Genomic DNA, 72,089 nt, shown 5'->3' on the forward strand with positions numbered 1-72,089 from the left:
TCCCTTCTGCAATGCTTTCAGTGTAGAAAAAAATATTTATCATAAAAGGGGGGGAAAGGCAAAAAACCCATACCAAACCAAAAACTCACACAAGCCAACCAACCAAATAATCAAAAACAAACACAAAACCAAAAACACACAAACACGAACAAAACCAAGAAAAATACCTATGAATCAAGATGGGTAGCTTACAGGGGAGATCTGGCTTCTTTTACATTTAAATTATTCTTTGATATTGACTTTATTTCGTGCTGCCAGCATCTTCTTAACTTTCAGATCCTTGTGAGGACACTAGTGCTTTATGCAGAAGCTGACCTATTTTTTATCTCTCTTTTCATGTATATTTCAGCATTGGAAAGTTGGTAGCATCCTAATATATTGTATGCTGTAATTATGACATGGTTGTATTTGTGTAGTTTCAATGCAGATGTGCTTCCCTCCCCCCCCCCCCCCCCCCCCCCCCATGTTCTGCATGAACCAGTTGCCTTCAATAAGAACTGAAGTGACCTCTTTCTTTCAAAAACTATTTATTACAGTTGCAAGACCTACATATTCTATTTCCATATGCAGTGCTGCTGGTTCCTGGAATACGCCAGCAGCAGCCTGATCTCCCTTAGCTGTGATAATAGCCAATATAAAAACAAGCTACACATTCATGAAACCAGCAAATAAGCATTAATAAAATGGGACAACAAAGGATTACAAAAGACTCTTAAAATTGTGGGTGAAACCTTATTAGCGTCCTGGGTGCAGTGGTATAAGCATCCAAAGAAAACAAGGGAGAAGTGTGAATAAATGTGGTACTTTGCAACGTGGTCTAGTAGTCATGGAGGTGTTGGTTAGAAGGTTAGACTTGATGATCTTTGAGGCCTTTCTCAATCTTAATGACCCTGTGGTTCCATGAGATATGATATTTTCATTATCTAGCTGATTAAAGTTGGATCAAAAATTTATGAAGGGGCTGTGAGCTCAAAACCATCTCATTTTTTATTATCCATCTGGCACATATGACCAGCTTTCAATGGCTGAAAGTTTTCTTGTTTTCCAAATGCTTGAGCTTCTCTGAAAGGAAATCATAGTACAAATTGGGCTGGAAAGGATCTTAAAGATCATCTAATTCCAACCCTGTGACATGGATAGGGACACTTTCCATTAGACCAAGTTCTTCAAAGCCTGCCAGAAAAGACCTCCAGTTTGGGAGCATCCACAACCTCCTTGGGCAACCTGTTCCAGTGCTGCACTATCTTCACTGTAGTCTCCTCCTAGTCTCCAGCCTAAATGTCTTCCCTTGCAGCTCAAAGCCATTGTCCCTCATCTTGTCACTGTAAGTGCTTGTCAGAAGTCCCTCCCCAGCTTTCTTGTAGGCCACTTGGAGGTACTGGAAGGCCACTCTAAGTTCTCCCCAGAGCCTCCTCATCTACCGACTGAAGACCCCCAACTGTCTCTGCCTGTCTCCATCATGGAAGTGCTCCAGTCCTCTGACTCTTTTTGTGACCTCATCTGAACCCACTCCAATAGTCAAACATCCTTCTGTTGTCTCTTTACAATATTTTTTCTTTCTTGGAATATTAAACAACTGAACAAGAGGAAATGTAGAATTATAAAAATTAACTTTATGCCTTGGATATGAGCTTGCAGACAATATGTGGGTTAAAGTATCTCGAATACTCATCACTTTCACATTTAACATACCATTTCTGGCCAAATTGCCTCTTGATAGCAGTTCCATGTCCTTCTTGTGCTGGGGGCACCAGAACTTGAAACATTACTTCAGGTAGGGTCTCAAGAGAGCACAGTATAAGGGGAGAATCCCCTCACTCTTCTGGGCTGCAAGTGCATGTTGACAATTCACCTCGACTTTTTCAACAGCTAACACTTCCATATCTTTCTTCTCAATCATGCCTTCAAGTGATTCTTCAGCTAGCCTGTATTTGTGCTAGATACATGCATAGTTTAGCAGAATAGTTTGGGTTGGAAGGCACCTTAAGTATCATGTAGTTCAAAGCCCCTCACTGTGGGCAGGGACAGCTTCTGCTAGCCCAGGTTGCTCAAAGCCCCATCCAGCTCGGCCTTGAACACCTCCAGGGTGGGAATATTCACAGGTGAGGCAAGCTGTTCTGTGCCTCACCACCCTCACTGTAAGGAACGTCTTCTAATATCCAGACTAAATCTGATCTCTTCAGTACAATTAAAATGAACAAGAAACGTTTGTACCTCAAAGTTTGCAAAAACAAGAACAAAAAAAAAATAAAATTAAATGCTTCATTTTACAGGGTTGTGGTTTCCTGTTTCACTGATATGGGAGCAGATTTCATTGCTCACCTACAGGAATTGAACTTAAATCAATCTTTTAAAACTTTCCAGGTCTCAGGCTACTCTTGGGTGCCAATGCTCAATTATTTTTAATTTACTTAACAAAACAAAGAAAAATGGAGTATCACCTGCTGAGGTCACAGCACTCCATATTTGTTAGTTGAACAATTGTGTCGCCTCAATTTTCAACAGTATGAAGGGAGGAGTTCAGGGCAAGAGGCCTCTTGAACTGGGGGATGGGGTCGGGGAGCAGTGTGTTCCCCTGGAAATTCATGAGGAATTAGTTCAGGGCCTGCTGAGCCATCTGGACACCCACAAGTCCATGGGACCAGATGGGATCCATCCCAGGGTGCTGAGAGAGCTGGCAGCTGAGCTGGCCAAGCCGCTCTCCATCATTTTCCAGCAGTCCTGGCTCACCGGAGAGGTCCCAGGAGACTGGAAAATGGCCAACGTGGTCCCCATCCACAAGAGGGGTCGGATGGAGGAACCTGGGAACTACAGACCTGTCAGCCTGACCTCAGTGCCAGGGAAACTGATGGAGCAGTTGTCATGGGGGCAATAACTGCGCACCTGAAGGATGGCCAAGGGCTCAGGTCCAGCCAGCATGGATTTAGGAAGGGCAGATCCTGCCTCTCCAACCTGATCTCATTCTGTGATCAGGTGACCCGCTTGGTGGATGTGGGGAGGCTTGTGGATGTGGTCTATCTGGACTTCAGCAAGGCCTTTGACACTGTCCCCCACAGCAAACTGCTGGCTAAGCTGTCAGCCCATGGCTTGGATGGCAACACTCTGTGCTGGGTTAAGAACTGGCTGAAGGGCCAAGCCCAGTGAGTGGTGGTGAATGGTGCCACATCCAGCTGGCGGCTGTCACTAGTGGTGTCCCTCAGGGATCAGTGCTGGGCCCCATCCTCTTTAACATCTTCATTAATGATCTGGATGAGGGCATTGAGTCAGTCATCAGCAAGTTTGCAGATGACACCAAGCTGGGGGCAGATGTGACTGGGTTGGAGGGCAGAAGGGCTCTGCAGCGGGACCTTAACCGCCTGGACAGATGGGCAGAGTCCAATGGGATGGCATTCAATAGCTCCAAGTGCTGGTGCTGCACTTTGGCCACAACAACCCCATGCAGAGATACAGGCTAGGGTCAGAGTGGCTGGAGAGCAGCCAGACAGAGAGGGATCTGGGGGTGCTGATTGATACCCACCTGAACATGAGCCAGCAGTGTGCCCAGGTGGCCAAGAGAGCCAGCAGCATCCTGGCCTGCCTCAGGAATGGTGTGGTCAGCAGGAGCAGGGAGGTCATTCTGCCTCTGTACTCTGCACTGATTAGACCACACCTTGAGTCCTGTGTTCAGTTCTGGGCCCCCCAGTTTAGGAGGGACATTGAGATGCTTGAAGTGTGTCAGAGAAGGGTGATGAGGCTGGTGAGAGGTCTTGAGCACAAGCCCTATGAGGAGAGGCTGAGGGAGCTGGGATTGTTTAGCCTGGAGAAGAGGAGGCTCAGGGGTGACTTTATTGCTGTCTACAACTACCTGAAGGGTGGTTGTGGCCAGGAGGAGGTTGCTCTCTTCTCTCAGGTGGCCAGCACCAGAACAAGAGGACACAGCCTCAGGCTGTGCCAGGGGAAACAAGGTGAGGAGAAAGTTCTTCACTGAGAGAGTCATTGGACACTGGAATGGGCTGCCCGGGGAGGTAGTGGAGTCGCCATCCCTGGAGCTGTTCAAGGCAGGATTGGACATGCCACTTGGTGCCATGGTCTAGCCTTGAGAATTGTGGTAAAGGGTTGGACTTGATGATCTGTGAGGTCTCTTCCAACCTTGGTGATACTGTGATCGTTTTTTAAAATATTATTTTATTTTTAATTCTGACATCGTTTAGGATTAAATTAAATAGTCAAACTTATTGAAAAGAAATATTTCCCTTCAAAGAACTCAAGTTAAATCCATACACTTTCATTTAAAAAAAAAAATTCCCTTTCCATCAAATTGGCAGCTGTTACATCACCAAATTTTGGATAGTTTCAACCCAGACATGCTGGGGCACATAGCCTCAGAAATGGAGGTGTGTTCGAAAAGATAGTATGAACACACCAATTAGAAGCTGCAGGAGATGAAGTTGTATTCTGACCCAGTTCTCCTATCTGACTCCTGACCAGCAGAGGACATTAACAGAGACATCACAACTGTAGAATCAGTGCAGAAGGATGTCCTTTCCTTCTCAAGATGTATATCTCACCAGAGTTTTATTCCATCTCATAGGCTTTAAAACATCTTATTCAACAAGACCCACAGACTACTGTTATCAAATTAGAACATTTTCTCATCACTAACCTCATTTAATCTAAATTTGGAGGATGCAGGGCAAACCCTCACATATATTCAAACTGGAGAAATAATGTGGCCGAAAAGCCTTGCTTTTATTAAGCCAGGTGACAGAGCAGAAAAAAAGGAAAGCCTTGAGGCACACAAAGAACCAGGGTACACCTGTAGATTTTATGGAGTTAATTTCTCTTTACATCAACACATAATACATTGGATTTGTCTCCCACAGCATGCCCCTGAAGAAACTGTCTGCTCATGGCTTGCATGGGTGAGCATTTCAGTGTCTTAAAAACTGGTTGGGTGGCCAGGCTCAAAAAGTGGTGGGGAATGGCACTAACTCCAGTTGACAGTCAGTCACTAGTGGTGCTCCCCAGGGCTTAGTGCTGGGACAAGTTCTTTTCCATGTCTTTACCAATGATCCGGCAAGGGGATTGAGGCACCCTCAGTGAGTTTGCAGACACCACTAAGCAGAAAGGTTGTGTTGATCTGCTGAAGGAGGCTTCACAGAGGGATCTAGACAGGCTTGGTCAATGGGTTGAGGCCAATGGGATGAGATTCAACTATGTCAAGTGCCAGGTCCTGTGCTTGAGTCACAGCTAGCCTATGAGAGCTCCAGGCTTGGGGCAGAAGGGCTGAAAAGCTGACCAGCATAGAAAGACTTCAGGTTGTTGATGAAGACCTGAAGATGAGCCAGCATATGCCCAGGTAGCCAAGAAAGCCAATAACATCCTGCCTTGGATCAGCAATATCATGAGCAGCAGGACCAGGGCAGAGATCTCAGGTCAAATACTGGGTTTAGCTTTGGGCCTTACTCCAAGAAAGACATTGATGTGCTGAACTATGTTCAGGGAAGGGCAAGGAAGCTGATGAAGGATCTGGAGAACAGGTCTGGTGAGGAGCAGCTGAGCAAGCTGAGGTTGTTTAATCTAGAGAAAAGGAGGCTGAGAGGAGACTTTCTTGCTCTCTACAACTCCCTGAAAGGAGATTGGAGCCAGGTGGTAGTTGATGTCTTCTCCCAAGTACTAACCAATAAAGCAGGTTGCATAAAAAGAAATTTATGTTTGGCATTAGAAGAAACTTCTTCACTGAAAGGATTTCCAAGCCCTGGAGCTGACTCCCTAGGGATCTGGTTGAATCTCCCGCCTTGGATGTGTCCAAAAGTTGAAGAGATGTGACACTGAGGGTTTAGAACCAGACTTAGTAGAGTTAGAGAATAGTTGGACTCAATTATCTTAAAGATCTTTCCCAATCAAAACTCTTCTGTAATTATATTCTATGGTTACTGGGATAAAAAATTACCTCTTTCTTTGCAACATGGAAAAATCAACTAGTGAAGCAGGATCCTGAAAGAAAAAGAGACCCCAGATAAATTCTGGTGCCACTAATGCCTCTGAAACAGAAGTCCTCCACAACAAACACAGCATCCCATTTTACTGTTTTCAAGGACAACCTAGTTAAAGTTGCAAGCCAGACAAATTTGACATAGGAGGGTGGATAACATTCTGGGTTCAGTCAGCCCTCAACCTATTCAGTCTTATCCCTTGTGGCTTAATTTATTTCTTCCTCATAAGTCTCTAATAAAATCTACCTGCCACCTGTGATCTACTTTGCTTTGAATAGATATTAATGTTGCTGCACGGTACTGCCATCTTGGAAAACATGATGGTGCACAGGAACCAATTAAAACATATGTTCCTAAGAATATCATTCAGTATGTGATTTTGTTCTTATTACATACTCAAGAGGGAGATCGTATAGAAGCTCCAAGACTAACTGTTTATTTCAGGAGAAGTTCCATCTATTTTATTTTGCATAAGCAGCATTGCTGCTGCCACGTGCAGAATGTAAGCATGAAACAATGCACAACATAAATGGTTAAATGAGATTCATAGGCAAACAGCAAATTGGAGCCAACCACAGCATACTTTGTGTCCTACAAGCTCTAGCTGACCTTTCAGCCTTCAAAGACTTTCTCCTCCTAAAGTATATGAAAATCCACATAAGGTAGGAGAGGGAAAGGGCATGAGGGTGGTGGAAATTGGTTTTAAATAGTCTGGGAAAATCATTCATAGAGTATATTTTACAGTCTTGAACAATCTGATAACTAAAAGCAACATGAGGAAAATTCTAGGGTGCTCCAAGGTCAGTGAGTTCTGGGTTTTTTTCCTAGGCTTTTGATTTTTAAACAGCATTTCCTAATAAACAGTTAAATAAATGTTACATTTTGGTGTGCTCATGGTTTAGCTACAATATCTAATGTACATACCATAACTAAGTAGTAATCTAAATGAATAACCTTGAATAATCTGAGTGATCTTGAAATATTCTAAATAATATTTGAAAATTCAAAATAATATCTAGTCAAGGTTTTGATACCAAGCAGAAGTGATGTCTAAAAAAAAAAAATAATAATAATTTATGGAAAAAAAAGGCAAAAAAACCAGAAACCAGACCCACCCAAGAAAATACTCAAAAGTTAAATCTGTCTTTAAAAGCAAAATACAAAAAACCTCAGATGGCTGTTGCAAATGCAAGTAAATTTTTTTTGTTCCATAATTGCAGCTGCAGAAGTAGTAAGAAAAATATTACCTCAATTAATGTTTGTCATACCCAGCTACATCAGAAAGTGAACAGTTAACTACACTGGAAACAAATAGTGGACCTCATCACGCACATTACACTGCGCTGAAAATACTGACACCTCTCCAAAATATACCATTGTGGAATTCATTTACTTATTTTTTATTTCACTTCAGTTGCTTTCATTATAATTGAGAGAGGTCCAGGGATTTCAGGCTATGAAACAAAGAATTATACCACTGACATTTGGGAAAGAATATAAGATCATTAGAAGTCCTGAGCAGGGTGGCCCATATGCTTTACTAGCTATTGCTTTGCCCTTTAGCTAAAGTCCAGTACCTAAATCAATGGGACTCTACTGCTTCTCTTTGAAAACCACTCCAAACTCTAAAATATCTTTGTCAGGAAGCCTTTTTTTTATCTCTTCCCCCCCCCCCCCCCCCCCCCTTTTTTTTTTATTTTCTTTTTTCAAACCATATCTAAATAGCAATACAGTTTCTCAAGGTCATGTTGCACCTCCTTTTGTAGCATACATTCTCTCTTCACATTTTTGAAACATTTCAGATCAGTTATCAAATTATCATTAATTACGTTTTTGTTTTGAGTGGTTTTTTTTTCCAAACTGCTTGTTAATCGCTGCCATCACCACTAATCTCTCTTTTGTTTTGGTATTTTGTTGCTGAATTCCTCTAATAAGGTCACTGATTTTTTGTTACAGATTGCTTGGAATTAAACACTGGGGGCAGGGTCCTGATGTTTGTGTATTTAGTGCCCCAAATTACTGATCTTTTTGCTACTTTTTTTTCACCTGGTCACTTCCTGGGTGATTTTATATTCACGATAGTGCTGCTCAGAGACTTCCTCCAGAATGTAAGAGAAAGGCAGCAAAGCTGATGAGTGGTTTAGAAAGCATGTCTTATGAGGGAGCCAGGGTTGTTTGGTCTGGAAAAGAGGAAGCTAAGAGAAGATATCACTACTCTCTACAGTTACCTGAAAGGAGGTTGTACTGAGCCTGGTGTTTGCCTCTTCTCTCAAGTAACTAACAACAAGATAAGAGAAAATGGCTTCAATCTGTGTCAGGAGAGGTTTAGGTTGGATGTTAGGAACTATTTCTTTTCTGAAAGAGTGGCCAGGCTGCCCAGAGAGGTGGTGCAGTAACCATCTCTGGAGGCGTTCAAAACATTAGTGCACATGGCACCTCAGGACATGCTCTAGAGGTCATTGGAGGTATCGGATAGAAGGTTGAATTTTATAACCTTAGCTTTTTTTTTCCAACCTTAGTCATCCTAACATCTAGTTACTACCTTTCAAAAGCTGTGTCAGGTTTTGACTCATCCTTCTGTCTCTGTATCATTGGTGTTTGTCTCTCTGCTGGTGTCCTCAGAATTTCTGAAGTGATTATCACCTTACCATGATGCTCAATGTCTTACACAGCCACTTTCCTTGGGCTGTATGTTAGGTCTTTTCGAAGGTCTTCTCAATGCTGCCCCTTAGCCCAGGGTCTTGCCACTTCATTGCACTTTCAACAGGAAAAACACAGAAAATACTGAATAATATTAATACCAGTAAGATACTTTAATAGACTTAAATATTTCACAGAGATGTTTCTCAGAAGACTATTAAGCAGAAGTGTGAATGGATGCAATTCTGTTTAATAAGATGTTTCAAGTATTGTCTCTCTAATTTGCTAAGGAGCAGGTACAGGCTATAGTGTACTTACAAAGTAATTAGAAATCCTTGGTAATTGTTTTTTTAATTAACAACAAAATTTGGAGGGGAAAAAATCTGCTCATTTCCACTTGTCCTCTGGATTAATTTTGCTTTAGCTGAGAAAAGTAGCAGCATGTAAGAGGTTTGGGAGTTTTTTTCAGTTCACTTTGTGCTGATTTGGACAGAACCAGGACAGCTGACCTCAGTTGACCAAGGGGGTATTTCAGACCATATGATGCCATGTTCAATGTACAAACCTGGGAGAAGTAAAGAGAGGATGCTTGAAGCTTTGGTGTTTATCTTCTGAAGACACCAGAACATGTGATAGAGCCCGACTTTCCTGATGATGACTGCTTCACTATGATTGCACTAACTTTTGATTTACTTATTAAGGTCACTCTCAATCCACACTCACTTTTGCTTTTCTAATTTTGTCTCTCATTCCACCACCAGGGAGTGTGTGAGGAGCTATGTGGGACTTAGTTCTCAGTTGGGGTCAAATCGTGGTGGAGGGATAATTAGAGAGGATGACCCCTGCAAAATAGTCTTCAAATCATAGTCACAGAATGGTAGGGGTTGGAAGTGACCTCCAGATATCAACTAGTTCAAGCCCTCTGCTAAAACAGGGTCACCGAGATCAGATTGCACTGGAAGGAGTCCAGGTGGCTTTTGAAAGACTTCAGAGAAGAAGATTCCACAATCTTTATGGGCAGTTTCCTCCAGGGTTCCACTATCCTCAAAGTAAAGAAGTCTTTTTATAAGTTCAAGTGAAGCCTCCTGTGTTCTAGTTTATATCCATCATCCCTTGTCCTATCACTGGGCACTATTAAAAAGATCCCAGTCCCCTCCTCATGATGTCCATTTTTTAGTTATTTATATGCATTGAAAAGATCCTCAAATCTCAGTCTTCTCTGGGCTAAAAATTCCCAGGTCCCTCAGGCATTCCTCTTCAGAGAGATGCTCCAAGTTTCTCAGCACCTTTGTAGACTCTGTTGGACTCTCCAGCAGTTCCCTGCCCCTCTTGAAGCCTAAACCTGGGCATCCTAGAACTAGACACAAAACAACATGCACAACCTTATCAGGGCAGAGTAGAAGCATAGCAGAGTAGAGGAGACTGGGAGCTGGTGTGTGTAGAGCCAGTGACAATGTGCTCAAGGCAGAAGGAACATCACTGGGATCAGGGACCTACCAGGATGGTGTTCAAAACACTTTCTCTGTGCAATGGGCATTTGATTTGCAAGTGATTCCTTTGCTGCTTCCATTCTTGCAAGTAGCAAAACAAGAGTCGTATCTAAAAGCCAACCATGGTGCCACTTCAAAGAGAAAGGAGATGCCTTAAGAGGTCAGCACAGCATAAAGTGTGACATCACTGACTATATCATTTTGGAAATATGAGAGGACCGAGTCTCCTTGTTACTGGTGACTACTGAAGTATATTTCTGTGAGCAGAATCTGCCTGATTGCAAAACTCCTTCAATTTTCCAGCAATTTTCACTGCATAGTCAAGGTGTCCATCAAGCAGCATCAAGCGTGATCCACTGCACCTAACTTGTGGAAAGCTGCCTCCATATATTCATATAGAGCAGCTTAAATCTTGCTGGGCTGTAACAAGGAAATCTTGCTTGCACTAAACTGAAGAAATGTGGTGACATACTCTTGTCCACAACAGCCAAGAGTTGTTGAATTCAGCTTGAGTGTGCCATACTTTCTATTTACCCTTAATTGAATTGTTTTCTCCTACTCTCCGCATTTTCCTTAAATCCTTTCTTTCTCTGCTCTTTTTGTTCTGGAGGAGCCATGGCCCTGCCCTAGAACTTCATTAAGTTGAACATCATTAAGAAGTCTTGCCTCTCTTGTGGTAATAAAGAACAAGCATGTGAAAACATGTTATCACAGCAGGCCAAGGTATAGTGTGATATGATGGCAGGTCTAAAATGAAATTAATGGTGTGAAGGGAGACTATGTGAAAAATCTTGTGGAGAAGCTGATTGAAAGTGAAAATCAGTTGTCTTTTTGAGAACATGCATTACAGGTCTTCTGTGTGATTCCTACAGCAGTTAAAAACATAATCAGAGTCATTACACTCTTTGGAATTAAGAAAGTATTTCCACTGACATCAGGGAAATGTGTTCAGAAGAGGACAAAATCAAAGCTACACTATGTTTTGGAATCTCACCAGAGAAGGAAACTCCACCACCTCTCTGGACAGCGTGCTCCAGGGCTGTTTATATGGAACTTCCTTGATTCCAGTTTGTGCCCATTGGCCCTTGTCCTGTCTCTAGGCATAATTGAAAACAGTTTGGCCCCATCCTCTTGCCCTTTGCAGATCCTTTAGCTCTTGTTGAGCATTGATCAGATGCCCTCTTAGGCTGCTCTTCTCCAGACTAAACAGCACCAGGGCTCTCAACATTTCCTCTTTGCATAAATGCTCCGGGCTACTTAGCATCTTTGTAGACTCATATGGACTCTCTCCATTGGTTCCCTGTCATTCTTGATCTGGACAGCCCAGAACTGGACCCAGTACTCCACACATTACTATGTACATGCTGAAGCTTTGATTTTTGTTCTTTTCTGTTTTCCAGACCCTTCACCTTTGTTGCCCTTCTCTGGACATGCTCCAGCACTTCAAAGTCCTTCTTGGAGTGAGGGGCCCAAAACTGAACACAGGATTTGAGATGTGGTCTCACATGGGAAAATCCCTGCCCTGGTCCCACTGACCACACCATTGCTCATCCAGGCCATTACACTGTTGGAATTCTTGGCCATCTGAGCATACTTCTGGCTCATCTTCAGTCAGCCATCAACCAGCACCCTCAGGCCTTTTTCCATCAGGCAGTTTTCCAGCCACTCTGAACTAGACATGGAGCCTCCATGGGGTTGTGGTAGCTCAAGTGCAGGACCTGGCATTGGACCTTCTTGAAACAGTTGACCTTGGCCCATTGATCCAGCATGTACAGATCCTTCTGCAGAGCTTTCCATACTCTCCAGCAGATCAACACTGCCATCCAATCTAGTGCCATCTGCAGACTTCCTGAGGGTGCACTCTATTCTCTCATCCAGAATGTCGATGAAGACATTAAAGAGAACTGGCCACAGTACTAGAGAGAACTGGCCACAGCCCTGGGAAACACAACCTGTGACTGCCCACCATTTGAATTTAACTCCCATTTCCACAACCCCCTGAGCTCAACCATCCAGTTTTTCACTCAACATAGCATGTGCCTAGCCAAGCCATGAGCAGTCAGTTTCTCCAGAAGGACAAGTGAAAATTTTCATTATTCAAGGGAAAAAATAAAAGTAATGATAAAAAGTATGTATGTAAATGCATTTCTGTTATCCACTCAGAAATTTTGTAGAAGCTGACCTAGTCTATCACCAGCTCTATCAGATCTTGCTACATCTTCCCAGCAGATGAAAAAAAAAAAACCAAAAACAAAAAAAAAACCAAAAAACAGAGCTTAATCATCTGTTGCACATGTTTCTGTCATTTGCAGAACCAGTTTATAAAAAATACAAGTGAAAGCAATCAAAATTGGGGGTCCTCTTACAGCTTTCTGAAGGCAAATCTGACAATCATTTTCCCAACAAGACGTGAAATTTTCTGCCCCGATGCCTAAAAGCAAAGATTGGATTGAACAAGCTGCCTGGGACACAGCAACACAGAGGCAGACCTTGAAAGAGAGTGTTAAATTCCACTGACTAAATGCCGTGTTTGAGTCACATTGGAAAAGCTTAGTCATGCCTGAATTGTGTGGTTACAGGCTAAAGTTAGACTTGCTGGTACCTGACTTGGCAGAGGAAGAGGTCAGGGCAAGTCCTGATAAAGATAATTCCAAGGGAGTTTCTAACAGCTGAAATGAGCTGAAATATTTCCTGGGTTATTTGGTTTCTTATTTTGCTGCCTGTTAGGTTGCTTCATATAGAGCTGCAGCTAAGATCTGTTTTCTGTTGATTTGTTATTGTTGTTGTAGTTTTGGGGAGGTTTTGTTTGTTTGTTTTTGTTTGTTAATTTAGTTATTTACTTTTAGGAAGACAATTTAATATCATGGGGTGAGTCCTTAGGAAGATGTTCTTTTGCATTCAGTGGTTTTGAGCACAAAAACCCAGCTCTCAGGGTCTTTCCACTTTGTTTTAGTTGGAAAAGACTTCTAAGACAATTGAGTCCAACCATCGACTGAACACCACCGTGGCTGGTACTGTCGTGCAGCTGGAGGATGCTACAGAGCAGAAGTGCTCCACTGAGGTCAGTACTGTCAGAAAACAAACCCAGAAAAATACTGAAGAGCCTCAGTGAGCCTTTGAAGTAATTTAATTTTATAGTGCATATGCAATAAGACAGCCTTCTGATTTTAAGCTGATTGTTTTAGGGATCTTGTCTTTCTGTGTTTAATCTCTAATGACCAGGCTGAATTTTAAAATAATTTTTTTTTTTAAAAAAAAGGCACAAAAAAAAAAAAAAACCCAACAAAAAAAGCACCAAATAACCAAACAAGGAATATCTGGAAGGAAGTCCCTTTTTAATCGTCTCCTTCAATTTCAGGCTGCCTGTTTTCCATTTTCACACTTATGAGCACTTCCATTAGCCCTGCTGCTATTCTCTGGAAGTGGCTGCACTTTCCCTCCAGCTGGCAAGGTGCAAAGGGCTCTGTAGAAGTGGTCTAGGAAGCAACCCATACCCTCCCTGGAGACCAATTACTTTTGAAATGTGCCTGATAGTTTGCTGCTGCCATCTCCCCCCTCCCCAACCTGCCCCCACCTTCCCCCTCCAACCTTCCCCCCTCCCCCCACCCCCAAGCTCTCATTGTACTGTTGTCACTGAGACACCTGATCAGCCCTAATTCTTGCTTTTATTTGAATTAGGGTGCCACCAATCTTGGATCCATGTCAGGGCTCATGTAATGCCTTTGGGCAACACTGGGGATTAGATTAGCATTTTGGTGTTGTTCTAAAGCCACATGGTCAGCATTATAAGGATCCCATTAGAGATAAAGGGACCAGTTACACAAAGCCTAAGAAATATAAGGGCCAGAGGAGGTTGATGTAATTGGCTGATATTAGAAAGTGCTTTAATTAATGAAAGCATGCTGTGGTTACTACCCCTTTTTTATCATTTAACATGCCTCTTAATTACATTCTCAGTTGTTCGTTTACACTGAGCATGTCTTTCAGGACTGCCAAACTCTTCAGGGAAAATGATGCAAGTATGTTGTACTAGGTTGGCCAGCCTGACAATTCAAACCCCTGTTATTGACTGATAGAAGAAGTAAGGAAAGGAAAGGAAAGGAAAGGAAAGGAAAGGAAAGGAAAGGAAAGGAAAGGAAAGGAAAGGAAAGGAAAGGAAAGGAAAGGAAAGGAAAGGAAAGGAAAGGAAAGGAAAGGAAAGGAAAGGAAAGGAAAGGAAAGGAAAGGAAAGGAAAGGAAAGGAAAGGAAAGGAAAGGAAAGGAAAGGAAAGGAAAGGAAAGGAAAGGAAAGGAAAGGAAAGGAAAGGAAAGGAAAGGAAAGGAAAGGAAAGGAAAGGAAAGGAAAGGAAAGGAAAGGAAAGGAAAGGAAAGGAAAGGAAAGGAAAGGAAAGGAAAGGAAAGGAAAGGAAAGGAAAGGAAAGGAAAGGAAAGGAAAGGAAAGGAAAGGAAAGGAAAGGAAAGGAAAGGAAAGGAAAGGAAAGGAAAGGAAAGGAAAGGAAAGGAAAGGAAAGGAAAGGAAAGGAAAGGAAAGGAAAGGAAAGGAAAGGAAAGGAAAGGAAAGGAAAGGAAAGGAAAGGAAAGGAAAGGAAAGGAAAGGAAAGGAAAGGGTGCTTGCCTAATCAAACAGTACCAGAAATGACAGGATGCGTAAAAATTAATAACCAGCAATTTAAGGGGCATGAGACAGACTGCCTGTGCTTAAAATCTTTGTTAGAAATACAAATGGAACTATTTCCATGGCCAGGGAAATGCAAGTGAGGGCTACCTCAGCTCAGAAAGGTGGATCTTGGCAGTGACACCTTCACTTTGGAATGGAATGGTTACATGGATTTTTGTTCTTGACCCATTTGGCCCATTTGGATTGTTCCCCTGAGTTTGCACTTCATACAACACTATTATTTAATTGTTGGGCTTTCTTAAGAGATGTGAGACCTTGATGTCAGGGTATTCTTCCTTTTCCAAGGCAGTCTCCAAGTTTCACTTATCTTGCTTGCTTTTTTTTTTTTTTTTTTTTTTTTTTTTCTCCCTATCAACTCTCATAGTCTTTGGGAAGGAAAAAAATCTCTTAAAGGAAAAAGATGAAAGTTTTTTAAGTATTAACATTTGCATGATAATTGTTTTTAAATGAATATTCTAATCTCCAGTTTACTAATTTAGTAGGGAGGTTTTTGTCTTTAGTCTTTTTTTTTCTCTAGTGCAGGGAAACTAATATAGCAGCTGTAATAAATACAGATTTAAAGTTAGTCAGTGATGAGTTACCCATAAAATTAGTAATTCCACCAGAAACTTACAGTGGAAACTACTGGTTTCATAGTGGGAGGAATTTTGTTGCTGCTCTGTTTTGCTTTTCACGTTATGAATACTTCAGAGCTCTTCCAGTATCTTTCTTAAATGTCTTTTGAAGTAAATAGTTGCAAAGATTTCTACAGCCTTCACATGTTGAATTATTCCAATGGACAGAAAGTACACTTTTCTTCATTCTTAAGATCATAATGTTAGTATTCACAGCTCATTTAGGACTTTAATTTTAGGATACAGGTAACAAAGCAGCATTTTCTGGCTATCAGAGATAATTAAAATACTGACTTTCAGGTTGCAGATAGGCAGCAACAGGAAAGAAATCCAAAGGATAGGCAGATGTACTGCAACTAGTGGAGTAGGCAAACTGCAGAGTGTGTTTCGTTGAGTGAGAATTGTGAAGGGGGGTTCATAAAATGTAAAATCATATGTCTGCAAGGTTGCCCTTAAAGAATTATCACTTCTAGTAGTGTCTCTGAAGCAGTATCCCTGCCTGATATTCAGTGAACCCACACCAAAGATGCACCATAGAAAGTAACAACAACTTTCTAGATTAGTCAACAGTCTGGACATTGATGTAACAAAAAAAAATATTAAGAGGGCAGAAAACAGAGGTATCTCCTTTATAATCAGACTCTGCCTTTATAGGCAGAAACTGAAGAAATGTGTATTTTATAGACTGATAACACCTTGTCAAGGCAGCAATGATACCCTGCAGATGAGTCTTCAGAAGAAATTTAGTAACTAACTGTTCTCTTCTTTCAGATAAACAGGGAAAATCAGCATTTCACAAGCTTAATATGCATCTTAAGTCCCTTCTGGCTTTAATCATCAGTTTCATTTTGAATTCCCAATATCTGAATTAATTGCAGGTGTCTGCTTCCAACAAGAGTATAGTCTTTAAATTATACATGTCAGTGCATCACTTACACCATGTCACTTCCAGTTAAATTTCTTCTCACTGTAAGTCTGCCTAACACAATATGACATGATAGAAGTGTGCTAGCATGGTGCAGTACTCAAAAAAATAAATACAAAGTTCTAGGATATTATCTTCTACTGATATTTTGAGTTACCTCAGGATGATTAAAATGAGCCATTAATAGTTCACTGGAAAAGGTCTTGACCAATAGGTGAGGATGAGGAGTCATTTGGTGGTCTTGAAGTTAGAATAGATATCAATAAAATTAGACTCTTAAAAAAAATCTAGGAGTATCTGCTCATCCAAACAGCATGCATAATAATAAATTGGAAAGGTCATGACACTTAGGGGAATGCACAATGAGAAAGGACTCCACCTAGAATTTCGTCCATAAGAGTTGGGCTTCTCTTAAATATCTTCATAACCCAGATAGTGTCAGTCTCAACAACTTCTCTGAGCAAGAGTCAAATGCTCACTTATATCATCGTGAAATAATCTCATAAAGATGCTGTAGTTGCAGCTGGATCTCAGGGATGCAAAGAATCTCAGGACCCCAGCATGGTTTGGATTGGAAGGGACCTCTGGAGACCATCCACTCCAAACACTGCTAAGGTAGTGTCACCCCTGGCAGCTTCTCTAGGATCAGAATATCCAGAGGGGGTTAGAATCTCCCCAGAGAAGGAGACTCTACAACTTCTCTGGGCAGCCTGCTCCAGGGCTCCAGCACCCTCACATCAGTCAAGTTTCTCCTTAACTTCAAGTGAAACCTCCTGGGTTCCAGTTTGCTTCTGTTGCCCCTTGTCCTGTTGCTGGACACCACTGAAAAGAGTCTGGCTGCATTCTTCTGCCCTCACAGGTCCTTTAGCTCTTACTGAGCTTTGCTCAGATACCATCTCAGGGTGCTCTTCTCCAGGCTCAACAGCCCCAGGGCTCTCAGCCATTCCTCCTCAAAGAGATACTGCAGGCCCCTTGATATCTTTGTAGCCTTCGACAGACTCTCTCCAGTAGTTCCTTGTCTCTCTTGAACTGGTGAGTTCAAAACTGGATCCAGGACTCCAAATGTGGCCTCACTAGGGTAGAGTAGATAGGGGAGGAGAATCTCTCTTGACCTGCTGGCCACACTTCTTAATGCACCCCAGGAGCCCACTGGTGTTTTTGGCCATGAAGGCACATTGCTGGCTCATGATGAACTTCTTGTCCACCATTACTTCCAGGTCCTTCTTTGCAGAGCTGCTTTCCAGATGATCATCTCCTAATCTGCACAGTTTCATCTAAATTCTGTTTTAACTGAACCATGGAGCTTAAGTAGCAGAGCTAAACTTGGGAGTAAATGTTACATAAAAGGTAATCCTCAGTCACTTAGGAATTGTGGTGTTATGAAAGACTTAATTTCAATTGTGCCTAATACAGGAAATAACTACTAATTACTTCAACCTTTATACTTAATTTTGGAAATATGGGAATTATGACACTAATTGGGCACCAGTTTGTGAGGGCTTTGCCTCTGTAGTATCCTGCTGGAAATATTTTCAGCATTTAATGGGAGAAAATATTAAATCTACTATTCTAGCTATAGTAGTTCTGTGTTACTTTATACAGAATATATTATCTATATGTATCTTTATTCATAATTTTTTTTTCTGCAGTTATGCTGCTCATCTACTCTATAGACAGAATTTTCTTGGAAAATTCCATGTCTGCTCCTCACTGAAAGAATAACAAAAGACACAAGGATCTAAGCTGGACTGAACTCAAGATTTTGCTATTCTTTGGCAGGCCTTTCCATGTAGAAGTATTATCAATCTACTCTTTTATCATTTATTCTGTAGGTCTCACCTCACCCCACAGCAGCTGTAGGAGTGAAGAGTGAATGCCTTCCCACTTAAGCAATGGATGTGGTCAGTTCTCCATGAAAAGGCCCATCCCTCATATCTCATACTGCAAATAGACCCACCACATTCAGCCAGATGCTCCAATGAGCTGTATTTTTCCAAGAAAATTACTCTGTTTTCTCTGCAAACTAATATTCAGCTGCTGTCATTCTCTTACTCTCCATCATCTCCAAAAAATTCCCATTCTAGTGCTTGTTCTTAGCACACCACAAAGTGAACCCAGCCCAAATTCTTCCAGTTGTTATGGTCCATTCAGGAGAGGACAGAACCATTACTGGCACAGAAATAGTCTTTTAAGGATTTTTGGATAGACAGTCATCATAAGGCTGAAAATAAAGATAACATTTATCTTGATGAGTATCTCATCATAAGAGAAACAAGAACCTCTTGGTTACTCTCATGCATCAAAATTGTCCAGTGCAGAAAGTGGAGAACTATCAAAAGACATTAAAAATGTAAACCATCTAGTCTGTAGATTTAAGACCCCATGAAATCTAAACATCTTATGATGTGTATTTTTCCTGTTCCTGACCACCCCTCCTGTTTGGAGAAGTAACTCAGCACAATGCCATCCAAGGCCAACATGTACTTACTGGTGACCCTGGAATCCACATCAGTTCTAACAGGATGGAGCCAAAGGTGATTTTGTCAAAGCATATTTCACTCTTTCTCTCTAAGGATAATAATGTAGGGGTTGTTAATTACCAATAGAGCTGGCATTAAGCCTGTTGGGAAGACACACAGTTTTCTTCTTGCTTATAGCTCAGAACTCTTTGCTTATTTAATTTCTTCTCTGATGTTCACCACTGCATAATTTGAAATTAAAAGAGATTACTTGCTCCATACACAGACCTCCACTTTCCTTCCAGTTTGTTTTGTGCCCTAGTCTCCAAGAGCTGACAGGCAATCACCAAGTATGTAATTTAATAACAACAATTGTACAACTCCCTGAAAGGAGGTTGTAGCAAGGTAGGAGTTGGTCTCTTCTCACAAAAAAAAAAAAAAAAAAAAAAAAAAAAAAAAAAAAAAAAAAAAAAGAGCAGGAGCAAGAGGAAACAGCCTCAGACTGTGCCAGGCAAGGGTCAGGTTGGACACGAGGAACAATTACTTCCCCAAAAGGGAAGGGAATACCATGCCCAGGGCACTGGTGAAATTCCCATCACTGGAGGGATTCAAAAGCCATGTAGATGCAGTGTTGAGGGGTACAGTATAGTAGTGACCTGGCAACTAACAGTTGGACTTCATGATTTTAAAGGTCTCTTCCAACAGAAATGATCCTGTAGCTCTCTAACAACACCCAAGCAGCCTGGCAGGAGAGCATAATTCTTGTCCATATGAATAATAGTCACTAAAAGGGGCTGACTTCTCTAGAAAAAAGCAGAAAAGGTAAGTAAAATCGACAAAGGGTAGCAAAAGCCACTGGAGTGGGAGTTCTAGAAGCTCTCCAAATCCAGGACCTAACACAAAATACTTTTGATGCATCTCTCCAAGACAGCATTTGCAAAACATCAACTGCAGATGTTGCCCTACAATCAGAGGTTCACAATAAAAATGAGTAAAATATTTGCTTGAACAGGCTTACAGGTGTCTCTGTTTTTCTCTTTTTAGTTACTAAAGTTACTAAGGGAGAATTTTAATGAGAATTCGACTCAAAATGCTTCATAGTTAAGTACAAAATGATAGATGCCTTATAAATACATAAAACATAGAGATAGAATTACTTGGGGCTGGGAAGGGTTGCAATTTATTTAGTCATTTCAGAAACTACTTACATCTCTTCAGCAAACTAGACGTACACTTTATGAGTCCTCTCACCCTTTAGTGAACTCATCTTTGAAGTTTTGGTATTAAAAGTAGATCAAACTCATGCAAATTATTTTCATTGTTGTTTTTGGATCTGCTGCTGTTCTCAGAAATGCTGTAGGCGTTCCACAATGTGATAGACTAATTTAGTGGAGAAGTTACCAAGTCCACTCACTCACAAACTCCAAAATAAGTCAAGCATAGCACTGGTGCACTCCTACTGATGTATTTTTCAACAGTCTTAGTAAGTGTTTCATTAACTAGATTGGGATGAGGTACCCACACGTTTCTCTTCCCCATGCCTAATTATAAGTTCATTCACATCAAGTTTACACACTGGTCTTCATTTCATTTAAGCTCATGTCAGTAAATTGACATTCAGAGATCTTCTTATCTTAATGGTTGCTTAGATATGAATGGAATAGGCTCCTAAATGAGTCCTGAGTTTTAGGGAGTAGAAATATTAAATAGTCAGATCCAAAATTTTCATATCACACTTATTTTTAGCTGTCTTTGACTTGTTAGAAGTCTGGACCACTACTCTCTGACTCTACATAAGTGGGTTAAAACTAGTGTAGACAAAAACAATTTGCCCACACCTCTCTAATCAAAATTTCTATGTCAGGGTTGGAAGGGACCACAGGGATCATCTAGTTCCAACAATGTGTGTGTATGTATATATGTATGTCTTTATATCCACACTAGATCTGGATACAATAGCATGTTTCCTGATGAAGCTAAATATATATCTTTGAGGGGAGTTCGTTAAGGATGTTTAGGAGTCTCCTCATTTTACTTTTTCTGGATTAATTAAAGCAGAATTTCTCTCATTTCATCAGAATCATCTAATGCTTAACTGCTAACAGCTTGGTGGTGGTCTCCACTGAGCTCACATCTCACACAAAAAAGAAAAAGAGGCAAAAAGACTGTCATTTGTGTGCATCATTATGTCCATTTCCTAAAAGACGTTAGGCTGAATATTTTTTCACTGCTGTTTCACTACTAAGAAAGACTGTCTAGGCTGAGCAGCTTCTGCTTTTGCTCTGTCTTCAGTAGTTGAAGGATTATTTAGTGTTGTCAGTACAGAACATTTTGTAATTATGAGTCTTATACCACTCAAAAGTGATAAAAGCTTTCAGTGTTCTCCTCTGCATTAGCTGGGCCACTCCATTTAAAAGGTTTTGTTTGCGATTTACTGTCAACTGATACAAAGCAGACAAACCCTTTGATGGATTGCTTAACGAGTATCTTAGCTTAGAATTCTGCACCTCATAGCCAGCAGCCCAAGGTGTCCAGTGGTTCCTGCACTCATCTTCGTCCAGCAGCTGGGCAGGCAAAAGTCAGTTAGTAGATCCTCCATTAGAGATAGCAAGCCTTTAAGCAAACAAACAACATCAAGTTAAATTAAGGGAGTTGCAATTTTCATGTTGGAGTAAGAGTATTTTTGGCAAAAATGGTCTAAGAGCAAACACCTTTATGACTCTATCCTTTTTTGTTTAAACTTATCTTAAATTAATCAAGCTAGACAGCAGGATATCTAAACAGGACCAGAGGAAGCAGAGAGAACAGCACAGCAGCTGTTAGTTTTTAGAGAGTTGAAAAACAGAGGAGTTATCACTCTTTTCAGAAAATTAGAAAGTTCTGTTATCTTGTGACTTTTTATCTGTTTGGTTTTTTTTTCCTAGCTAAAAAAAATCTCCATGAGGAATCAAATATGGACAGCAAGTTCTTTTCAGCCTTTAAATGTTACTAGGAGAAGAGGGTCTTATGTTTCAGGATCATGGATGTACCATGATAAAAGCTGAGAAACATTGGTGCTTTAGGGGCTATGCAGAACTTTGGAGCACTTTACTGTCAAAAACAAACAAACAAAAAACAGACTGCCACAGGATGAAGAGAAAACTGTTAAAACCAGCACTTTCTGCAGTTGAGCTGCCTACACCTGCCCTATCCCACTCCTCAGACCCTCTTCTCAATGCATCTCCAACTGCTGAAGCTGGCAGGACAAGAATAAATTGGGGAATAAAAATCAGAAAAAGCAAGGTTTGAATCATTCACCTTCCTCTTCAGGGGAAACAATGCTGGTCATATAATGAATCAACTTCACTGACAGCACACTTTCACAGGGAGGAAATACTAAGCTTTCTCATAAATAATCACCTTTTTTTTTTTTCCCCCCTCAGTAAGAATTTGCTGGGTTAAAGCAGCTCTGAAGGAGCACTCACCAGTACTTTGTATTCCTCCCAGTATTTTCATTTAAAAGGGAGTTGCTGTGCAAAATAATGTCCTTGTCTGTCCCTTCCTCATACAAACCTCCAATCAAATTTAATAAAGCTAGTTTGATACAATGCCAGCCTACACTTGGTTTACCCTTGGTCGACTTTAATAGGGTCAAAAATATTTTCGCATTGGCAGTGTACGCATTAATCATTTTTCCAGAGGATTTAGAAAATTGGAAGAGACAAGGCCAAGCAAAATTTTAAATTAATTGGGCCTACTCCAGCATTCAGGGGGTCACCTTGTGTCAGTTGTCCCACATTTTCCAGGTCACGAAGTTCCAGTGTATCCTACAGCTGCCATGAGGAGAGATCCATGCTGTGGGCACACAAAGGTGAAAGAATTTCTCCCAGAAAGTGCGAATTTTCCTACGGGCAACCACAACAATTGCAGATTCCAGATTGTCGCCAGACACTAACCACTTAAATAATGCATGCTCGGCTGACGCCTGTACTTGGTGCATTTTCTAATCGAGTAGTCAGGAAAATTTGCAAACACTCTGTCATTTACCATAAATCCACTGCCTGCTTACAACTACAGAGTAATTAATTTTAGTGCTGCTCAGAATTATTAATTTCAGTTGGGAAATCTGTCTTCGCAATCGTTGTCATTTTTGCCCTCCTTGTTTTTTCTTCTTTTTGGTTGATTTGCTGGTTGGTTTTTGTCTGAGTTTGGTTTGAGTTTGTTTTCCCCTTATTTCCTAATATTCTTTCTAGGGGTGGGAACATCAAAGAGCTGCTCTTACAAACTGTTTGTGGCAATGTTAATATGTGATTCCAATGTGACATCAGTAACTGCTTCAACGTTTCTGGTTGCTATCTGCAATATCTGGCTGGCTGGTCAGATGTAGTTGGTGATGTTACAGGCGGGAAACAAGTGAAAGACTTTCTTTGGAGATGTAATTAATCTATTAAGTTCTAAAAGAGCTTACTGTGTGATAAGGCATTTTTATACCTTTTAGTTCATGGTTTTATTTGGAGCAGCAGTGTGTCACAGCCTCAGTGCTGAAAATAACTGGAGGCAAGAAAGCTAACGTTAAATGGTTTATCATCTGTTTAAATGTTTTTAGCTTTTAACCCACAGGATTAATAAGCTTTTTCTGGCAGAAGAAAAAATTATCTCTTGCAAATTTAGTTGCAAACCTTGAAGTTATGGAAACACCAGAAAGGGAATCTCTGTAATTATGCTTATTATTTACAGTTCTGCAGACACAAGGAATATTGCTTTTTGGAGTGGTTTACCCTCATTTGCAAGGTGGACTTGGAGTTGCATCAGAAAGCACTTAAAATAATATTCAGTTCTGCTCCAGTCTGAGTCACATCCACTGTGACCAGAGAAATTGTGCAGCTGGAAGTTCTGAGTAAGACTACCCATTCCCATCAGAATTCTGAAATAATTATACATATATGACATGTAAACTTCTTTATTTCCACTTTATGGGTGTATTAAAAAATAAAGCTCAACTGAAAGACTTAATAAATAATAATAAGAAAGAAAGAAACTGACATTAAAGTGAAAAAAAAAATAACATAAATATGAGTCACTGAGAGATTAGACATGGTTAAGTACTTCAGGATGTTTGTGGTTGTCTTCGTCTAAACAATACTGATAGTTTTCTGTGGGTAATTTTACCTCCAACTGTTCCCAAGTCTCTGTAGGACTGCCCAAAACGAAGCTGATACTTGTTTTGTAAGAGCTGTAACCCTTTGATACCAAGCTAACTGTTTTCCTGTCATATGAATCAGTTTAAATGTTAATGAAATTAACTCCTGGAGAGCGGCACAGTGCCATCATTAATTATTTATATTGAAAAGAAAAAAAGAAAAAAGAAAAAAAATAAAAAAGAGGAAAGAGAACTGAAATCTGATGCAGTTTGTTTCCAATTTTGGTATATGAAGAAAAAAAAAGAGAGATTGTGGACACTTAGTGAGCAACAGCAGCATGCAGATAGTGCATTAGAAAAATGTGAAAATGGGGACTCTACACCCAAGGAGAGTGTTCCACAAAAAAAACCCACAGCACAAAAAAGCTGCTTATACTTTCTCACCATTTTCATGCATTAATTAAATAACACATTTAATCCTGAAACAAAAAAATAACACTGAATTGCTTTCTGATTGCTCGTCAGTTTGTACCTGGTGCATCTATGGCCTATCAGTGTGATGTCCAGATCACAGAGTGTTTTGGGGTTTTTTGTCTCTTTTCTTCTCAGCTGTCATTTTGGACCTTAAATTTGACTTTAGAGATTTCTAAGAAACCTCCAGAAATGGAGCCACTGATATCAAGAACCTGATGGGTTCTCTGTGGGCCACATAAATACAGAAATTGGCAGAAAGATCTAAGAAGATCTATTTGATAGGCTGTTACAATAACATGCTGATGAAAACTGTAGTGCAGCTGGGATCTCCTACTGCAATTAATTTATTTATTTTTTTAACAAAGCCACAGCTCACTCTTTAAAAAGTCAAAACTCAATGATGAGAAATAATGCAAACATTATGACACTAAGCCAGGAACAAAGTAACGTTCAAGCCTGTTAATTAATCACCGCAAAATACTGAACTGCAGCATTAGATGAGCAATGTTTTCTGGTGGCATTAAATATTATGGGATTATGCCTCGTGTAGAGATGAGGTACTGTACTTTAAATGTACATATGTAATATACATGCATAAATATCTCAGTGTAATAGTTTCCATATGATGATCTAAGTGATATATGACATCACTCATGTTACTTCTTTTATTAATAATATTTTTTTTTTAAAAAATTAAAAAGCATTTTAATTTAATTCAGGATATTTTGCTTAAGAGCAGCACTTTACTGCTCATCATTGTATTTTGACAGCAAACTGAATTCTTGTTCACAAGTATAAGATTTGTTTAGCTCCAGGCATCTGTGTTTGGATTACGAGAATGCTGATTGGTTCACTGCCAGGGGCACAAAAAGGTCAAGCTGTCCTTTTTTAAGGGAGCTTTTTTTTTCTTCCCTCTCCCCCTCCTTTTTTAAATTTTTTTCCTTTTTTTTCTCCTTTTTTTTTTCTTTTTTTTCTTTTTTTTCTTTTTTTTTCTTTTTTTTTCTTTTTTTTTCTTTTTTTTTCTTTTTTGCCTAAGAGTTTGGCTCATTAATCAAAGTTAAAAGAAAGGGGAAAAGGCAGTGACTTGAAATCATTTGATTCTTTTTCAAGAGGTATTTTAAAAAGCAGAACTCAATGTTAGTGTTAGAGGTTGAGTACATGTTTGTATGGATCATACTGACATACTTCTGACAGGTGACCTGAAACCTTTCAAACTGACATCTGTCACAGAGACAGACAGAGGTTTTTTAGCCTCAGAGCCTGTTTTCATGACATTTCATTTTTCATCAGATTTTGAGAGAAGGGGGGGAAAGGAGGAAAAAAAATAAAAGAAAGAAGGAAAAAAAAAAAAGAAGATGAACTTGAAAAAATCTTGCCGGGGGCAGAAAATGAGATCAGGTTTTCTGCAGCTGTCTAACTCACCTTTAAAGGTTAGAGGTCCAGGCAAAGTGAAGAAAAAGGTCTCATTTTGATGTTATTAGCTAAAAGGGCAGATTACTTCTTTAAGTGTATTTCTACAGTTGCATAGCCAGTATAGGACAATGTAGAGGTGTGGGTAGTTAAGGGTGGCTTGGGTTAGCCATTGCAAATCCTGATTTCCAGCATTTATTTGCTCATTGCACTGAGTTGAAACTTAGGGCCCAAGTTTAACTCCAATATGGATTTGAGCTGAAAACTGCAAATCTCTATCATAAAGATAATATTATATGATAAAATACAAATTCATATTTAGCTCCTGGCTTCCTTTCATTCAAATGCTTGTTAGGAAACCTTTACCTCTGTTTTAAACTATAAAAGGATACAGACACAAGCACATGAAACACAGAAGTTTAACTGACTGAAGATACTGATGAGGCCAATAGAACTATCTAGACCACAGTCATGATGGTCCTGTGTTGAGGAGGCAGGGAATTAATGTGACTGAATCAGGAATTTTTACACAAAAATAGTTGTTTATTTTCCCAAAAACCTGCCCCAAAACTATATATACAGAAATTGATTTAGTTTTAATTACCAGATTCAGTTGCCTTGAGAATATCTACAGGGATGCCATCAATAATCTGACTATTTTGGAAGTCAGAAGTTGGAAAAGGCTTTAGCTATTAATTAATAGTGTTTTCTTACTAATAAAGCTGAGCCAAAATAACTCACGATCAGGCTGACTTCGTCATGCGGATTGTCCCTCTGTTCCCTTTCAGCAGCTGCAGGAGGGTCATTATGAGTCATTAGGCTTTTCACAAAGATGTCAATGGGTGAAGCAGTCCTTTGAAGCTCTTTCTGTATCCAGGCCAGGCAAGAGGGGGGGGGGAGAACTCTCAGGCAGGCACAAACATACAGGCAGGAACGAACTCCAAGGCAGGAACCTCAAAGGCAGGAAGTCCCCCCAATATTTATGCCCTCTCTAGACAAGGAGCAGAATTACCACTTCCTTAGGCGCGAAAAGGCACAGCCAATCCCAGCCCGATTCCAGCGCGGGCACTGCACGGGGCACTCCTCGAGCAGGCAGGATTCTTTGCTCACCCCCTTCACACCTGCAGGGCAGGCGAGGCGGGGGGAACCAGGTGGCTTTTGCTCTCCCATTCAAGCCATGGAGGGAGAGCAATTTAGGGGTATACAGGAGTCCAGGACATCCTGCTAGACTGGAAGAGGAAGGTCATTCTAATAAAAATGTCTGCTTTTTCCAAATCTGCCAAACAAGGGCTTCAGACTGAAGTCTGAACAGCTTCCCTCAGCCACACCAGGGTGGTGACAAAGATCCAGGGTAACTTTCACGATGCATGTACAGGACAATCAGCTGATCAGGCCCAGTCAGCATGAGTTCATAGAAGGCAGGTTCAGCTTGACAAACCTGAGCTCCTTCTATGACATTATGACCTGCTGAGTGGCTGAGGGAAAGGCTGTGGATGTTGTTTACACTGGACTTCACTAACACCTTTGACAGTGTCTCCCACAGCAATCTACTGGAGAAACTGGTTAGAATCATAGAATCAGCCAGGTTGGAAGAGACCTCCAAGATCATCCAGTCCAACCTAGCACCCAGCCCTGTCCAGTCAACTAGACAATGGCACTAAGTGCCTCACCCAGTCTTTTCCTGAACACTTTCAGGAATGGAAAGTCCACCACCTCCCTGGGCAGCCCATTCCAATGCCAATCACTCTCTCTGAAGAAGAGAGATTAATTTTCTTTTTTCTTACACATCCAGTCCTACTGAGATTTAGGAAACTATATGGATTTCCACTCAGAAGGTAGGATTTAAAATAAAAAACAGTATTTTCATGAACTGTTGATCATGGTGGACACATCTTTGCATTTCTGGATATTTTGTAGTGTCTCCATTATTTTAAACTGCAAAAAAAACTTGAGAACTCAAGAGTTATGCTATAATCAAATATACAACTTCAACACAGTCATAAATTAGAGCATCCCAAGTCTACTCTGTCACCCTGACTTCACTCATCATTGTAGATGATGCTTCCTCTGATGTCCTTTATTGCAATAAACAAGTTGCAGACATCTATACAACAGTCTCAGTGGTACTCATACTCACCAGCTGAATAAAGATTCACCTCAGTATTTAAACCTGGGGCTGTTTAGCCTGGAGAACAGCAATCTGAGATTTGAGGATAATCCTCAACAAGAGCTGAAGTGTCTGTGGGGGTCAAGAGGTTGGGGGCAGACTCTTGTCAGTGAATGCTGTCCAGCAACAGGACAAGGGACAACAGCTTGCACCTGAACAGGAAGAGAAACCTCTTACTTGTGAGGGTGCTGGAGCCCTGGAGCAGGCTGCCTAGAGAGCTTCTGGATCGCATGTGGATTCACATAATCATTTTTCTCCATGCAATGTAAAAGATACTGGTCAATACTGCAACAATTAGCTACTTTTTTTTTTTCCTTATCCAATTTAATACTAGGGGACATCAGAACATATTTTGTTTATGTACACTATACAATAGGTGTGAATTCAAAGACTATTCTAAGTCTTGTCTGAGGAGATAATAAGCCTGTGGAGAAAGAAATGAAAGTGCTGCAGATGAGCTGCGTCTCCAGAGTGCCAGGTTTGAACTCCAAATGAATTTTCACAGGTGTTTTATAGTGTTGTAACTTTAAAATCATCCTAGAGGAGGTAATCCTTAGCCAGGTAATTCTGCTGCTGCCATGGACCCAACCTGTGTCAAGCACAAGTTAATGGTAATGTAGAAAACCAGCAAGGACTTATAACCTCAATGAAATTCCTGTTAGCATCTGTGCAGGAGCTCATGTCTGTGGGGAAATCTTATCTCTTACTCTTGCTGGACAAGAAGAATTCAGAACCCAGCTGCTTACAATGTATTTAAGTGCTCTGCAGAACATGTAAAGCACAAGAATTGCATGGCAGGAAGAACAGGCGATACGGAAAGATGGGGAAGATTGAAAAATCAGATAGTATTTTCTCTAGGAAAAAAAAATAAACTAGAAGTGCCTCTGGCTTTATGTGCGCTGTGATCATGCAGTTTCACATATCTCAAGAGAAATCACTCTTGAGGTTAAGAAAAATATCAGTGGGAAAGGTAATGGAGTTTGGAGGTAAAAGAGCTACAATTCTGAAAGTGTAGGTCATTTCTTTCACAGGAGAGCAGGATACCAATCTGAGAAGTCCAAGCTGATCATACAGGGGCTTCGAGTGGTAACAAGAGAGCTAAGCCTATCAAAAAGGAATGAATTAAATGTTGGGAGAGTCAAGAAGGCGTCCAAGGCAGTTTAGAAAACCACCACTCCGTATCTGCAGTTCAGAAAATCTTTGGCATTTTTAGGAAATTAAGAAGAAAGGTGAAGAAAGGAGAAAGAAAATATATTCAGTGTGCACAGGTACTACCAGTTATTATTTTTATTCAGAAATTTAAAAAATAATTTTTTGTTCAGAACAAAGCTGATGCTGGACATAAAATATACAACAATAGTGTAGTTATGCATGTTGCTTGCCATTCCTCTAGAGGGTATGATTGTATTCCTATGGTATTGACTTTGAAAGGGTCTGGATTCTCTCAGCTCCTACTGAGGTCAGTGAAGAAAAAAAATCTGAGTGCTCAACCATTCTATGAAAGCAAATGTTTGTGCTAATGATGAAGAGTCATTTTCATCACCCCAAAAGTATTCAAATCATCATCTCATATGTGGTCTTCAGGAAATCTCTCTTCCCACCTTTTTCCTGTATTTTTCCCCACATGAAAAAGTAGAGAAGAAAGTCTGCCCTTATCTTCTAGTTGGCTGAATCTTTCTGTAGTAACTGGAATTCAGAGTCCTCGCCAAAAATGGGACCATTAATGATTACCATCCATTTAACATCTATGCCCATCCATAGCCTTTATAAGACAGATAGATTAAAAAAAAAAATTGATTAAGAAAACCACATTAGAGGAAGAAGGTTAAATTTGTAATACTGCCTTTTTCATCTAAGCTGAACATTGATGGTGAGCATGGCTACCAGAGAAAAGCAGTGAAGTTCAGTTTCTTAGTTTGCTGATATCTGCTGCCTGGTGTGGATTGATAACTCATCCTCTTCTTACTCAGAATTACCATTGTGTGTGTGTGTGTGTGACATAACAGGAAAGTTTGTAACAAATATTTAAATAATTAATTTCACAGGTTTACCTTAATACTTCCATTCCAATACAACACTTCTCATTTCACAGAAAATCAGACATCACAGATTTCACAGACAATGTGAATTTTTGGTCAATTTCTGTTGATATTCGTTGGAGAATCTTGGATTTCTGCATTAAAAAAATCATAAATAGTCTGGATATAATGGGATTTTTCCCATAATCATTCACCTTTATTTATAGCTTAAAACCAACAGATTAATAAAATATTCAAAATTTACAGATCCTATGGAAACAATTTTGCCTCAATAATCCAGTTCCAGGTCCTGCTTTTAGATACCAAATAGTACACAAGTTTCAAGTATGAAAAGTTATTTCTACTAAAAAAAAAAAGCTTGCACTAAAAATCATCATGATTTTCTTATGTTGCTGCATCATGTCAAAATAGAATTACTCTAGGAAGAAGAAAATGAACACTCTCAATTTCATGAGTTTTGTTCCCCTCTCATTCTGCCTTTTTAAATAGTTTGATATTTTCTAAGACGTATGCTTAAGCTTCGGAAGGAACAGAGCTTCTTTAATATTTTTGCTTCAGCAGCAGCAGAATATGGTTTTAAGTTGCCATAACATTCATAACACAAATTAAAGTTCTCAAGGACTTACAGTGGCAATGGGGAGAATGCAACCTTTTCCTAGCTGTGCTTATTGAGCTGTTCATTAATAGAAAGATACAGTAGGCACTTCTTAGAAAGAAAAAGCTCTGCTACTTTGCTAATTTTCAACTAAATTCAGAAATGCTCCTGAAAAAAAAAATAGAATAGCCCAGTAGAGAGGTACAATGTAAAGTGTGTTTGATAGAAAACTTAAATCATCCTCCAGTATCAGACAGATTCCAATAAATCACATAAACTAAGCCCATGCCCAGTCTGTTATCCTGAATGTCAGATGGTCTTCTCAACCACCTACTCCAATCAAAATCTCAAGTATTTGTGTGCTTGACCTATCGGAGAGCCATGAATCTTGATCTAATCAAGTTTGAACTAGTTTATGGTGAACAAAAGTGTTCATCAGTTATTATTGTATGCTGATCTTTATACCATTTCTGGTTCTTATTTGCCATGAAGTCTGTGAGTTTGAGACTTTCTTTTTCTTCCTTCTTCTCCAAGATAAGAAGCAGGGTCAGATACATGATGTTTCCTCAGGAAAAAGGAAGAGTCTTGTCTCAGGGAAAAAAAAATCTGGAGACTGCACAGTGTCAGCAATGTACCAAAAGGTCAAATAAATAATGTGAGGGTATGCATATACAACCAAAGCTGACTAGAAAAAGACCTCTCTTAGAGCAACAGTGTTCAAGCCATGAAGTATTCAGGGGCATGGAGTATCCATCTTCAGAGAACAGTATTCCTGTAAAGTTCATCAAGATGGAACCCACCTGAAACATTTCCTTTTATACTTTATTTAACAACTGTAGTCCTCTGTTTCTCACGCAGGTGTGTTTATACAGATGGAATTTATCATAAGTAGGGAGGACATTAAGTACAGCAGAATAAATCTGGGTTACCTTTTAATGGGATTTAAATGAATAAATAATTTAAATAGAAAAGCCTTTTGAAGATTTCTTTCAAATCCGTTGTGCAAGGTGTTGCTGACATGATGCAGAAGCTGAAAATTCCTTGAGTTAACAATTTCTGTTATAGGTAGAAGTAACAATCAGCTGACAATTTTGTGTAGGTTCCCAGAGGCATGGCTATTTGAGTGAGTTCCAAGGGAAGAGGACACACTCCACTAAGTTTTTATTGCCACCCAACAGCCACCACAGCAACCTTTGTTTTCCAGGAGGAAGTGGGGATTTTTCATCTTTTATTTGGGTTTGGGGTTTTGGTGGTTTTTTTTGTTTGTTTGTTTGTTTTCCTCTTGAAGATGTAGTAGTCTATCAAGGAGGATAGGAAAGTCCTTGGAGAAGTTTCTCTGCATGCTCCTGCATTTTGTGTTATAACTCCAATACAGATCAGAGGCAATGGAGACTGAGAAGTTCTGACACATTCTTCATCTATAATGCATGTGAAAGCAAGAGGAGGCCCTTGGCTCAATGTCACTTCCCACATAAAAATAATGCTAATGTCTGAATGGTAGGTTTGGATGTTGTAGTTAAGCCAGGAATACAGCAGGTTTAGAAAAGAAGGCACCAAAAAAAAAAAAAAAAAAAAGTGAGAGAAAATGCTAGTGCATTAAAAATAGCCTCATTTACCATAATTTAAAAAATCAACAAAGCAACACTTTAACAACTGTGAATTACACTAGCAAGGACACGTAGTAAGTATTTTGGATCCCTTGACTCTGACTAGCCTAGGTACAACTAATACATGTGAAAATACAAACCACAGTTTATTCTTGAATGGGATATATAAATAGCAGAAATAAAGATATTTACCTGACAAGATAAGTTTTACAATATTTCCTACTTTGGCTAACACTGCTTGGACTACAGGAGGTTGGATGAAGTGTTTATTTCCATTTCCCACACGTTTTTACACCAAAATCCTACTTCCCATCAATGACCTCATCTGGCAACCTTACAATAATCTTCATAGACCTATAGCAGATGAGAACAGAGGACAGAGAAGAGTTAACTAAGAAAATAAGAAGTTTCAGAAGGGTGATGATTTTTCTAGTATCCACAAATGGGTTCATCATTTCATTTTAATTCAGATGCATGATTTCAGATTAAAAAGGGTTGATGGAAAGGATGGAACTAACCACAGTACTATAGGTTTAAAAAAAAAAAAAAAACCACCAAAATTAATTAAACTCCACAATTTATTTAACTCTCAATACATCATTTCTTCCTTTATTTTTCCTCTATTTTCTTCATTATTCTACTTACCAGAAAATATCCTGGGTGCTATGAAACATTTCTCTCTATTATAATGCTGTTCATCTATTGAAAATCTATTACAAAGGTGTATATTCATGGCTCTATTTAATTTGACTTTTGTAAAATCAATATTATAATTCTTAAGAAAAGTGAATGATGCCTTCTCTATCTACTCAATAATTATTATAAAAAGTCTATTCATTTGCTGTTGAGCATCATTGGCCTAGTGCAGCATAACCACTAACATCTGGGAGAGTACTAGTGATAGCAAGTAATATGCTCTCCAGTTTTCACTGAAAAAAAATATAAATAGGCATTAAAATTTTGTAAGTATACAGAAACAGCAAAGAAAATATAACATTCTGCAGGGAACCACTTACAAAGCTGGTAAATGCTTAAGCAGCAGCAGCAAGATATCAGCCCTAACACCCTTTGTTTTGGAACCATGAATGATGGGCTTGTGGGAGAAACACAAGCTACTATCTATTCTGGAAAGGAAGAGCTTCCAACTTACCTTTATATTAGATATCAAAGCTTAAGGCTATAGACTATTATTTGTGGCTAAAGAGTCAGAGAAATGTTCTTTAAATATTTTACCATAACTTGTATATGTTTATGTTGAGGAAAGATGGTGAGTAATTTTAATGAGATGGTTGCAGATATGAAAATTTAAGCCTAAAGTCTCCTATGTTTCCAGAAGGCAGTTTCATCACTCAGTAGCACTTTGATGATCTAAAGAAGCCAAGAAAAACACATTCTGCATGAGAGTTTAGAGTGGACGAAGCCCTAATTCATTGGAAACTCATGATTTTTGCTGTCTCTTAAGTGAAATTTGCAGAATCTGTTTGCCAGGTCTGCATGGTCTGAAAGCAGGCAGGAAGGCTGCAATCTTTGGTGAGAACTGACAGACAGTTAACTGCAGACCCACAACAGCTGAATGTAAAGGCTTGCAGTAATTTCTCGTCCTTACTATAGTCCAAAGTTAAAAGAGAAATGGATGATGTCAGATGAAAAAACAATGGAAATGGCCAGATGAATGGATAAAATGCTGAAGGTAAGTTAAGGTACAAACTCTGGAAAACATTTATTCACTAAATAAAAAGAAAAAGGGAAAAGGGAAAACCATCCAGATTTAGCTGCTCTGACTTCAGGAGCAAGAGCAGAGAGACAGCCATAGTACAAATCTGGATCATGTAATACAGGCTAAGCAGAAAGGTTGTAGAGTCTCTTTCTCTGAAGAGATTCCGAAGCTTCCTGGACATTGTTGTCCTGGGCAGCCTGCTGTGTGGGTCCCCTGCTTTAGCAGGATGGCTGGACTAGATGGTCTCCAGAGGTCCCTTCCAGCCCCTACCATTTTGGGATTCTTTGATTTGCTGCAACCTGCTACGTAATTCTCCCGCAGGTTCCCTTCTGTCTCAATAATAAGCTCATTTTTTTTAAAAGGTTTTGTAATTTCTACCATTTATCTTGAAAAGGAAAAAAAGGGGGGAAAAAGAGAAAAAGAAAAACAGAAAGGGAAAAGGAGAGGGAGAGGGAGAGGGAAAGGGAAAGGGAAAGGGAAAGGGAAAGGGAAAGAAAAGAAGAAAGAGAAAGAAAAAAAAGGAAAAGAAAGAAAAGAAAAAATTAAAATTAAAATTAAAAGAAAAAGAAAAAGAAAAAGGAAAAGAAAAAGAAAAAGAAAAAGAAAAAGAAAAAAATTAAAAGAAAGAAAAAAGAAAAAGAAAAAAAAAGAAAAAGGAAAAGAAAAAGGAAAAGAGAAAAAGAAAAAGAGGAAAAAGGGAAAGAGAAAGGGGGGGAAAGTAAAGGAAAAATGGAAAGTAAAAGGAAAACAAAAAGGGAAAAGGAAAGAGAAAAAGAAAAAAAAGAGAGAAAATAACTGAAAAATTACTGGACATGCAAAAAAAGCATGAAAATGAAAGCTCTAGAAATTTCCCAGTACACATCCACTGAGAAATACTAACAAGTATGTTTCTGTTCAGCAGAACAGTTTTTATGGCCAGCTACAACTGCTGAGCCATCACTCAGCAGGAGGCCAGCACTGCAAAAGCTCTCCCTATTTGTTTGTTTACATTTCAGGAGAACTGGTCAACATAAGGAATTAAAGACTCACAGTAAATTCGTTCTTGTGAAGATCTGACAGCACAGTTTACTTATCTTGTTACTTTCAGCCCTCTTGTCACAGCACTTTACGTGATTATTAATTGAGAGTCTTGAATGTTTCATCCTTGATCTCAAAAACTTTTAAAGTAGTTTTAAAAATAAAAGGTATTGGGGTAATTTGTGACCATCAGCATCCTGAACCCTGAGAATCACTATCATTTTACCAAGCTTAGGGCATTTTCCATTTGTTGGTCCTTTTGATCACCGTGTATTTACCCAAATTAGGACCATGCCTACCGAAACTGGAACAATGACCCTGTATATCCAATTATTCCCAAGCAAGTCCTAAAACGAAACAGCTGTATAATCTATACAGAGAAAGATTGAAGCATATGTGTGAATCTAAAACTGCTTGTGCACCAAAAGAGACTTTGGAGGTTATTCACTGGCTTTCTTCAAAGTGATTTTTTAATCAAGTGTGAATTTTTATTAAATTAATGGTCAAGACACCATGTAAGACAATCTGGGGTTTTTATTCCCACTCCTCATGCTATAAAGACTTAAATAAAGACCTTGAACCATGCATTCAGTTCTCAAAACCTCATTTAAGGCAAACCAGAGTCCCAGCCTGACCGTGCCACTGTTGAGGGCACACCTCATATTCAGGGTTCAGTTTTTGGCCCACTACTGCAAGAAGGACATCGAGGTACTGAAGTGTGCCTGGAGAAGAGAAAAAAGCCTAGTGAAAGGGTCTGGAGAACAGGTCTGATGAGAAAACTGGGGCTGTTTAGTATGGAGAAGAGGAAGCTGAGGGGAGGCCTCATTACTATTCACAAGTGCCTGAAAGGAGGTTGGAATGAGGTGGGACTTGGTCTTTTCTCCCAAGGAACAAATTATAGAGGAAATGACCTCAAGTTGCCCCAGAAGAAGATTAGTTTGGACATGAGGAATGATTTCTTCCCCAAAAGGGATGTCAAGTCTTGTGTCATAGACTGAAATAAGCAATATGTCCCAACATCTCAGAAAAAAAAACTTATTTTGAGCTAAATTTCTGAGAAATGCTAAGTGAGCATCCTGTTTGTACTTACTGTCCCAAAAATCTCCTCCTGCATGAGCTGAGACCCCCAGGAGCTCCCCAATATGCCACAACTGGACAAGAAACCAACTGGGAAAATGCAGAGTGAGCTTATGTGTGCTACCATGGGACCATCTGCCTAACTGTTCAGCTTGCATGGACTGAAAGACCACAATTCTGGACCACCACACCTGGAACTGAACCCCTGTCACCTATTACACATAGGAGGTGAAGACTCCCTGTTGTGACAGGTGATGCTGATTCTGAGCCAACCACAGTCTAGCAGCTCCTGGTTTATTGACAGTAACGATTCTTTAGAAGAAAACAGGCAGACAAGAGGGGCTTAACTCTGGAAATCCCCTACCGTACCGAGCATGCCCAACACAACTGGGCAAATCACTACTGCAAAATGTTAAGTGGTTCTCAGAAAACTATGCATATGCAATGAGGCAGACAGGTGAAAGAGGAGAAGCTCCAACCTGCGGATGGAACGCTCCTCACTCACTCTCTTCAAACAGACTTTCAGGATGACAATGACTCCAGGGTAGAATCATAGAATCATAGAATCAACCAGGTTGGAAGAGACCTCCAAGATCATCCAGACCAACCTATCACCCAGCCCTATTCAAACAACTAGACCATGGCACTGAGTGCCTCATCCAGGCTTTTCTTCAACACCTCCAGGGACGGTGACTCCACCACCTCCCTGGGCAGCCCATTCCAATGCCAATCACTCTCTCTGCCAACAACTTCCTCCTAACATCTAGTCTATACTTTCCTCAGCACAACTTGAGACTGTGTCCCCTTGTTCTGTTGCTGGTTCCCTGGCAGAAGAGGCCACCCCCCCCCCCCCCGCTACAATGTCCCTTCAGGTAGTTGTAGACAGCAATGAGGTCCCCCCTGAGCCTCCTCTTCTCCAGGCTAAACAACCCCAGCTCCCTCAACCTCTCCTCATAGGGTTTGTGTTCCAGGCCCCTCATCAGCTTTGTTGCCCTTCTCTGGACACGTTCACAGTATCACAGTATTATCAGGGTTGGAAGAGACCTCACAGATCATCAAGTCCAACCCTTTACCACAGAGCTCAAGGCTACACCATGGCACCAAGTGCCACGTCCAATCCTGCCTTGAAGTGCCCCAGGGACGGCGACTCCACCACCTCCCCGGGCAGCCCATTCCAGTCTCCAATGACTCTCTCAGTGAAGAACTTTCTCCTCACCTCAAGCCTAAATCTCCCCTGGCGCAGCCTGAGGCTGTGTCCTCTTGTTCTGGTGCTGGCCACCTGAGAGAAGAGAGCAACCTCCTCCTGGCCACAACCACCCTTCAGGTAGTTGTAGACAGCAATAAGGTCACCCCTGAGCCTCCTCTTCTCCAGGCTAAACAATCCCAGCTCCCTCAGCCTCTCCTCGTAGGGCTGTGCTCGAGGCCTCTCACCAGCCTCGTCGCCCTTCTCTGGACACGCTCAAGCATCTCAATGTCCCTCCTAAACTGGGGGGCCCAGAACTGAACACAGGACTCAAGGTGTGGTCTAACCAGTGCAGAGTACAGGGGCAGAATGACCTCCCTGCTCCTGCTGACCACACCATTCCTGATGCAGGCCAGGATGCCACTGGCTCTCTTGGCCACCTGGGCACACTGCTGGCTCATCTTCAGGCGGGTATTAATCAGCACCCCCAGATCCCTCTCTGTCTGGCTGCTCTCCAGCCACTCTGACCCCAGCCTGTATCTCTGCATGGGGTTGTTGTGGCCAAAGTGCAGCACCCTGCACTTGGAGCTATTGAACCCCATCCCATTGGACTCTGCCCATCTGTCCAGGCAGTCAAGGTCCCGCTGCAGAGCCCTTCTGCCTTCCAACTCAGTCACATCTGCCCCCAGCTTGGTGTCATCTGCAAACTTGCTGATGACTGACTCGATGCCCTCATCCAGATCATCAATGAAGATGTTAAAGAGGATGGGGCCCAGCACAGATCCCTGAGGGACACCACCAGTGACTGGCCGCCAGCTGGATGTGGTGCGTTCCAGCACCTCAACATCTCTCTTGAATTGAGGAGCCCAGAACTGGACACAGCACTCACGGTATGTCCTGACCAGTGCTGAGTACAGGGGAAGAATAACCTCCCTTGTCCTACTGGCCACACTGTTCCTGATGCAGGCCAGGATGCCATTGGCTCTCTTGGCCACCTGGGCACATCTTCAGCCTACTATCTATCAGTACCCTCAGGTCCCTTTCTTCCTGGCTGCTCTCCAGCCACTCTGTCCCCAGCCTGCAGTGCTGCTTGGGGTTGTTGTGGCCGAAGTGCAGAACCCTGCACTTGGCCTTGTTAAATCTCATCCCATTGGCCTCTGCCCACCCATCCAGCCTGGCCAGGTCCCTCTGCAGGGCTCTCCTACTTTTCAACACATCAACACCTGCTTCTAGCTTGGTGTCATCTGCAAACTTACTGATGATGGACTCGATCCCCTCGTCCAGGTCATCAATAAAGATACTGAACAGGACTGGACCCAGCACTGATCCTTGCACAACACCACTAGTGACAGCTGCCAACTGGATGTGGCACCATTCACCACCACTCTCTGAGCTCTGCCATCCAGCCAGTTCTTGATCCAGCACAGAGTGAATCTGTCCAAACCATGAGCTGCCAGCTTGGCTAGGAGCTTCTTGTGGCAGACAGTGTCAAAGGCTTTGCTGAAGTCCAAGTAGACTACATCCACAGCCTTCCCCACATTCACCAGGCAGGTAACCTGATCATAAAAGGAGATCAGGTTGGTGAGGCAGGACCTGCCCTTCCTAAACCCATGCTGGCTAGGCCTGATCCCTTGGCCATCCTGTAGGTTCTTTGTGATGGCACCCAAGATGACCTGTTCCATCACCTTGCCTGGCACTGAGGTCAGGCTGACAGGTCTCTTCTCTCCATGTGGAGGTATTTCTTTCTTTTCTTTCTCTTTTCTCCCCTGCCTCTCTTACTCTTTCCCTCTCCTCATCCTAATCCTCATGTGCATAAGTCATGTGAATGCAATATGTCACTGTCTGTGCCCTAATTCTGTGCTCAAGAATGCAAACCTCCCACACCTGGACACTTTGGAAGAGGCTGCCCAGGGAGGTAATGAAGTCCCCATCCCTGAAACTTTTTTAAAGCTATGTAGCTGTGGTGCATGGATTAATGATGACCTGGCAGCGCTGAGTTAATGGTTGCACTTGATGATGCTTATGGTCTCATCCAACCAAAATGATTCTGTAATACTCCAGAAAGTTAACAGCACCTTTTTTTGCTGGCTCAGTATCTTGATACCTTAAATTTAAATGTGAATATGTGGCTCATTTCTTTCGTAGATAAGCCTATTGCTGGAAAACATGTATGATTAGAGACCAAATTTTGTTTAGTTTTGTGGACTAGATTCTCTTCTAGGTCATACCATGAAGCTTTGCTAGTCTCAAGGAGCAGAATACACACTATAGTACTTCTAGATTATATTGCATATCCTTACCTTTAATCTTTGTGCTTTACGTAAAATCCAAATTCCTGAATTTAGATTTAGGTGAAAACCAGGATCCTATGGTTGACAGATTTCTGTTTTCTTTGTCTTACATGAGTAATCGAGTTTTAATACATAAGCAAAATTGCCTTGATGTGTAAGATTGGACAGGGCTGGATGCTAGGCTGGACTGGATGATCTTGGAGGCTTCTTCCAACCTGGTTGAGTCTATGATTCTATGGTTCTATGATTTGATGGCTCACTCTCAAAACTGCAGGTAGATGTTTTATCACTTGAGTAATTCACATTAAAGTGGGTACTTGGGGGCCTGTCCACAAGACAGACAAGAGAATACTTCAGTTAAGACTTGCGGTTCATCTTGAACCATACCTTTATGCATCTGTGGAGGTAGGTGTCTTAGAGCCTGTATGTATGACCCTTCATACACTTGGAAGTCTTTAGTGATCTGAGAATGTCCCTTGTATGTAAAATGTTACTCTACAGGTATTTCCAGATTTGGACTCTGTAGAAGAGTGATATGTGGAAACTACAATAAAGAGGTTTTTTTTTTTTTAGTTAGTTCAAGACCATATACTTTTCTAATATATTCCTTATGGATATATAGGTTATTATTGAGTGGTTTGGGTTAGAAGAGGCCTTAAAGATTGTTTACTTCCAAGTTCCTCACCCTGGACAGGGACATCTTCCACTAGAACAGTTTGCTCAAGGCCCTATCCAACTTGGCCTTAAACACCTTGAGGGAAGGGATATCCACAGCCTTTCTGGACAATGTGTTCCAGTGTCTCACCACTCTCACAGTAAAGAATTTCTTCCTAACACCCAGCCTAAATCTACCCTCTTCTAGCTTCAATCCATTCCCTCTCATCCTGTTGCTACAATGCCTCGTTAAAACTCCCTCTTGATCTCTCCTGAAGGACTCCTACAGGTACTTGGAAGGCCACTATATGATGTCCTCAAAGCCTTCTCATCACCAGATTGAACAGCCCCAACTGGCAACTGGCCACCATTGAACCAGAAGATACCAAAGCACATGCAGGGTTTTCTCAGGGAACTTGAGAAATGAACGGAGTTGTTGAAGGAGTTAGCCCATTGAAAAAACATGCACTTGAATCAGCAGTTCTTTGTTTTTCATACATAGGAACCAAATTCTCCCCTGTGTTAATCACTTACACATAACCATCATGTAGACATCCTCAGACTTCAGTGCTGATTTCAGCTAGTGTGGGCCCCCCAAAAAAATCTCTTTTTCTTCTTTCTTTTTCGTATAGAACTAAAATGGTGCACAACATAAGTCCTCAGCAGAAGAAATTAGGGATTCTTGCAATGTTGTATGTTTCCACTCGTTTTTGAAGTTCATAAGAGAAAATCTGGATCCATTCTTAAGCTTCTATATATGTGTTGAGTGAACAGTCTAAAGCAAGACTGCATAATGTATTGCACAAGTTACTTTTTAAATACAATTTACTATGCATCATAAATACACTAAAACTCCCACTATATAAATTTATACCTCAAGATTATATAAGAAACCAGCTGGATAAATCACTATATTTTCAAAAACTATGCATGAAAGCTATGCATAATAATGAAGAGGTTATATATTGTTTCAACAGAAGGTAAAATTATTTAACTGTTTCACTTCTGTGGTACCAGCCAACTGCAAACCTCCATAAAACCCATGATATTTCAGAAATTTTATTTATTTTTAGTGCTTATACATGGCCTATGCACTGCTTTTGCAGAAAATAGAAGAAGGATTTTCAAACTCTTATTCCTGGCATGAAAATTTTGCTAAGAAAATAAAATAACGTAGACATATTCACTTAATATGCAGCATTATATGTAGTAAGTATTCTGCTTGCAGAGGTCCAAAACAGGCAGATCTCAGTCCCCATCAAGAGCTGACAGTGGTGAAGAAGCATAGACATCACAAATCATAGAATGGTTTTGATTGGATGGGACCTTTAAAACTCATTCAGTCCAACCTCCTGCAGTCATCATGAACATCTGCAACTAGAGCAGGTTGTTCAAAGCATCAAATAAGCTGACCTGGAATGATTCCAGCAACGGGGCATCTACTGCCTTTCTGGACAACTTAATCCAGTGCCTCATCATCCTTGTTGCAATTTTTTTTTCCACATACCTTGCCTGAATCTTTCCTCTTTTAGTTTAAACCAATCACTCCTTGTCCTGTCACACCAGGGTCTGCTCAAAAGATTGTCCCCATCTTACTGATCAGTTTCTTGAAGTATTTAAATAGAATCAAGTCTTGGGGAAAGTATCAATATTCAGTAGCATATTGAATAGATGTAGAAATTAAGGATCTATTTTCCTTCTATACCACCTAGTAATAGAACTTTCAGGTCAGAGTCTGGGGCAACCCCTTTTCTTCCTAGCTTCTTTCACTTTAACATTTTTCTTCCCTATTTAAATTTGTGACATCATACTGCCCAACTCCAAAACAGAGGAAGGTTGGTTTGGCAGATGAAGTGATGCAGAGATCCTGGTCTGTGCTCCTGGGTAGCTACAGTAGGCAGAGGGAAATATTTGTTCTGCTCTGTGCCTCACTCGTGGCCCAATTTCTCTCAAGCCATTGATCCAAAAGCACGTCACCACCAGCTGAAACATTGCTTTCCATTCTTTGACCAAAATCACAGGATCACAGGATGTCAAGAGCTGGAAGAGACCTCTGGAGATCTTCAAGTCCATTTTCACTTGACAGAGCAGGATCATAGAATCTAGCACAGGTCATATAGCAACACATCAAGACAGGGACAGAAAGCCCAGAAGAGAATCCACAACCTCTCTGGGGGGCCTATTCCAGTGTTCTGTGACTTTTACAGTAAAGAAGTTCTTCCACTTGTTGAGGTGGAACTTCCTGTGCTATACTTTACTTACATTGCCCCTTGTTCTATCACAGAGCACAAGTGAGCATAGGCTGTCCTTGTCCCTTTCTTCTTGACCTCCAACCCTCAGATATTTCTAAATATTTGTTAAATGTCCTCTCAGTCTTCTCTTCTCCAGACTAAACAGCTCAGGGTCTCTCAGCCTTTCCTCATAAGGCAGTGCTTCAGTCACTTAATCATCCTTGTAGCCCTCCGTTGGACTCTCTCGAGTAGATTTCTGTCCCTCTTGAGCTGGGGAGCCCAGAAATGAACAAAATATTTCAGGTGAGGCCTCACTAGGGCAGAGCAGACAGCAATGTGCCTTGGTCTGCCAGCCGCACTCTTCTTAATGTACCTCTGGACACCATTGGCCTTCTTGGCTACAAGGGCACATTGCTGTCCCTGGAGGACTTGCTGTCCACAGGACTCCTAAATCCTTCTTCATGAGGCTGCTCTCTAGCAGATCACTCTTGTGGAAGGCAAATAGGCCTAAAACGCGTCCTGGCTTGCCCCACCCTTCTGCTGATGTGGAAAGCAAGGGCAGGAGGAAAACAAAGACTTGGACCATTATGTCCCCTTCCAAAATGATAAACAGGTACCCACAGGTGTTTATGCACTTGTTAGCGTCTTGCCCAAATAAGGGTAAGCAAGCCCTGATTTCACCTAATATGGTCAGTTTTGGCAAAGTGCTATTCTGATTGGTGAATCTCTGTGGCCAAAGGAGCCATTACACTTGGGCAAATAATATAAATGAAGCTAAGTTGCAAGCAGCGTGCTATGTTTTGCCGCACTGTTCTGCTCTGACCTGCTCTCAGCTCTGCCAGGCTGTGTCTGCTACATAATAACAAGCTCTGATGTTTTGGGCTTGAACTACCTGGAAACCTAAGTGCTTCAAGTTTACCAGGAGAAGGTACTCAGTGCCTCACGGCGTGGTGAAAAGTGCTGCTGACATTGTGTTCTCTGCACATCTGTGACACATCCTGCCTGCACCTTTGCAAACCTCCATGCTAAGTCTGGAGTCCAAGAGGAACCAGGATCAGGTCAGAGATCATCTGCCTCTTTCCCAGCACTGTGTTAGAGTCTGAGAAGATATAAAAGCCTCAACAGCTATTAAGATACTGACAGAACTCACTTCAAATGTTTGGGGGCTGTCTAGAAACTATAAGCCAGTCCCAGGAATCTGGAGATAATATTTTGTGAGTAAATATTCAAATGCTTCTCTATAACTGAATTCTATTGTGCTTTCAGCCTTAGCAGAAAGGAGCCTGTCAGGTCTCCCTCAAAGGTGAGTGGCACATTTGCTGCAAGATTTTCTTTCCAAAATAATTTAATGTTTGTTGTACTATTGCTACTTATTTATTAAGTGGTTTAGATCCCTCTTTTTTCCCTCTGTGTAATACTTTTCATGACTGTGCAAAGAATCTATTATTAAAAATTATGATCTGTGGTGATATTCCTGGATTCCTGGATGTAAGTTGCAGCACAAGAGGTTCTACCTCAACACAAGGGGGAACTTATTTGCTCTGGGGCCACAGAACACTGGAATAGGCTCCCCAGAGAGGTTGTGGAGTCTCCTTCTCTGGAAACTTTCAAGATCTGTCTGGATGCATTCCTCTGTGACCTGTGCTAGATTGCATGTTCCTGTTTTGGCAGGGGGGTTGGACTTGATCTCTTTGGCTCCCTTCCAACCCCTGACATCCTGTGATCCTGTGATATCACAATTAATAAAATACATTAACTTTGGAATAAATCCCACCCATACCATCACAATCACCTCCCAGCCTATATACTACTGCAGTTTATTATTTTCTTCCCAGGTGTAGGACTCTGCACTTCTCCTGGTTAAACCTCATTAGTTAAACCTCTTTGCTCAGCTCTCCAGTCTGTTCAAGCTTGCTGAATGGCTGGCTGCACAGTCTTCAAAAGTGCCAGCTAAGACTCCCAGTTTCATAGAATCATAGAATCAACCAGGTTGGAAGAGACCTCCAAGATTATCCAGTCCAATCTAGCACCCAGCCCTATCCAGTCAACATGACCATGGCACTAAGTGCCTCATCCAGTCATATGGTCAATGAGGAGTTTTTCAGCACTGAGATGAATAAACAATAATCAGAGTATTGTGTTAAGCTCACTTGCATACACAAGGTATTTCACATTACTAACATTTCAGGCTCTCAGCAGGTTCTTTCACTTCTCTTACTTTGTGTCTCGATGATGTTATGAAGGAACTATGGCCAGTTTTCTAAAAAGGTCAAAAATTGACAGCTATATGAAAAATAATAAGCTCTTTTGTTTAAAATTATAATGTTAAGATAATGATAAGACGTTGTGGATGCACTCTCCCTGGAATTGTTCAAGACCAGACTAGATGGGATTTTGAGCAATCTTGTCTAGCAGAAGATGTCTTTATCCATGTCAGAGAAATTTTATGATCTTTAAGGTAATTTACAGGAAAAAAAAAAACAGTCAATGACTCTATAATTAGGGAATTTAAATATAACAAATACTAAAAGAAATTGCTATTATTGAAATAGGAGCACAAAACTAGTAACAGTGGAAATAACACGGGTGTTTGCAATTGGTATGAAAACAGTGCCATCTCCTTAAGCTGAATATCACATAAAGGACATCTGTCATAGCACATACTCTATAATAAATCTTTATGGTCATCACAGAATGAAAATGGCTATGGCATAAGGACATCTATATTTTGAGGTCATTGATAACAATATTTCTAATCTGCAGATCTGAAAAAAAGAGGAAAGCATCCTGGGGGAAAAAAAATCATTGTATCTGGCTCTTTGGGTTTGAAGTGGTACAAAGAAGGTCAGTTGACAGCTGACCAGATCACGGGGCTGAGAGTTATGAAAATCGATCCCATATATTTAGCTTGAGAATCATCATTCCCAGTCATTGTATGCACCTCAGCACATAGAGAGAGGTCTCTCACATCTGAGTAGTTCAAGGCTTTGCTTGTCACCTGATCATGGCAGCAAGGTGAGACTCTTTCCTCTCTGCGGTCTGAGAGGTGGGGCTGCAGTGGCTTTTGCACTTCCCTCTGACAATATCAGCATAGTCAGCAGCTTCAGCTTTGAGGTCTAAGAGGTTTTTAAGGCAAAAGATGCCTTGTGCAGACATCTTTTTCATAGCACAGAGCTTTACAATAAGGAGTGCTATAGTAAACATGCAGCAGCATTAGCAGAACCTCAATTGCTCCATCCAAAAAATCACAAGCAAGTTGGACCACAAAACACTTCTTTCATTTGCAGCTCTTATTAGATTGAGAGGGCAGAACACACAATTGTAGAATCAAACAGGTTGGAAGAGACCTCCAAGAACATCCAGTCCAACCTATCAGCAGATATGGGGGTTTGGTTACACTTGGGTTGAAAAACAGCTTAAATACAGACCTGTTAAGGTATCAAAGTGATAAATTGAATTGTTGCAGCTGGTCTGCACATGTGCAGCAAAGTGAAGGGATGGGACCATGTGTGGCTGAACCAAACCAACATACCACACATACTAAGGTTTTAGTGTATGTATACATCTGTTCTGTGCATGCACAGCATTTTTTTATCCAAGATACCTACAGATCAAATATTCTGGTGGAATAATTGTGTCACCATCTTGTGCAGCAGCATTGCAAATGGGCAAATTTTACTCAAATTTGACCACATTTTTGGATTTAGAGTTGCACACAACCTGCACAGATACACAAATGTGAGTTGTACTCCCGATTTCTTTTGGTCCCACCAAAGTGTAGGGTTCTGCACTTTGGCCACAACAACCCCAAGCAGAGCTACAGGCTGGAGACTGAGTGGCTGGAAAGCAGCCAGGAAGAAAGGGACCTGAGGGTACTGATAGATAGTAGGCTGAAGATGAGCCAGCAGTGTGCCCAGGTGGCCAAGAGAGCCAATGGCATCCTAGCCTGCATCAGGAACAGTGTGGCCAGTAGGACAAGGGAGGTTATTCTTCCCCTGTACTCAGCACTGGTCAGGCCACACCTTGAGTGCTGTGTCCAGTTCTGGGCCCCTCAATTCAGGAAAGATGTTGAGATGCTGGAACGTGTCCAGAGAAGGGCAACAAAGCTGGTGAGGGGCCTGGAACACAAATCCTATGAGGAGAGGCTGTGGGAGCTGGGATTGTTTAGCCTGGAGAAGAGGAGGCTCAGGGCTGACCTCATTGCTGTCTACAACTACCTGCAGGGAGGTTGTAGCTAGGTGGGGGTTGGTCTCTTCTTCCAGGCAACCAGCAACAGAACAAGGGGACACAGTCTGAAGTTGTGGTGGGGGAAGTATAGGCTGGATGTTAGGAGGAAGTTCTTGCCAGAGAGAGTGATTGGCATTGGAATGTGCTGTCCAGGGAGGTGGTGAACATCCGTTCAAGCAAAGCCTGGATGAGGCACTTAGTGCCATGGTCTAGTTGTTTGAATAGGACTGGGTGCTAGATTGGACTGGATGATCTTTGAGGTCTCTTCCAACCTGGTTGATTCTATGATTCTATGATTATGTGGAGAAACTTCTTTCTAAATAAATAAATGAAATAAACAAAAATAAGACCAAACCAAAATAACCCAAATCAAACAACAACAACAACAAAAAAAAAGCATTAAAAACCCAACATAATTCTTCTAACAGTACTTGGCTATTGAAAAGAAAGCATCTGCACTACATAAGTGCTGCAGTATTAATTTATAATGAAGATTTTCCATAGTAAATTTACCCAGCCCTCTTTTTCCTGGTTCACTTCTGGCTTTCTTTACTATCAAAATAGATTCAGAACACCTTTCTCCATAATTTCTTAGATATTCTTGTTTTCTAAGGACAGGTTTAGAATTCGGTATTGATTAATCATCTCTATAAAAATCCATACCAGTGTGTACTTCCAGTTGTGGTTTTATCCCAAACCACCTGTTCTGTTGGGCTGAATAGTTGGACTTAATGATCACAGAATCACAAAATGCATCTGTCCTGGAGTCCTGTATACCCCTAGGTTCCTCTCCTGCTGTGACTTTGGAGGAGAGGGAAAGCCACCTGGTTTCCCCACCACCACACCTACCCTGCGGGCATGAAGGGGGTGAGCAAAGGGGTCCTGCCTGCACAAGGAGTGCCCCGTGCAGTGCCCGCGCTGGAATCAAGCTGGGATTGGCTGTGCGCTTTCGCACCCAAGGTTGCACCCCTTTGTCTAGCGAGGGTATAAATATTGGGGTCTTCCCGCCTTTGGGGGTTCCCGCCTTGGAGTTTGTCCCTTCCTGGACGTTCGTGTCTGCCTGAGACTTCTCCCCCTCCTCACTCGCCTAAGCTGAATACAGAAAGCTTCAAAGAACTGCCACGGCCATTGACACACTTTGTAAGCCTAACAAATTTTAACGATCCACCTGCGACTGCTGAAAAGGGAACGACAGAGGCAGACCGCACGAGGAAGCCTGACCGTGAGTTATTTTGGCTCAACTTTATTAGTAAGAAAAAAGCTATTAACTAATAGCTAAAGCCTTTTCCAATTTCTGACTTCCAAAATAGTCAGATTATTGATGGTATCCCTGTAGATAATTTTCAAGCAACTCAATCTGCTAATTAAACTAAATCAATTTTTGTATATATAGTTTTGGGGGCAGGTTTTTGGGAAAATAAAATAACTATTTTTGTATAAAATTCCCGACTCGGCCACACATTAATTCCTGCCTCCACAACAGCATCAGATTGGAAGGCACCCTCAAAGATTGTCATGTCCAGTCCCTGAACAGTCAGCAGGGACATCTCCAACTAGATCAAGCTGTCCAGAGACACATAAAGTTTAACCTTGATTATCTCCAGGAATGAGGTCTCCACCACATCTCTGGGTAACCTGTTCCCAGGTTGAGTATTTCACTACCTCACATGAAAAACTTGCTCCTGATTTCCAACCTAAATGTCCCCTGCTTCAGTTTAAAACCATTGACCCTCTTCTAAGCAGTCCTTCAGCCTTCCTGTAGGCCCCCTTCAGATACTGAAATGTATCAAGGTCTCCTGAGATCTTTCTCTTCTGCAGGCTGAAGAGTCCCAGCTCCCCCAATCTGTGCTTGTAGGAGAGGTATCCAGCCTTCTGGTTGTCTTTGTGGCCTCCTCTGGACCCAACTCACCAGGTCCACATCCTTCTTGTGTCAAGGGTCCCAGAGCTGGACACAGTACAAAGCAGAGCAGAGTGGCAGAATCAGCTCTGCCAATCTGCTCATCATGGTTCTTTTGATGCCATCCAGGATGTGACTGGCACTCTGGGCTGCAAGTCTGCATGATCTTAAGGTCTTTTCCAACTAGGCTATTCTACTATTCTATGAAAGATCATAGAGGTCTTATTTTCAAAACAACATTTTTTCCTGTCATGTTATTCTACTGTTTTTATGATCGACCCTAAAATTCTAGGAAAAACATTAAAGTGCTAAAGGATGTAAATGCTAAAAAATATAGAAATTATTAAAACTAAAACTCTGGAAAGAAACTGAAAAAAAATGCCTTTCTTTCCTTGGGTTACCTAACTTGCACACACCCAGGATGATTATGATGAACTTATAACTATTAATGTTTTTGATGTTATTGTTGGTATGACAAGGTACAGCACCTTGACTCTCTCCAGTCTCGTGAAGAAATGCAACTCACATACTGATTGCCCTTGTAAGAAATGGAGAGAGTTCAAAACTGAAAACCCACAAGGATCCCTTGCATTGTATAACAGCAATGTGTTTTCTGTCTTGAGTGAACTTGGACTATCTTGTGATTTATTTTGAGTAACAGGCTGCAGATAAGTAAAAAATAAATTTATAAGAAAGAGTCATCTGGAAACCTTCCTCCCCAGATAGTGGCTTTCTGGAAAGTCTTTGCTTTAGAAGTAATTTCTGGAAAATTTCTTGATTAATAAGAGCATGCAAATAAACTTTTAAAATGATGGCTTTGTTATTGCTTTGGCACAATATGCTAACAACACAGCAAGCTCTGTCAAACTGCGAGTGCTCCTTTCAGGCAGATTATGTCCTTGTTTACATATCCAGCTGCACTGGGGACGTGTCCGTGGTGGTGCTCAAACAATGTCCCCAGTGGGGGTGCCCATTAGGGGAGGGTCTACTAACTGCCGTTTACTTTGTTTAGATTGAGCCAGAATGCAACAGAGGTCCTCAGACCTTGAAGGAAGGGAGGGGTAGGAGAGTGTTGGAATCCTGCACTTTCTGAATCCTATTTGGGTTTGTTTAATGGGGATCTTTGGACTGCTCCAAGAATAAAAAATAAAATTAAGAAGTATTGCAGGCTGAGATTGTTCTGAGAAACCACTTGGAAGTGAGCTGTGTGGAAGCAAGCACAAAACATAAATATCCAACTAAATGTTGTGTTGTAAAGCCATTTGCATTCCACTCCTAAATAAGGATTGCACAGGTGACTAAAAGTTTATCTTACTCTTTTCAACCAGACGTGGGTCTTCTCTTTGTGTTTCTTCTGCTTGCTTCCAGAAGAAGCAAGGCTTCATGTGTGCGTCCTCCTTCACCTTTCCAGTTCCTTCAAACACGTAAATGAAACATACACAACATTGTGGGGTTTTTTTTCCTACATGCATGTAATTTATACTTTAAGAAAGCAGGTGAGTGATTAAAAAAAGGGCAATCAAAACAGTAACTGCAGAAATATGATAATCTTACAGTATTGTGCCTATAAACTGTTACTGCTTTAATTTTTCAGCTTCTTACAGTTGCCTACTCTTGAATATGAAAATTTGTAAGAGTGAACATTAAGGAAAAGGCTGAAAATTACTAAGCCAGGGTTACAGTTCAAAACAAGAGCAGCTGAAATGAAGAATTCCCAAGGAAAAATCAGGGATTTTGCATCCTCCAGTAGGTATTCAAACATATAAATATATATATTATTTTTCCCCTCATTTTCAAATATATGTGTCTGCTTCTTGCCAGTGCACACAAAATACTTAGATCATTAAGTTGTTTAGGTGATAAAGCAAATTGCTGCTGAGGCACAGATATACTCAGTTTCCAACTAAACAATGACAAAATACTGCAATGTTATTTAAGATGTTCATGAAGACTGCTATCAGCAGCAGGCTTGGTCTGAAATCCCGGCTTCAGTGAAGTGAGCTGCAGATCTCCCACTGACTTCAGCAGATTCTTCTTTCCCTGCTTCTCCCCTCTGCAATGATTTAACAACATACTGTTAAGGTTTGGCTCAAAAGCACTTTTCTCACCCCAGCTACTCTATCAAACCACCTGTAGCCTCAGTGATTATTGAGGTTTCTTTCTTTCTGGTCTATATATATCTCACAAAAATGCAAAGGGAAATAGATTGTTTAGGGTTTATCATTGTCTCTGAGAAATTATCTTCCTCCCTGTAAAAGTACTGGATATTTGCCAAGATAATTCTTTTCTCACAAAATGTTTACATGGAGTTAGGTCTGGACTGTTGAAATGTCCTCCTTCATGAAAGAGACAATCTCATGTCAGAGGAGTGCCAGGCTCCACATAGCAAGTTATGAGGAAGACCAGCAACATCTCTCAACCTCTTCTGTGGGACTAGGGAGTGACTTATCTTCAGAACTATAAAGTGCATGTTAGTGCCTAGACTGTGAAGAGTCAGAATCATAGAAACACAGAATCGTTTCAATTGGAAAAGATCTTTAAGATCATAGACTCAACCTTCAACTGACTCTACCAAGTCTGGTGCTAAACTGTGCCGCTCAAACCACATCTCTGCTGCTTTTAAATGCATCCATCATGACAGTCCAACCACCTCCCTAGTAAGCTCGTTCCAGTGCTTGAGAACCCTTGCAAGAGAAGTTTCTCCAAATGCCCAACCTAAACTTCCTGTGGTGCAATTGATATTTTCTACGAAGAATAAATCCACACCCACCCAGCTCCAACCAGAAAAAACAGAAGGTCTCCCTTCAGCCTTCTCTTCTCCAGGCTAAACAAATCCAGTTCCCTCAGCTGCTCCTCAGACTTGTATTCCAGATCCTTCGCCATTCCCATTGCTCTTCTCTGGACATGCTCCAGCACTTCATTGTCTTTCATGTAGTGGTGGCCCAAAACCAATCTCAGAATCCAAGATGTGGCCTCATCAGTGCTGAGTACAGGGGGAAAATCAATACGCTGGTCCCGCCTGCCACACTGCTGATCCAAGCCAGAATGAAGTTGGCCTTCTTGGCCACCTAAGCATGCACTGGCTCATCTTCAGCTGGCTGTCAACCAAAAAAAAACCCCACAAAGTCTTTCTCTACTGGGCAGCTTTCCAACAACTCTGCCCCAAGCCTGTAACATCACATGGGGATGTTGTGACTCAAGCACAGGACCTAACACTTGACCTTGTTGAGCAACCCGAAACATTGTTTAAAGTTTTCTAGTGAAGTGCAAAGCCTGATACACTAAATATGATTTCCTAGGACTCATTTTAACTGGGAAACAAATTGCATTTTCAGTACAAGAAAGATGGACCCACAAATCTTGGGTCTATATCCAAAGTATGAATCAGCTAGGGGTGATAATAAGCTGATGGTGATGCTACCCAAGAGGAAAGCTATCAGAAAATAGAAGAGTGGCTGAAAGCCCTGCTTGGGCTGACAAAGTGACCAAACTGTTGGTCTTCTCACCACAGAGCTATCCTTACTGAATTTTTTAAAGATAGAATGTTAAAAACCCAGGAATCAGTTACTGGCAGCCATGGTTTTCAGCCTTTTAACAGCAGTACTTCTCCTGGAAGTGTTTTCCATGTTGCTATCTGCTCCCTGTCCATTCTACCCCTTCCTCTTGGTCTTTGGAGCTTCCTCCAACTCTTCTTCAGCCCCAGCAGTGCCGGTGTTTGATCTGTGTGGCACTGCTCAGGAGTCTGGGCATGTCAGCCTTTTTCTGTTCAGACCTTGGGTTTCAGCAGAGGTTATTTGCATGACCTGCCCATAGGAAGCTCTTGCCTCACCAATTCATTGTCTACATCAGAGCTGTTGCATGATTATTCCCTCAGGTAGTTGTTGTGGCTCATTTGTCAGTCTGAATTTAAACACTAGTGGTATAAAGGATCTTGCAATATTTACACTGTGCCACATTGAAGGGCAAGCCATTAGTTAATCTATATCAAAGGATGAACCTTTACTAAACCCATCTGCCAGAGGACAGCTGTCTTGGTGAATGGGTGTTAAGCCTTTCTCATTGACTATAATCTCAGTCATCTAGACTGACTTCAAAGTATTAATTGTGTATCTTCTACAGTGCAGGAGAAGAGCTGGGTTTCACCTGCCCCTGGGCCAGCTAACAAGCAGAAGTCTGAGCAGAACGCCTGAGGACAGACAGTTCAGGGTGACATCAACAACTCCTTGACCTTTTCAGGTGGTCAACTACAGCCGGGGGTAAGGATCTCTGATACACCCGACTGCAGCAGTAGATGTGTTTAATATTGAGTGGCTTGTTTCAGGATAGAAGTTTTCTTAGAAGTCCCTTAGGATTCTGCTGACGTTTTATGATCTCAAGTCCTCACTGGAAGGGGAAAAAAAACAAATGTAGAAAACAAGGTAATTTAGAGATTAATTGCTAATAGTGTGATACTTGACAGTAGCAAATAAATAGCTTGCTTTATATCTCCCTGCTTGCCTCACTAACTACACAAATACAAGGAAACCTTCTAATAATGTGCAATATCTGGGGAGATGGCATTTTACTGGGATTGCACAGCTCAGCTAAACCCAGGCTTGCTCTTCCATACTCAACACCTCTGCTGTCTCTTCTGACTGCAAAGAATAAACCAATTTCAGCAAGAATCCACCCACCAAGTGTCATATGTTTTATGGCCTCATGCAGAAGCTCCTGACTATGTACCGCATCCTGTGAAGCCCTAAACAGCCACCTGAACTCACCCTCCAGAGACAACGTTCATGTTGCAAATTCAGGCTGCAGGGTGGATGCTAGAAAATACTGTGATCTTCTCTGCAAGTGTGGGCTGAGATCCTGCAAACAGATGTGCAGAGTGAGACAAGAGTGTGTACCAAAAAAATGCTCTTGCCCAGAGTCTGAACCCAAGTGATTTTCATAGATTTAAGCTTACTGGTGATTATGGCCTGAGGGCCCTGTTTTCACTGCTCGTATACACTCATTCTGTGTCTTTAAAGAAAGGCAAAGGAGAACATTTATCCAGCACTGACTTACTCTCACAAAGTGCTATAATTTACTGAAAATTGTGCCAAGCATAGGTATTTAAAAAGTAGTATTTTTTTAAAGTAATAAAATAAGTAAACTAAAATCCAGCTGAGAGAAGAAAGAAGAATTTCCTTATCATACATGAAAAGTGCACAAGTCAGTGGAGAGACTTCTAGATGTGAACATTGCAGAAACAGGAGATTTATAGCAAGATATCAAATCATCAGATGGTTTAGATTGTAAAAGACCTGTAAAGCCCATCCAGTCCCAGCCCCTTGCAGCCAGCAGGGACATCTGCAGCTAGAGCTGATTGCTCAGAGACCCAGACAACTTGATCTGGACAGGTTCCAGGAATGGGGCACCTACCATCTCTCTGGGCTACCTGGGGTGGTGTCTCACCACCCTCAACTCCCTCCACCTGCTGCCTATACTGCTGGGGATGCATCCCAGGGGATAGATATGTTTGATTCTGATTTATTTGGACTGTACTTTTGTCATCAGTATTTCTAGGTGCTCCTCAAGGTGATGAAAGGTGTATGAGATGTGAGAGCAGCGTACACTTTTGGGAGGGGAACACAGCGTTCACAAAGGCATTCCACCAGTACTAACCACAAATGTGCTCACCCAACTGCCCTGTCAGCTAGGAAAAAAAATTGTCAAGCAGCAGCTGTCAAGCTACAAAGGAAAGGGTGGTTCTTAGACCCGGAGAAATAAAAATTGATTAAAAAAAAAAAAAAAAAAAGTGGGGAAAAAAAAATCTCTTCCAGGATTCCTGACTCACTTCCTTGAAAGTCTTTCAGCATTTTTGGCCCAAGTCACTTTATTATGCAGCCCATGTGAACCAGAAAAATAAAAATAATAAAGTTAATTCATTTCTCCTCTCATTGCCAGGAATCCTTCTGGTCAGACCGAACAAGGAGGGCCAGATGCAGAACCATCCTTGATGTCAAGGGAGAGAGAAGGCTGTGCTATTTGAGTAGTGCTAATTGGAGTGGCCCCCTCCGTGGCATCCTAGTAAATGTTCTGGTGCCATCTGAGAGGCTGTCAGCAGTTGAGTTTGCACATCGAGGCCCCGGTTTTTGGCAGGTAGCCTTCTAATGCCAATACTAGTAGTTAAGCATCTAACTACTCAATTGCATGTATAATTCAGGCAGGTGCATCTATAATTCAAGGAGTTCTCTATCCAAGAGACTTTTTAATTTTTGTTCCCTCTGGTGTTCACAAGCATAAAATTACACACAATTCTTTCCTTTTTTTAATTATTATTATTATTATTGTGGGGTTTTTTCCCCTCTTTTCGGTGGTGAAAAATGTGCTATGAGGAAATTATGTTGGGATGAAAACCATCTGAAAATCTATTCAGTGTACAAATGTAGATGTTAACACAGAGCACTGTTTTCAAACCTCAGAGCCTGATTCACTACTGCATTACACCAATATCAAATCAATCATCTTGTGCCTGATACACAACAGGATTAACCCAGAGGTGAATGAAGCTTATTGTTTGCAAGTGCCACTTACCAGAGCAAAAGCTATCCATTAAGAAAAATATATCCTTACCCCTCCTATTCAGAAACTTGGAATTTTTAATGGTTACAATGTGAATAAGAAACTTCAACTCCATTTTTATACCCCTTTGTTTTTACAGAATTCACAGGCTATAACGAAGAATATATACAAGTCTTAGCCAGGTCATAATTTAGCATAAAATAAAACAAGACATTTAATCCTGGGGAAAAAAAATGAGAATGGTGGAACTATCAAACTATGTGTGCAATTTCCTTGTGCTCAAATTACATTTTCTCCCTTCAGTGTTATACGGAACAGGGTCTTGCCCTCTAGATTAGAGACTTTTGCATTAGAGGAAACTAGGTTATGTCTTCCACTGTCAGAGATAGAAATTATGAGCTGGAGTGCATTTTAGCCAGTCACTCTGAAAAATGTTAGCCCAAGGGGGTAATAATTAGAACTGTTTTTGTCAGGTGACTGCATTTTAAGCAGCGATGTGCCTAAGAATCTAGCTGAGGGGTTTAATATAAATATAAATATTTTTTTTTTCAGTCAGCAATGTTGCCAGGATTTTTTTTCTTTCAGGTTTTTGGAGGTTTGGGAGGGGGTTTTTGTTTGTTTATTTTTGTTTGTTTGTTTTCTGTTTGTTTGTCTTCAAAAATAAGCACTTTTCAGAACTTATCTACAAAAATATGTAATACTGCTTAGCATTCTGGTGACCTGATAATATTTCCTTTCAAAACCAATAATTTGGTGCAGCCCATGAAGTTCATACAAATAGCAATAAACTATCACATTATTTCATATATTTTCTATCACATATGCATATCAAAAATATTCTCTATCACACATGCAAATAAAAATACCTTAACATTTTCCCCCTAAAAAAAAGTAAAATGCATCTAATTTAATATAATGGTTTAAATTCATACTAAGAAAATAAGCTCTGAACAGGGTAAGATATCAGAATTAGTGTCTTAATGATAAATAGTTCTGCTTCTCTTTTGAGAATTATGTTTGTTCCTGTTCATTGTCCCTAGATGAAAGGAGAAGCAAGACCAGATTTTTGGGGTGGGTGGTTGTTCTGCTGCCAAACTTGAATTTGAAGTGACGAACAAGTATTGAAGTCGGATGTTGTGATCCGGTAGGTGGGAGTGGACGTCTCCTGCTTGGTCAAGGGTGTCCACCCACATAGAGCAGTGCTCAGGGCTGGAGGCTCAGTATCCTCATCACAAAATCCCCTATGCATTGCAGGAAGGACTAGAAACAGCTTCATTTCTTTTGTTAAGCATTTACATAGAGACAGAAGTGCTTTAATTGATGGCAAGAGCTTTGTTCTTGTTTTAATAAAACCTCTCAGCCTTTGATTACCAAACTTAGTCCTGAATAATTCATCTACTTTCCCTTTTTCCATCTTGTGGGTATTTAAGAAGTTGCGCTGACATGAAGACAGCTTCTAGCCTGGAACTGCTCTTTGCTAGAGCTAGCAGAGAGGATTTAATGATATCACTGGCTCTGTGCCAGGCTCTAAATATTGCACATCAGTTCTAAAACTGGGATCAACTAGGAGTCCAGAGTGGAGAAAACAAATCTGAAACCAGGGGGCATCGTTTTTTATCACTTGAGAAATTCCAATCTCATGGGACCTGCCCATGCAAACTCTACAGCTTCCTTTTGGTGACAGTTCAGGTCAGGTTTCCTAGCTGTCTAAAAATATTTATTAAGTTCTTTCCCCAAACAGAAACCAAACAAGCAAATGGAAAAAAAAATAATTAAAACAAAACAAACAAGCAAAAAAACCACCACACACCAAATTGAAGAGTAAATAATCATTTCAACTTTGCACAGAGGAGGTGTGAAATGTGTGTACATATTTCAGCATACCTATTTCTTTCTTCTGCCAGCACAGGAAGAATTTGTCTAATTCCTAAATCACAGAATCACAGAACATTGGAGGTTGGAAGGGACCTCCAGAGATCATGGATTCCAAACCCTCTGTCAAAGGAAGATCACCCAGGGTAGTCCACACAAGAATGCATCCAGGAGAGCTTTGAAAGTCTTCAGAGAAGAATTCACAACCTCTCTGGGCAGCCTGTTCCAGTGCTCTGTCACCCTCACTGTATAGAAGTTTTTCCTCACACTGAGATGAAACCTCCTATGTCCAAGTTTGTATCCATTGTTCCTTGTCTTATTACTGTGTACCACCAAAAAGAGGTTGGGCTCATCCACTTGACACCCACCCCCCACTAGTTAGAATCGTAGAATCACAGAATGGTTTAGGTTGGAAGGGACCTCAAAGCTCATCTAGTTCCACCCCCTTGCCATAGGCAGGAATACCTCCCACTAGAACAGGTCACTCAAGGCCTCATCCAACCTGGCCTTGAACACCTTCAGAGAGGGAGCATCCACAACCTCCCTGGGCAACCTGTGCCAGTGTCTCACCACCTTCACTGTAAAGAACCCTTTCCTAACATCTAGTTTGAATCTCTCCTCTTCCAGTTTAAGCCATTACCCCACTTCCTGTCATTACAAGACCTTGTAAATAGTCTCTCCCCATCCCTCCTGTAGGCCCCCTTCAGATACTGGAAGGCCACTGTAAGGTCTCTTCGAAGCCTTCTCCTCCGAGGTTGCAGACCCCCAGCTCTCATAGCCTCTCCTCACAGCAGAGCTGCTGCAGCCCTCTGATCATCTTTGTGGCCCTCCTCTGGACTCACTCCAACAGTTCAATGTCCCTGTTGTGTTGGGAGTTCCAGAACTGCACACAGTATTCCAGATGGGGTCTGATGAGAGCAGAGTGAAGGGGAAGAATCACCTCCCTTGCCTACTGGACACACTACTCTTGCTGTCTGGGCTGCACATGCTCACAGCTGGCTCGTATTGAGCTTTTCATCAACCCAATCCCTCAGACCCTTTTCCTCAAGGCTGCTCTCCAGCCATTCACCACCCAGCCTGCATTTTGCCTGGGATTGTGCCAACCCTAGTGCAGGACCTCACATTTGACCTTGTTGAATGTCATGAGGTTGGCCTGGGCCCACCTATCCAGCCTGTCCATGTACCTCTGAATGGCATCCCTGCCCTCTAGCAAATCAACTGTGCCAGACAGCTTGGTGTCATCTGCAAACTTGCTGAGGGTGCACTCAATTCCTCTGTCCATATCACTGACAAAGGTGTTAAACAGCATTATAGACATTGATCAGGTCTTCTCTCAGCCTTCTCATGATTAAACATCCCCAGGACTCTCAATCTCTCTATATAGGAGAGATGCTTGAGTTCCCTAACCATCCTTGTGGCTCTCCATTGGACTGTCTCCAGCAGGTCCCTGTCTCTCTTGAACTAGGAATCCCAAAACTGGACACAGTATTCCAGGCATGGGCTCACTAAAGCAAAGTAGAAGGGAGAAGAAACTCCTAAGCCCTGTTGACCCACATTTCTTGGTGCACCCCAGATTGTCACTGGCTCTATTGTCCACAAAGGCACATTGCTGCCCCTTGCAGAACTTGCTGTCCACCAGGATGATACGCACAGGCCAAGTCCTTTTTTACATCATTCCTGGGAACAGTCTCATCACTTTCCACAGGTTTGTTGTGTGCTCAGAACAAATGGGACTTGCCCTATTTTGTCATTTTTTATAAACAGGTAAAGATTCTCTGTATCACATTTGAAGAAGTCGATTAATTATGTTCCTACTGTACATACAAAACCCCATTACTTTCATATTCATTATTTATTTAGAACTATTTATCCTATATAAATTTAGTGATTTATTCAACATTATCAATTGTTCATTTCTGAATCATTAGCAAATTACCAAAACAAACTTAATCTCTACCATAACTCACATCTCTCTATCTATCTGTTCAGGAACTTATGCAAACTGCATCATAGTTTCATATCTTGCTTTTAAAATATTTTTGAAGTGTAGTAACAGCATCCTCTTCCCAAACCTTTATTCACTCAGGTTTATAAATTTGCTTCAACAAATGAAGACATAGAGACAATTTAAATATGAATGCCTTTCCTGCCTTTTTTATTTTTTCTAAGTAAGTGCTGTAATAGACCTACCAAGGTTAATATTTGTCCTTGCACCTTCAATGAATCCATGGTAAGAATGGTTTTTATTGCTCTGCCATAGCTAAAATTGCTTAGTCCATGCTATCTATAAGACACATCATTTTTCAAAAGAGAACTTCCAAGTTTCATCAGAAAAGAGTGTATCACAACCGATGCAAAGTGAATGAGTATTAAAACACAGGGAACATATGCCAAACCACCTTTGGAGGAATAGCCTCATATTTTATAAGAGACAATAAATCTTTTGTTTAGGAAAATATAAAAAAAAACTGACGGCCTGCTTCTCATGAAAGCTTAGGGGTTTGGGTGGTTTTTTTCCCTGCTAATTCCTGGCAATTTAAATTACTGTAACAAATGTGCTTGCATGCATATAACTGTTGAAATAGTCTTCATTTTAGCCAAGGGATTTTAAAGGGAGATGTTAATTTTCTGAAATAGTCAAATGTTGACATCTATGAAAAGAACAAGTTACGATAGAGGTTGTAACAAGAGATAACATCTTTAAAAAAGAAAGGAGATAAAAAGGAAATTTTGACCACTGTTTCAGACTAAAATACTTGTGTCTATGGCGTGCCAATAGAAATCATTATGGGCTGTCCAATCCTTATGTCAGTTCCTTCTTTGGGACTGGGATGCAACCTAAATTTAGCAAACAGAACCCAGAATGACAGTCACAGAATGGTAGGGGTTGAGAAGGAGGTCTGGAGACCATGTAGTGCAATATCCCTGCCAAGTCAGACACACTCAGAGAAGGTCACGCAGGAATACATCTTGGTTTTTAATGTCTCCAGAGATGGAGACTCCACCAACTCTCTGGGCAACACTGTTTCTGTGCTCCACCACCCTCCTTGTGTGTAGGTGGTACTTCTTATGTTCAAGTTTGTGCCCACTAACCCTTGTCCAGTCACTGGGTTGGAGAGCCTCATCTGCCTTGTTTCACTGATATGTTCAAAACCCAACTGCTTCTTAAAATAAATTATATTTGTTTCTGAAACAGTTAGTGGAATTTCTAACCTATTTGTGAGTGTTCTAGAAGCTTGACCTAAAAAGCAATGTTCTCACTGATACTTTCTCTCTGAACATGGAAGCTGCGGAAGAATGTTACTGAAAAAGCTACAGCTGTTCTGAAGGGTTTTCCATCCCAAAGCTCCTGCTATCTTTTCAGACCAAAGTCCTGGTCCAAGATCATCTGCTGTGCATCACATGATGGACTGATGTGAACACATTTACAAAATGCATATAGATGTTTTGGCACACTATTAGGAAATGTTATTTTGTTATGACTAGATATCACCCATAGTTGGAACCTCTTCTAAGAAGTGTTTCTAAGAAGCACTTTTCATCTTTAGAAAAATTCAAAATAACCAATGTCCTCAGAGAATATTTATATTACAGTGAAGATTAGTTCTACAGGATACACAGAGTAAAGCATGTCATGGTTTATATGCAATGAGAGTCAAAGCGTGGGCAAGTGTTCGTATAGCTACACACTCTGTGTTTGTTGCTGGATCAAAACTAGAATTAGTTTCTTTTATATATCAGTGAGAAGTTTAGGATAGACAAACTATTCCTTGCCCACTACAACAGACTCCAATTTAACTTATCTTCTTGAGAAGTTTGGGCTGGCACCACTGACTTCATGCTGAAGAAAATGAGGAAGCATTTACACTTATGTGTACTCTAGAGAATGCCACCTTCCAGCAAAGGACTACTAACATGCCGTTTGGAGATCTCCAACTACACTACCAGTTTTGCAAAGGAAATATGCTTAAGTTATCTCTGTCAACGTTCAAAAGGCAACACAGGCGTTCTCCTTGTCTCATAGCTCTTTCTTTATCTCTTTCTGCTGATGAATGGTTACAAGTTGTTCTGATCACCACTCTTACAAAAAAAAAAAATCCCTCTTTCTCTCATAGAATCATAGAATCAAGCAGATTGAGGAGACCTCCAAGATCATCCAGTCCAATTTATCACCCAGCCCTATTCAAACAACTAGACCATGGCACTAAGTGCCTCATCCGGGCTTTTCTTGAGCACCTCCAGGGACGGTGACCCCACCACCTCCCTGGGCAGCCCATTCCAATGGGAAATCACTCTCTCTGCCAAGAACTTTCTCCTAACATCCAGCCTATACTTCCCCCCCCACAGCTTGAGACTGTGTCCCCTTGTTCTGTTGCTGGTTGCCTGGCAGAAGAGACCAACCCCCACCTGGCTACAACCTCCCTGCAGGTAGTTGTAGACAGCAATGAAGTCAGCCCTGAGCCTCCTCTTCTCCAGGCTAAACAACCCCAGCTCCCACAGCATCTCCTCATAGAGTTTATGTTCCAGGCCTCTCACCACCTTTGTTGCCCTTCTCTGGAAACGCTCCAGCACCTCAACATCTCTCTTGAATTGAGGGGCCCAGAACTGGACACAGTACTCAAGGTGTGGCCTGACCAGTGCTGAGTACAGGGGAAGAATAAGTTCCCTTGTGACTTACTGGCCACACTATTCCTGATGCAGGCCAGGATGCCATTGGCTCTCTTGGCCACCTGAGCACACTGCTGGCTCATCTTCAGAATACTATCAATCAGCACCCCCACATCCCTCTCTGTCTGGCTGCTCTCCAGCCACTCCAACCCCAGCTTGTATCTCTGCATGGGGTTGTTGTGGCCAAAGTGCAGAACCCTGCACTTGGCCTTGTTAAATCTCATCCCATTGGCCTCTGCCCACCCATCCAGCCTGGCCAGGTCCCTCTGCAGGGCTCTCCTACCTTCCAACAGATCAACACCTGCTCTTAGCTTGGTGTCATCTGCAAACTTACTAATGCAGGACTCAATCCCCTCATCCAGATCTTCATACTCAACAGTACTACAAATATGAGTGTATTTGTGACCCACTGATCCTTCCTGAATGACTTAGTCCATTAATAGGAGTCTACAGTGAAGATGAGATACATGCATGTTTGATTTTCAGATTACAGCTCAGAAACTGGGACCTTTTGCTGGGCTCATTTTGCTGGCATACATCTTCTGTCCTACAGACCTACTGTATCACACTAGGGGGACTACAGAAGACAACTATCCTCAATAATAAAAAGTCTAATTTCAGGCGTAGCTTTAATATGCCAGCTTAAGGTTTAAGGAGGTTGTCCTTCCACTTCATAACACTAACAATAGCTATTACGGTACATTTGCCTCCATTTTTTCCCCTTTTTTTCTCCTTTCTTTTCACAAGCACGTGGAGTTGAATGAAAGTTCATCTTCTGATTTGCTCAGCTATCATACAAACTGCTGTTTTCTAATGCACAAAACCTCACAAACTTGAAGAGACACTGTTGAAATGTAATCCCCCCTTTAAGGGTTCTTAGTGCTTTAGAAATTCATGGTACACACCAAGTCTTTATGTGAATTTTCTCATAGCAAAGACTTCAGTGCTCTCTCTGTTAGGGGAAAAAAAAAGTAAATAAATAAATGCCCAGATGCTCACAATTAATCCTACCCTAACAACCAGTGTGTGCCCAATTAAAGACATTAGCTAAAGAACAAAGTTGCCTTGTCAAGGTTGTTAGGAGAGTGAGTTAAAACCTACTGTTATGAGAAATGCAGTCATTTGTACATCAGGGGGTGTTAAGCTGGCAAGTGTTTTAGGATCTACTGGGATGAGAGGTGCTGTAAATGTGAAAACACTGAAAAATGAGGCAAATGTGGGATTTGCAAGGAAAAAAAAGGTTATTTGCTTGATGATGTGAAGAGACTGTTATGGATTGTGCCTACTAATGTAAGTGGAAGGTGGAACAAGAACAGAATGAGTACTAGCATGCAAAAAAGCAATCTTCTAGTGACCACAATGAAATTTTCCATCACTTATAACACAGAAAATAAAACAAAAAGCTACCAAGAAAACCAAAATGAGATTTGGCCACCCCCCATAAGATGGTCCATTGCCGAAAACCATTCAAATACAACTATTCACAGATTACAGCACTCTAAGCAGGTCGCAGGTTTCTCATTTCGTAGGTGAAACCCTGGGCAGGGGCAGGGGGATCAAACAAAAAAATATATTTTATTACCTGCAGTCATGATTCAATCAGAAGGTTTTATCTTGAACAGGATTGTGGGAAGTGGAGTTATCTCAGTCCTCTAGTCTTCTAGCTATTCTCAAACCAGCGTGCGTCAGCAGTTGGTTTTGTTGGGTCAATCCCGGGTTTCAGCAGAAAGTTACAAAGAATCTCAGGTTGGAATCATAGAATCATAGAATCAGCCAGGTTGGAAGAGACCTCCAAGATCATCCAGTCCAACCTAGCACCCAAACCTATCCAGTCAACTAGAACATGGCACTAAGTGCCTCATCCAGGCTTTTCTTGAACACCTCCAGGGACGGTGCCTCCACCACCTCCCTGGGCAGCCCATTCCAATGGCAATCACTCTCTCTGTGAAGAACTTCTTCCTAACGTCCAGCCTATACCTACCCCGGCACAACTTGAGACTGTGTCCCCTTGTTCTATTGCTGGTTGCCTGGCAGAAGAGGCCAACCCCCACCTGGCTACAATGCCCCTTCAGGTAGTTGTAGACAGTAATAAGATCACCCCTGAGCCTCCTCTTCTCCAGGCTAAACAGGCCCAGCTCCCTCAACCTCTCCTCATAGGATTTGTGCTCCAGGCCCCTCACCAGCCTTGTTGCCCTTCTCTGGACACGCTCCAGCACCTCAACATCTCTCCTGAATTGAGGGGCCCAGAACTGGACACAGCACTCAAGGTGTGGCCTGACCAGTGCTGAGTACAGGGGAAGAATAACCTCCCTTGTGAGGTTGAGATTGAGCCTTGCTCAATCTCATCCCATTTGCCTCTGCCCACCCATCCAGCCTGGCCAGGTCCCTCTGCAGGGCTCTCCTACCTTCCAACAGATCAACACCTGCTCCTAGCTTGGTGTCATCTGCAAACTTACTGATGATGGACTCGATCCCCTTGTCCAGATCATCAATAAAGATATTGAACAGGACTGGGCCCAGCACTGATCCTTGCACAACACCACTAGTGACAGCTGCCAACTGGATGTGGCACCATTCACCACCACTCTCTGGGCTCTGCCATCCAGCCACTTCTTGACCCCTATCAGAGTGAATCTGTCCAAGCCACGAGCTGCCAGCTTGGCCAGGAGCTTTTCATGGCAGAGACTGTCAAAGGCTTTGCTGACGTCCAAGTAGACTACATCCACAGCCTTCCCCCGCATTCACCAGGCAGTAACCTGATCATAAAAGGAGATCAGGTTGGTGAGACAGGACCTGCCCTTCCTAAACCCATGCTGGCTAGGCCTGATCCCTTGGCCATCCTGTAGGTGCTTTGCAATGGCACCCAAGATGACCTCTTCCATGACCTTGCCTGGCACTGAGGTCAGGCTCACAGGTCTGTAGTTTTTTGGCTCCTCCTTACGAACCTTCTTGTGAATTGGCATCACATTGGCCAGCTTCCAGTCTTCAGGGACCTCTGGTGATCAGCAGCAAGAGGAGGAAGAGGAGGCAGTTAGTCTGCGAGACCTTGTAGATGTGCTGAGACAACAATACTCAAGTGAGAGGAGTGCTGTGAGGTTAGCTGCCAGGAGAAAGGATGGTTCCAATGAGTTTAGGAATGCTATGAGGAAGATTGTGTTAGGCCCAGCACCACCAGAACAACAGGAGGAAGAGGAGGAAGATGACATCCAAGGCTCCAAGGATCCACTCAGAGAGGTCAGGGAAGTTAGGAAGGAATACACAAGGGAATCAGGTGAGCCAATCTTAAGCTGGCTAGTGAGATGCCGTGGCATTGGTGCTAATGCTCTGCAGGTAGGAGACAAGTCTGCCAAGCAGCTGGGACCACTCACTAAGGAGAGTGGAGTGGACAAACACCTAGCAAGTCCTCTTGGTAGGGTTAGCTTGTGGACACGCCTTCTGTTGGCTGTGGCTATGAGATATCCTTCCCGAGATGATTTGCCATGGGCTGCCAAGAAGTGGAACACCGTTGAGCAGGGAATTAAGCTTCTGAAGGAGTTTGCTGTGAAGGAAGTGCTTTATGGAGATCATGGTACTCATGAGCCTGATGATGTTCCTTTGGGAACAGGTCTCATGAAGAAGCTGATTAAGCTTGCTCCTTCATCCTATGCTAACATCTTGGCCAGTAAGTTCCTAGCAAGGAGTGATAATGGAAGGTCTTTCACTGTTGGTGAATTCACTGACCAGCTCAGGCAGATTGAGGATAGCTTGTCCCATTCTGGTATAATCTGTGCCATAAAAACTATGACTTCTGAAATAAAGAGCATGAAAGATGGTTTTGAGAATACCATGAAAGAACTGAAGGAGGATCTCAAAAATCTGGTAAAAGATACCGTTCCTGCATCATCTGAATGGGTGCATGTTTCTGCAGTCAGGAACAGACGCCCACCTCCTGCAAGGCAATTCCAGCCCAGGAGGAGACAAATTCCACCCAGACAGCAGCAATCACGTGCATCACTGTGGATACTTCTGCGTGACACATACGGGGAGAACATGAACAAATGGGATGGTAAACCTACTTCAGCTCTTTCAAAGAGGGTCAGGGATCTGCAGAGTGGCAGAAACAGAGGCAGCAATGCCCGAAAAGTAGCTGTCACTTCTTCAGCTCCTGAGAGCAACTGCAATTGTTCCAACAGTTGCAATTCCTCTCGCAACAACACCAATCACTGTGTACACCCTACATGCCATGTTCAGCATTAGGGGTGCCCTGCCTCCAGCCAGGAGGAGGAAAGGGATAGTGGAGAGAACCGAATCTATTGGAATGTATTCATTAGGTGGCCTGGCAGTTCAAGAGTTCGGAAATACAGGGCTTTAGTTGACACAGGTGCTCAGTGTACTTTATTGCCATCTAATTGCAAAGGGACAGAGTCCATTTCAATTTTTGGAATCACTGGTGGATCTCAAGAGTTAACTAAGATACAGGCTGAGATCAGTTTAACTGGTAAAGAGTGGAAGACACATACTATTGTAACTGGTCCTGATGCGCCTTGCATTTTGGGAATTGACTTTTTGAGACAAGGTTGTTTCAAAGATCCTAAGGGTCATAAATGGGCTTTTGGTATAGCATCTGTAGAGATTGAGGATGATAAATTGAAATTGTCCATTAGACCTGAACTTTCTGATGAATCTGCAGTTGTGGGACATCATGACATAGAGGACCTGGAAGTGCCAATTGCAACTCAAACTGTTCATCATAGGCAGTACAGAACTAACCGTGACTCTTTGTTGCCCATTCATCAGCTGATTCGTCAACTGGAGAGTCAGGCTGTCATCGAGAAAGCTCATTCACCTTTCAACAGTCCCATCTGGCCTGTGCGTAAACCTACGGGCGACTGGAGACTGACAGTTGACTTTCGTGCCCTCAACGAGGTGACGCCACCCATGAGTGCAGCTGTGCCGGACATGCTGGAACTCCAGTACGAGCTGGAATCGAAGGAAGCTAAATGGTATGCAACCATAGACATTGCTAATGCTTTCTTCTCTGTTCCCATAGCAAAGGAGTGCAGGCCTCAGTTTGCATTCACCTGGAGAGGAATCCAGTACCAGTTCAACCGTTTGCCTCAGGGGTGGAAACACAGCTCAACACTTCAGGTGAGCCAGCACTGCTGATAAATGGTGGAGAGTGGCTTGTCCAGCTCAGCTGCCAGCTCTCTCCGCACCCTAGTGTGGATCCCATCCGGTCCCATGGACTTGTGGGGATCCAAGTGTCTTAGCAGGTCCCTTACTTCTTCCTCATGGATTAGAGGGGGACTATAATGGTCCCTCAAATTATGCTTTCGTTAAACAGAGTAAATTGATGTGGATTTTGTGATGGTCTGTGGTAGCGTGGCTTGAAGTGGTTTGTTGTCAAACTTTCTGGAGTAAGTTCTGTCCTTCCTTGAACTTGCCTTTATTCAGTTGATGGTTTGATATCTATGTCTGTTTAGCTGCTGGCCTTTCTTAACATTAACAGCCATTAGCCTTTCATTCTCATTTACTTGGAATAGATTTCCAAAAGATTTGAAAAAAGAAGAGACAGGGAAACATTCAAAGACAGTGAGGAGAATGTCATTTTGTTATGTATCCACTCTGAGCAATGTCTTCTTCATTTCTGACCACTCACATTCACTGGCCTTAATTTATGAGTAAAAGTCTACACACAATGTACTAAATAAATCAGGATTTATCTGTGTTACTTAATTTGTGGCTTCTTACCTGTTGGTTTTCACTTCCGATTGAGGTCACTATTAATTAAAATGCAATTAAAAGTTAGTGAAACATCATAGAGTCATGGAATCATTGTGGTTGGAAAAGACCTTTCATATCATTGAGTTCAATAGCTAGCACTGTCAGGTCATCTGTAATCTCTGTCCCTCACCACCACATCTACACAACTTTTAAAATCCCTCCAGGAACAGGGATGCCACCATGGTGGCCAACCTGGTCCAGGTCTTGGCAACCCCTCAATCCATGGTCTGAAGGCCTTCTCTAAAAACTTTCATTCTTAGGACCTGTTCCTTTTTAGTTTTAGGCACAGGACCAATCAACAACAATCTGCTAGATTATCACAAGAACTGGTAACAACACTGTCTGGTAAGGCATAGTGTTGGTGGACTACAAGGGCTTGAAGCCCATCAGGTGAAGCACTGCTTAGGGACCTGTAGTGGTTTGAGTGTTCCCCACCCCCCCCACACTTTGGAAATCACCCAGACTAGACTCAGCCAGCTCTGGATATATGAATGAAGCTTATATTTACAGCTAGCACAATATACAAGCAGATATTTACAGTATATACAGTTATATACAGAAATATACAAGGTAAAAGGTAATACAGAAACACAACTCCCCTCCCAGAAACCTGAGTCCCCAGGAGGGGCTCCCAACCACCCTTCCACCCTCTCCCCCACTCCTCAACCTTACCCCAGCCTCAAGGAAGAATGGAGGTTCAGCCAGGGGGTTAGGAAGTAAAGTGGATTAATCAGAGATGACAGAATGGCTAGAGAGAGGAAAAATGCAGTTCCAAGCTCCCCAGAAGTCCCTTATCTGTGTTTGGATTCTTGTTCTTATACATCTCAACAAGCTTGTGAGTGGAGTAGACATCACCGTTGTTTTCCTTTCACAGCCTGTAATCTAATCCTTCTTATCAAAACATTCAACCTAGCTTCAAACTAGCACAGGACTGAAACTGATGTTAGGAAAGTTAGTTTTTGGGGAACTTAGTCAGAATAACACCAGAGTCCAGCTGAAGTAGGGCAGAGCCTGCAGGCTGCAGACATTATAAAGACATTTTAGATGCTGAGCTGCTGCTCAGTGAGATACTTGTGCAGGCCAGTCTATCTGGGAAGGTGTTCACACTCCTGTGTGTCCATTTTGGTATCACAGTGTTGTGGAGGCAGGGAATTCATGTGTGGCCAAGTCAGGAACTTTTATACAAAAATAGAGTTACTTTATTTTCCCAAAACCCGCCCCCAAAACTACATATACAAAGATTGATTTAGTTTAATTAGCAGATTCAGTTGCTTGAGAATATCTACAGGGATGCCATCGATAATCTGACTATTTTGGAAGCCAGAAATTGGAAAAGGCTTTAGCTATTAATTAATAGCGTTTCCTTACCAATAAAGTTGAGCCAAAATAACTCACGATCAGGCTGACTTCCTCTTGTGGTCTGTCTCTCTCATTCCCTTTCAGCAGCTGCAGGTGAACCAGTACGGGTGGTTAGTCTTACAAAGGGTGTCAATAGGTGAAGCAGTCTTTGAAGATCTTTCTGTATCCAGGTGGGGCAAGAGGCAGGGGGAACTCTCAGGCAGGCACGAAGGTTCAGGCAGTAATGAACTCCAAGCGGAGATGAACTCCAAGGCGGGAACCCCCAAAGGTGGGAAGCCCCCAATATTTATACCCTCCCTAGACAAGGAGCAGAATTACTACTTCCTTAGGCGTGAAAGGCACAGCCAATCCCAGCCCGATTCCAGCGTGGGCACTGCATGGGGCACTCCTTGTGTGGGTAGGACCCCTTTGCTCACCCCCTTTATGCCTGCAGAGCAGGTGAGGGGGGGTGTGGAACCAGGCGGCTTTCCCTCTCCCATTTCAAGCAACTGAGGGAGAGCAATTTAGGGGTATACAGGACTCCAGGACACACACAAATGTGTAAAAAGTAAAGATCTGGGATTTTTTATTTTTTTTAATGGTGGGTTGTGCTAGTTTGAAGCAGGGTAGAATGTTTTGGTGAGAAGAACTAGATCATAGGCTGTGAAAGGAAAACAATGGTGATGTCTACTTCCCTCAGAAGCCTCACTAAGGAGTTTGGGAAGAAGAAATGAAAACATTAGATAACACTCTCGCCATTTTTCACTCACTCTGCCTTGGGCTGCTGACAAAGCTGCATCTCCCTAACCTCACCTTCCATTTGGCCTAACCCACTTTGCTTCTTAACTTCTTGGCTGAGCCTCTATTCTTCCTTAGGACTGAGGTAAGGTTGAGAGGGGCAGGAGGAAGGTGCAGGGGTGGTTGAGAGCCCCTCTTGGGGGCTCAGGTTTCTGGGAGGGGAGTTGTGTTTCTGTATTACCTTTTACCTTGTATATTTCTGTATATAACTGTATATACTGTAAATATCTGCTTGTATGTTGTGCTAGCTATAAATAAATAGCTTCACTTATATTCCTAGAGCCGACTGAGTCTAGTCTGGGTATTTTACTTAGTGGTGGGGGGTGAGGAACACCCAAACCATCACATGGGTGTTTCAAGCATTTTCAGAAATATGTAGGGCACTGTCCAGCTAAGGGAACTGGGATTGTACAGTCTGCAGAAAACAAGGCTGATGTGAGGTCTTCTCACTCTCCACAGTTCTCTGAAAGGTGATCAAAGGTGGGGATGAGTCACTTTTCCAAAGGAATAAGTGGTAGAATAAGATGAAATGGGCTCAGTTTGCATCCAGGGGAGGATTGGATTGGACAGAGGAACAATTCCTCTCCCCAGAGGGTTTTCAAGGCCTAGAATATCTGCCTAGGGCTGTGGTAGAGTTTCCTTCTCTGGAGACTTTCAAGGGCCATCTGGATGCACTGCTCTGTGACCTGAGCTAGGTCATGGTCCCACTCTGGCAGGTGGGCTGGACTTTAGGTCCCTTTCAACCCCTGACTTCCTGTGATTTCTATGATCCCTGGAGGGGTTTAAAAGCTGTGTAGATATATTGCTGGCAGATGTGGTTTAGTGGTGACCTGGCAGTGCTGGGTTAATGGTTAGACTTGATGAGCTACCCTGATGAGCAACTACGAAGTTGTTGCCATCACAGAAACATGGTGGGATGACTCACACAATTGGAGTGCTGTAATCAGTGGCTACAGACTCTTCAGGAGAGACAGGCAAGGGAAAAGAGGTGGAGGAGTAGCTCTGTATATTAGGAATGCTCTGGATGTCATGGGGGTAGAAATTAAGGATGATCAAGTTGAGTCATTACGAGTGAGAGTTAAGGGGGAGGCCAACAAGACTGATATCCTGGTTGGAGTCTCTTATAGACCACTCAATCAGGAAGAAGAGGTTGATTCATTACTCTTCAAACAACTGGAGGCTGCCTCAAGATCACCTGCCCTTGTTCTGGTGGATGACTTTAACCTACCAGACATCTGCTGAGACTTCAATACTACAAAGAGGCAGTCTAGAAGGTTCCTAGAGTGTGCGGAGGACAATTTCTTATCTCAGCTGTTACGTGAGCCTACCAGGGGGGCAGCCCTGCTTGACCTGCTGCTCACAAATAGAGAGGGGCTGGTAGGGGATGTGGTGGTTGGAGGCTGCCTGGGGTCCAGTGACCATGAAATTATAGAGTTTTCAATACATGGAGAAACCAGGGGGGGCATCAACAGAACTTCCACACTGGACTTCTGAAGAGCAGACTTCAGCCTATTTAAGGAACTAACTCAGAAAGTTCCTTGGGAAAGAGCCCATGAAAACAAAGGGGTCCAGGAAGGTTGGACCTACTTCAAGAAAGAACTCCTGAAGGCAGAGGAACAGCTGTGCCGTTGTGCTGCCAGATGAGCCGACGAGGGAGGCAGCCAGACTGGATGGGCAGGGAGCTGCTGAAGGAATTAAAGATTAAAAAGAGAGTGTATCACCTTTGGAAAAGAGGGGAGCTGTCCCAGGAAAAGTTCAAGGATGATGCTAGCTCCTGTAGGAAAAAAATGAGACAGGCAAAAGCCCATTTAGAACTTAGGCTGCCACTGCTGTTAAGGAGAATAAAAAATGTTTCTACAAATATATGACTGGCAAGAGAAGGGCCAAGGGCAACCTCCAGTCCTTATTAGATAAAGAGGTGAATACAGTGACAAAGGATGAGGAAAAGGCAGAGGTGCTTAACACCTTCTTTGCCTCAATCTTCAATAGTGGGACAGGTTGTCTCCAGGACAGCTGGACTCCTGAACTGGCAGATGGAGTCAGATTCCAGTATAGTCCCCCTCTAATCCATGAGGAAGAAGTAAGGGACCTGCTGAGACAGTTGGATCTGTGTCCAGTTCTGGGCCCGTCAATTCAAGAGAGATGTTGAGGTGCTGGAACGTGTCCAGAGAAGGGCAACAAGGCTGGTGAGGGGCCTGGAGCACAAATCCTATGAGGAGAGGTTGAGGGAGCTGGGCCTGTTTAGCCTGGAGAAGAGGAGGCTCAGGGGTGATCTTATTACTGTCTACAACTACCTGAAGGGGCATTGTAGCCAGGTGGGGGTTGGCCTCTTCTGCCAGGCAACCAGCAATAGAACAAGGGGACACAGTCTCAAGTTGTGCCGGGGTAGGTATAGGCTGGACGTTAGGAAGAAGTTCTTCACAGAGAGAGTGATTGCCATTGGAATGGGCTGCCCAGGGAGGTGGTGGAGGCACCGTCCCTGGAGGTGTTCAAGAAAAGCCTGGATGAGGCACTTAGTGCCATGGTCTAGTTGACTGGCTAGGGCTGGGTGATAGGTTGGACTCGATGATCTTGGAGGTCTCTTCCAACCTGGTTGATTCTATGATTCTATGATC

Source organism: Pogoniulus pusillus, chromosome Z (assembly GCF_015220805.1).
Source record: "Pogoniulus pusillus isolate bPogPus1 chromosome Z, bPogPus1.pri, whole genome shotgun sequence".
In the NCBI taxonomy this organism is placed as follows: Eukaryota; Metazoa; Chordata; class Aves; order Piciformes; family Lybiidae; genus Pogoniulus; species Pogoniulus pusillus.